Here is a 72,089-nt window from a genome sequence, read left to right on the forward strand (position 1 = left end):
TCATCCAGATTTTTATTGAGACTGTGTTATAAGAGATAATGAGAAAGCTAAAGCCTGTAAACATCAACCAGTAATTTATAACCCAACTTAGTAACTGTAAAAATGATCATTTATCAAAACTATTGCAAAATGACTGTATATCAATAGTATCCCAAAATTCAGCTACGAAACTAAACCAAGGAAAATCATTGACAGGGAGGTATAAGTGCGGACCGGGCGAAGGGGGTATCCCAAAACATTTAAGGAAACTCGTCCGGTAATCCCAGCTTTGTCTCGAGGATGATGAAATTTGCATGTGGCTCCAAACTTGCATGTCCCCGTTTGTAAATAATACTGAAGATAAGACAAAAATGTTCAAATGGTGATATAAAGAAGAAACTTGTCAGAAGCAAATAGAGAACTTAAGTCAAATAAGTTAAAGTTACAAAAGACAGCATTCATAGTTCAATAAAGACTAGGGCTACAAAGAAATCAAAGGAAAATACACAAATGTAGACAAAACCTTACAAGGATAATAATTAAACTCAAAACAAAACTGATCAAAAGAATTTCATAATAAACCCTTATAGAATCATCAAAAGAGTCAGTCTACATGGGACCAATATGGCTAGAGAAAATGTAATGCCAAAAATGAAGATACAAGTTGTATAGACACATACCTGACATTCAGGTTGTCCTATCCTTTCTGGATATTCACCTTTCATCCTTGCTGTGGCAATAGCCTATAAATTAAATTGATAATTTCAGATAAGTGTAAGGGAAAAAATTGAATAGTATAGTAAAAAAAAAAACAGTCAAAAGATGCATACTTGCTCCTAAAAATAGGTAAAGTGAATCAGTTAAGTAGTTGTTCAATGAGTTCATGATTTAGAATTCAGGTTAACATATTGTTTGCAGTAGGTTTTACAATATAGCCAGCAAACAATCCAGAGACAGGAGCTCCAAAATTCAAGAAGTGTGATACTCCCTGGTTCCATGTGAATTTGGAAAGTTCCAAGACAATTGAGTCATATCTTTTTACAGCAAAAAGTAACACTCTCTTTTACTTTATTATCTATTAATATCTCTTACTTAATTGTTAATCTAAAAAAGAAGTGTCTCTAGCTCTATTAACAAGGACAAGGAACAGAGAGAGATTAACATACGAGTTTTCTGTTAGGAGGGTGGTTAAATCGACATGTAGGGCCAAATCGGCATACTCCAGTTCGAATGTAGTAAGAACAATCCGGTTCTCCTTCACGCACTGGATAAGGTCCATATTCCATATGTTGTTCCCTTGATCGCATGTTCATTTGCCACAAAACATCTAAACATATAAGCAGTAAGTAAGAAATTCATCTTGTAATTGTAGAAATTTAATTAATTAAAAAGTGGAGAAGTAGAATTATGTGGGAATTGAAAGAATGGCATTAAGTGATGGGAGTAGTAGAGAAAATAATATAGGGTTTAGGACCTTGGTGGTGCATGGAGGAGGAAGCGGCGGTGACGGAAGCTCGCGACATTGAAATTCACCATGACATGACCTCAGAATACAGTGAAGGGAAGGGAAGGGAAGGGAAGGGTGGTCTCTCTCTCTCCTCCACCACACAAACACACTAAACAAATTCTCAATAAAAATCAACCAACCAAACCCCACTCTCTCTTCCATTCTACTCGCTTTCTCATTCTGCCACATCTTACCAGATCCAACCACGAATCGTTTTCCATCCTAAAACTATTTTCAAAATTCGGGAAATGTATAATATGAATTATACAAAATTATTCATACAAAAAAACATCTATTATTGTTTTATATTGGTCATTACGTTAGTCAAAAAGTTAATGAGAGAATATCTATCTATCTATGTATGTATGTATGTATTAAATTGAAATGTGTTTTTTGCTCCCTAAGAGCACACACAACCGTGTTCTTGCCAACGAGCATGGTTGTGGGCCTGGCGCCACTATTCATGTCTGCTCTTAGGCAAGAGCACAATACCAACGGCTGTGCTCTTCCGCAAGGACGACCACAATTCATTTTAAATAAAAACATTCCCATAACATTAAAATTTATTAAAAAAATTGAAATAATATTAAATAAAATAAAAAGGACATAATTAAAATCCTAAAAAATAAAAATTACATAATTAAAATCCTAAAAATTAAAAATTACATAATTAAAATCCTAAAAATTAAAAATTACATAATTAAATTCGCAAAATTAAAAAAACCCACTACGCGTTGCCGAATTTCGCTCACATGTGTTTGATTAGGTCTTCTTGTAGCTCAACGTGGGTTCGGGTATCGCGCATTATGTGCCTTGTTTGGATCATCTCACCCACCGTCGTATGCACACCTCGGCGTGGGGGAGAGCTCGCGCTTGAGCTTCCTGCTTCATCCTCGTCGTAGATGCTAGCCGCCCTCGGTCCTTCGTCGGCTATAATCATGTTGTGTAAGATAATACACGTGTACATGATGTCGGCGATATTGTTCAAGTACCACAGCCGAGCCGGGGCCTTCACAATGTTGAATCGGGCTTGAAGGACCCCAAAGGCTCTTTCGACGTCTTTCCGCGCGGACTCTTGATGCTGCGCAAAAAGAACCCGTCTCGGGTCTTGCGGGTTGTTGAGCATCTTCACGAAAGTCGACCACCTTGGGTAGATACCATCGGCGAAATAGTAACCCATGTGGTATGCATTTCCTTTGACGGTGAAGTCGATCGCCGGTGCTACACCATTCGACACATCATTGAAGAGGGGTGAAGAATAGAGCACGTTCAAGTCGTTGTTGGATCCGGCAACGCCGAAATATGCATGCCGGTAGTCGGCGACCGCCTCAAGGATAAGTGTTGGGCCGCCGCCTTTGTGACCGCTTAAGTGTTGCCCCCTCCAAGCAGTCGGGCAATTCTTCAACCTCCAATGCATGCAGTCAATGCTGCCAAACATTCCGGGAAAGCCATGGACTGATTTGTGAAGACGAAGCAACCGTTGGCAATCATCAGTGGTAGGTGCCCGAAGGAATTCATCACCGAAAGTTGTACGAACGCCCTCGCAAAAAATTTTAAGACAAAGGATTCCAATGGACTCACCGATATGCAAATACTCGTCGAAGAGGTCGGCCGTTTGCCTAGTAGCGAGTTGTCGGATGGCACACGTACACTTCTGCAACGGCGTGATACTTTGCCGGCCGGCTGCATCTAGACCTGTTTGGAAGAATTCAACACGGGCGGACAATGTGTTGACAATACGCATAAACAGGCGCTTTGACATAGAAAAACGGCGCCTGAAGTAATCCGCCGGAAACCGCGGCTGGTCGGCAAAATATTCGGCAACGAGCCTTTCGTGGGCTCCCTCCCGGTGACGATGGATGTATCGGCGAGTTGATCTAGTTGGTTGAGGAGGAGGGGCGGGGGTATTCGCTGCGACGTATGCATCATAAGCGGCACGATGTTGTTCGTAGTATTCTTGTTCTTCGCGCTCCGCTTCCGCAATAAGATGGGTGAAATCCATTTGAGGTTTTGAGTGAGAGATGATGGTGTAGATAAGTTGTATGAAAAATATGAATGAGAGATGATTTGATGTGGAAAATGGATGATGAATGTGTGTATATATAGATGATTTTGGGGAAAAAATAAAAAAAAATAAATAAAACGGGCAAAAGAACGGCCATTTTTTTGGGATTGGGAAAATATTTTTTTTATTTTTAATCGATTTTTATAATTAAAAACCGAATTTTTTAAAAAATAAAAATAAAAATATTCAAATGCAACGACTATGTCGTTGTCCAATCAGTCGTCGACACGTCACCTGCTCGCTGGCATGGACGTGCTCGATGCATCAAGCAGCGCCGTGCCAGCGGCGCGAGCGTAGGGGCGAACGACGTCTTCCGTGCCGCTGGCACTCACTACGTCGTCTTCCGTCCACCGTTGTGGGTGCTCTTAATCTCACTCACTACAAGTAAATGATAGTATTCCTTTTTTGGTTCACCTGCTACAGTTAATCAATTTGTATTTTAGAATAAAATTTTATTTTTTCCTACTTTATTCTTTTTACCTATTTTATTTTCTTTTTCCTCTACTTCATTCTTTCTTCATACATGTCGTTTTTTAAAATCTTGGGCTTCAAAGAATGCAAACTTCAAACAATTTGTATCACTATAAAACACTTGTAAAATATTTTGTATAGATAATCAAAATTCATCTCACATATTTTTGTTTCAAACTCATTCACCCGATAAATGTTAGTACTCCACCATTTTCTTATACTGCCACAAGTCATGTTGCAATAAATTTATTAGAAAGCAGAAACATTTCAATATTCTATGTTTGTCCATAAAAGCTTATTTATGCGAACATCATTAATCTTAAAACAACAAAAATACGAAATGAAATGAAACTCAGCTTTAAAAAATACTACTCCTAAATCCTAAAGCAATATTGGCCTTTTCACATACTACGATAAAAAAGACTGGAACAAATTCTCATCTGATTTGACCCAAATGAAATGCCTCCTTCCACCCACCAAAAGTGAACATTTCCACCTTCAAGATGAAATGCTATGTCACAATCACACCACAACCATCCCCACATTTCTATATCTACCTACAACTGCGCAATATGTATTCCCACTTGCTTGTATAATGTCAACCGTGAGAGTAAATCACTATACTTGGAATTAATTTATCACGCAATATTACACTACAAATCCCTAATAAGTTCCATCCAACATTAAGGAATGTAAAATACCTAACCCAACCACACAATAAAATTACTAAAGATACAAATACTTCCACATACCACTGCTTCTCTCTGCTGTCTACAAACCTCTGTTACCCGAAACTTACTCACTCTCTTCGTTATCATCTGCAAAGAAATGGAGTGAGTAATGGGTGAGAATCATAATACTGCATATCAATATTTCCCATAAAGTTTGCTCCTCTGTTGCACTGTTACATCAACAGTCCAGAGTGCTCTAAATTATCTCAGTAAAAAAGCTCGCTAGCAAACAGGTGGTGTGTCAAAGTGCAATTTATAAGTGAATACACAAATAATTGATTAAGGCACGTAATTATGAAAAAATTAAGGCAAAGCAACCAATATTACCTTCATCAAATTCTTCACTTTCATCTTCATCATCTTGTTCCTCGTCGTCTTCTTCCTCGTCTTCTGCCTCCTCCTCATCGTCTTTCTCCTTCTCTTCTTCCATTTCCTTCTCCTTCTCTTCCTCGTTGTCATCATTGAGATCTTTGTCATTGTTTTCTTGCTTTTTACTATCTTTATCATCAACCTTGTCTTTCTTACCACGAACTACAGGTTTCTCTGGAGCCGCAAAACTAAACGTTGATCTTCTTCTTGAACTGGATATGATATTGCTCATGTCAATGCCTTCAAGTTCTTTGGCTCTTTCTTTTCTCTTTCGACAATCTTTGATTTCTGAAATAATGAAAATGGCACCATTATTCTATCTACAGAGGGGTGTGTGTGCTGGGGGTGAGGAAAACTGGATCTAGAGAAGTTAGAATAATGTAGGTACAGTAAGCCTTTCAGAGCCACAGTCAAATTAAAAGGCCACTGTGGCCAGTTTGAAATCAATTCATCAGCCAAAATATCTAGTAAACTTAATGATCTTCTCCCTTACACGCAAAGACAACATTAATGTCTCAAAAGTCAAAACATCATCTACCAAAGCTAATCTTGTGTTGTCCATTAATGACACTTTATAAAGAGAAACGCTCAACATTGATATGTTGATATGGAACTGGAAGCAGAGCAGAGTAACATCCAATTTAAAGCAAACTAAACCTAACTAATTGGCAAGAGTTCCAATTGAGAGCTCTCGGTTCTAGAAAATATATTTAAATTTTATACATTTCTGAAACTAAGGTTCTGATTAGATCATGACATGCATCTTAACCTTTTAACATACTTGTCCCCACATTTGGCACCATAATATGAGCATACCAAATAATCTATTACCTTTCTCAGAGGGATTTTTCGATAGCCCTTCTCTTGTGAGAATACCCTCCAACTCCTTCACTAAAATGGTTTCTCGTTTGTTGTCTGGTGCTTGTTTAGCTTTCTTGTAAATAGTAGGAGGAATACTGACAATGAAGACCAAAAAATGTGACCTTGTTAATGAATTGCAAACACAGGTTGTAAAACAGAAGGTCAAACAGATGTACAAACCTCATTCCACAAGCTTTGATTATTGATTTCAGATTCTCTACGCGTTTCCCATAAACAGGAGCTGATTTTTCTTTCCTCTGGTTAAAATGCTTACATTAGGTACAATTAAAGGCACATATAGGGTAGTGAGCACGGTGTTGGCATAATAAAACTAACCAGGGTTGATCTTTCAACAGATGATTGGGATTGATTATCTTCAGATAAATTTCCATCCTCATCTGAGTTATTATCCTCCTCTTTTTGCCTTTTTGAAAGCTTGGTTGGCTTTTTGGGAAAGACATCTGCATTTTCAGAGATTTTACGTTTCTTTGGCTGTTCAGATTTCTTAATGTTTCTTTTGGGAGCAGCTTCCTTCCTTGATTCCACTTTATCACCCATCTCATCACTATCGCTTCCACACTGTGAAGCATCAGAGTCCTCTTCACTGCTGCCCTTCTTTAACTTTCTGTTTTTCACGCCCCGTGAGACTTTTTTCTTAGCATCTTTCACAGACTTATCCCCTTTTAATACCTAAATAGCAATACATTCAGTCAGCAATCTATTTGAGAAATCAATAGATGTACAAAAAACTGTTCTTACCTCATCCACTTGTTGACTTATGAATTTTTTAAAAGCATCAAGGGTGTTTTTATCAAGACCAAGATCGTCCTCTAGAAGTCGGCGAACTCCGGCAAGCGATATGGTTCTGAAAAACAGAGCATAAACTTTATTCTTTTTTTAAACAGACAATCGCAAGAATAAAGTAACAATTTACTATAAGAGACTGTCAATTAAATAGCTGAACATTAGCAGTAAAGCTAAACTGTAAGCACCAATTATAGCTATAACTATATTTCTTCAATATTTTTCTCTGCAGACTCTTACGTTACTATTTTTCATTTTTTTCTCCAGGGAGATGAAATGAACAAATTCATCGGATGAAAGAATATCAATTCAGTTTTTCACAAAATCAAAAATACTGACTCAGAATTAGCTTGAAGATGATCAGCTCTTTCCAAAATGGCCTGCTTAATACTGCTTTCACTCAAAGAAGATTGAGTGCCAACTACAGATTTCGCTGTAAGAACACCCATTATAGGTGAGTCCTCCATTGTTTCGTCTTTTCCAGGGCTAGATTTTTTAGGATCACTCTTAGCATCTTGATGTTTAGGCAAAGCCTTTTCTTCATCCATACTTGTCTGTTCATCTTTGTCCATGTTTGCAGTTATCGGGTTAGCATTGGTTTCATCAGCAGCCTCCATTATCTGGAATTAACAAAATTTTGATATTGTTACAAGAGAACTAACCTCCAACACCCCAAGATGACAAGAAGATTCCAGCAATCAAAACACTTGAACACTATAGTGTTTTGGTACTTTTAAGTGCAACGAGTGAAATATATTAAGGATTCCACAAGTATCACCAGTTTTTAACTGACAGTTAGGCAGCACAAGTCCACTCATGATGTAATGAACCTATGTTTATCATCAAAATTGAGCACTTAAGGGCAGAATCAGTGCAAGTGTGTTAACAGTTCAATCTTTTCAAACAATTCCAATAAAATCACATCAACAGTCAGACACAGGCATTCTGCCACAAGGCAGCACCATTTTTAGGGTTTAAACAGGGCATACGTATTATTGTTAAGACCAACAATAATGTCTTCTCGAAACACCAACCAAAATCCAGAGTTTGAAAAACTGAATAATAGAAATCGAAAATGTAACATTGAATCCCTTACAAATTACTAGCGCTAATTCAGCAACTGAATTAACAAATTGAAGATTGCCAAACATCTAAATTAAGTGAAAACAATTAACCTTTTCCAAGTAGTGGCGAATAAATCGTTTGTGTGCATCGAGGGCAAATTTCTCAAGGCATAAGTCCTTCTCCAAGAGTCTCCTTACGGACTCCAACGTCAGTGAGCTGCAGCAAAATCCAAAACATTATGTATAAAAAGGCAGGCGTTATCATAAACACACAAACAAATGGCTAGAAATCTATACTCGGCTTGGTCCTTGAAATGCTGAAGGCGAGCGGTCACTGCGCCCTCTAGCTGCATCTCAAGCGTTTGCTTCTCCTCATCTTCGTCACCCATAACTTTTTCGGATACAGCTGCGGCGGAGGAGGCGGTGGAAGTTGCCGATCAGAGTGAGGGTTTTGAAATTTTGGGGGGATTTTGTGTTGTGATTTTTGGTTCGCACAAAACAGCAGCACGACGTCGTATGTCTTTTCGCATCACAATGTTCGATTCTCTATAGTTACTACTCGGAATATATCACAAATAAAATACGAGTCTAGTTTTTTTTCCTACAAAATATGACAAAATTAAACTACAATATAATTTAGACTAAAGGCTCATTTTGATCCTTAACATATTACGATTTTTTTTATTTTGGTCCAAAACATTATCTTTTAAATTATTCGGTCTCTCACAAATAAAAATGGGTCACATTTGGTCCATTTTGGATGGTTCCGTCAAAAATTTAGCGATCAACGAATTTTAAACCTATTTTGACCGGATTAAGTTATTAAATATATTTTATTATGCATGTTTTGACTGGATTAATTAAAATGAATTAATTTACCAAAAATTTAAATATATTATTTACCAAAAAATTCTCATTCCCATCACTACTCTCTCCCTCAAATTGAAAATAGGGTATTCCAAAAATTGATCATCCCTCAAGTCAGCACGCAAGTTTGGGGATCCCCCGTCGCTAAGAACGAACCTTTAATCGAAGTTTGGGGGCTGTCGGACCAAGATGCGAGCCGGTTGTTCGAATAGCAGCGGCTATGGCGAGAGAACCAGCGAGGAGTTAGGGACTGACGGTAGGCAGCACCTCACGGCTGAAGCACGAACGACACGACGGCGTTGGCTGAACTGCCACAGTCGAGCTTCATCTCCGATTCACGATGAGGAATGAGACCAACACCACGTGCCGCCGCTCACCGAAGACGGGGGTGGTTTCGACTAGGATGTCCGAGAGGCGCTGCGGTGAGGTTGAGAGAGAGAGGGATAGAGTGAGGGCAACTGGGAAAAGAGGAGGGAGGCGCCTCATAGCCCCGGCGATGGACCAGACGAGAAGAGAGGTGAAGTAGCGGCTGTGGTGAAACAGAGAGAGTTTTGGCTCACACGCCGGCCACGGTTAGTGCCCCGTTGGAGTCGGTATGAGGGCAGCGAACGACGATCGGCAAAATTGACAGAAAGGGGTAGAGGAAGAGCGCTGACTTGAGGGAGGAGGGATGCTTCATTAATTTCAGTTTGAGAGGAAGAAAAACAACGAGAATAATATTTTTTTGTTGAATAATAGTATATTTTATTTTCTGGTAAATTAAATAAATTAATTATAACTTGTTAATTCAGTAAAATAGGTTTAAAATTCGTTGATCGTCAAATTTTTTACGGAACCGTCCAAAATGGACCAAATGTGACCCGTTTTTATTTGTGAGAGACCAAATAATTCAAAAGATAATGTTTTGGACCAAAATCAAAAAATCGCAATATATTAAGGACCAAAATGAGACTTTAGTCTATAATTTATACAAATATTAATTTAAAATATGAGACATTGTAGTTTCTTGTTTTTCTTAAAAATATTACAGTCAAAATCAAACTACACTATACTTTTTTCGTTGCATATTACTTGTGATTTACAAAAACTATGTTTACTGAGTTAAATGGAAAAAAATAAAGAAGAAAAAATTAATAAAGTATAACAGAAAAGATATAATGAAAAAAAGAGAGATTATATATTTTGTTTTTTTCAAAAATTAAAATGATTCAAGTAATGTTAGAAAAGTTACAACAAAATACGTCTCAAGTTATATGTAATAGATGGAGAAATTTACCTAATTTTAATTTAAGAAAACATAAATGATTAATTTTATTTCATTATATTTGGAGCGTTTCAACGTTATTCTACCATTAAGGCAATTATTATTTAGTATTCTTTGATACATTTTTAGAAATAAAATATTATAGGGATGTCAATCGGGTCGGCCCGTCGGGTTTTGGGCCAACCCATCTCAAGTTACGGGCTAATCGGGTTGTGATTTCTTTCGGGTTATTAAAGTTCAACCCTAACCCTAAAAGCTCGGGTTTCGGGCTAGCCCAGCGGGTTAATCGGGTTGCTGCCGATAAGATTAACATGCGATCAATCCAATAAATAATGATGAAAATTAGTTATATTCATAAAATGTAAAATATTTGATTATGATAAATTTGAAATATATGCTTAAACTCAATCATAAACATGATCAAATACTAATATTTGAGATGTTTCGTGAAATTTTAATGCATGTTTTAGAAATTTAAATATTTTTTTAGTGAATGTGAAGAATTTGATTTATTCATCAATTATTATATTAATAAAAATTCAATATATAATTTGTATATTTAGTATAAAATTGAAAGTTATTTTTTAAGTAATCTATATTATAAAATTAATCAATAAAGTGTCGAATTATGAGTAAAAAAAATAGAATAATAAAAATTTTATCCAGTTTTCGGGCCTGCCCATCGGATTTTCGAGTCTGGCCCTAACGGGTTGTGGGTTAATCGGGTGCGGGCTAATCGGGTTTTAATCGGGGTAGAAATTTTCAGCCCTAAACCTATAAATTTGGCGGGTATTCAATCCAGTCCACAGATTACGGGCTACACTGACATCCCTAAAATATTCTAAAAAAAATCGTGTGATAGGAACCTTGACATAGCAGCTCGAGTTACACATTACGTTGTAGCGGACGTAGAAAAAATTTATTGTAGGATTTCCTATATAAAATTTATAAGTGATACTCCTTACATCACATAAGAATATGCATTTTGGATTATACACGGGTTTTAATGTACAATTGGTAAAATAAGAGAGATATAGAAAGAAAACATAATTAAAGTATTATTAATTGAGAATGAGTCATGCCTCCTAGAAAAAATGAGTTTCCAAAATTATAATGTGCATATTCTCATGAGACGTACTAAAAAGAAAAAAATGCATATTCTCGTGGGATGGAGGAAGTACAATATAATGTAATATAATATATATATATATATATATATTATATTTATGTGAAAAATAATATAAATAAAAAAAAACCAAAATCACAAGTATGATAAAAATAAATATATATTTCACACATAAACTAGTCCAAGTGTCCAACACATATCTAATCAAAAGAACAAAATGACCATTTTATAGTAGCGTTTTTACACCTAAAGTGGTGGCAACTAAATATCTTCATCAATTTAAAACGCTACGGGATTTGTTCATTATCAATTGTTGAAAACAGATCATTATCAATATACACAATTAAACTGTCGTTCATCCACTCATCTTCCATTCGTTTTCGCAAGTAAGTATTGATAGTCTTCATTGAACAAATTGCTCTCTCAACAGAAGCAGTAGCAACATGTAAAACCAATGCCAACACAATAATTCGACAGACCAATGGAAAAATCACTTACTTACCACTTTTGACAATTTTCGTAGCAACACTTCCTAAATTACTCAAATGGCAATAAATTGAGGATCACATCGCACATTAGCAATAAAATTACTAAGTTGATTTGGAAGATGTAAGCAATCACTTGCGGAGAAATCTTTATGATATAAAGTAGCAACACGAATGACATGATCATCTCTGAATTGAGCAAACGAATTTCTTGGATCAAGACATGATATGTACCTTAGCAAGTCGGTCTAGTATAGTTAAATCAACTGACATTGCAACCAAAGTAAATAATGAATAAAAATATTAATTAAAAATATAGTAAAAATATTATACTACCTGGTAAAAAAATCTCTACACAGTAATGATGCAAATTCGTGATCAACTCCGCTCCATACTTCTTACGACCACGGCGTGGAATAATTCCATCTATGTTAACTTGTGAGATATGATGTAATTCACAAAATTGATTTTCGTTAGCAAGTACGACTTCCCATCCATTCTCTCCAAAACTTTGCAACTGATGCGGTTGTCAATCAAGCACGGTATGCAACTTCCATCTCACACGTATTTGATCGAAGTATATTTGCCAAACTATGCCTCTAATCTTGAAATGCTTCAAATTGAATTCTAACATTATTGTGACAATTATTCACCCCTCGAGCATGATAATTGAATTTTTCTAATGCATTTTTCCAATTGTTACAACCTACCTTTATAAAAGCATCATTAGAATATCTCCTTCCTTATTCTGAATTCTTGAAAAGATAGCACCATAAATAAAAGGTTGCATCTTTTGTTACACTGTCCTTTAACTATGTAAATTTTTTAAACCTAGCATCTAGAAAACTCCTTTCTTGAACACCATATGTCTTTTTCTGACGGCAACATGCCTGGTCCCGCTAATGGGGTCAAATCGATCAATTGGTTACAAGGCCATTTATTCAAGTATTCTCTCTGTACTCTATCATGAATAGAAACATCGAATTCTTCTATGGGCTTTCGTTGTCCTGGATCACCAACAATCATTCAAGCCCAATTCAACTTATACTCGATATGAATTTTCCACTACTTCAACAATGGGTTCACTTTGCGAAGAAGAAGAACTACCCCAACGTATTTTTTTAAGAAACGTTCCATCTTCCACCAAAGCAAAAAATGACTTCATTAAAATTTCAATTTATATCTATAAACCACCACTTCAGCATTACCACCTCACAAACTTAATTTCACATTTTTACATACCATAAGTTACATAGCCCTATGAAATAGTATGAACCTATAATAGGCCAGCAATGAGTTTTCAAACAATCCAAAGTTCCAAATACTTCCAAGAATTCAACAATATAAATACTCTTTCTGTCCGCGAATAGGAGTCCCGTTTTTTCATTTTAGTCTGTCCGCGAATAGGAGTCCCGCTTCACTTGTACCATAAATGGTAATAGGGTCCCACTTTCCACTAACTTATTCCACTCACATTATTTAAAACTAATATATACAAGTGGGACTCATATTTCACTAACTTTTTTCCGCCCACTTTTCTTAACATTTCTTAAAACCCGTGCCGCCAAGAAATGAGACTCCTAATGGCTGACGGACGGAGTAGTCAACTAAGAAATCAAGAAAGTTAAAAAATATAACAAAATTTTGAAACCTACAATAATAAAGCAAAAGAGTCAATAAAATAAAAAGGTAGAATCTATAATTAACATCTCCAATAAATTTTTACCATACAATCTATCTTGAGAGTGGAGTCTTGAGTAGAGTTGGAGAAGAAACAAAAAATCCAGGATGAACTGAAAAACCCTAACTTCAATTTCTCTCCCGATTCCCGAGTGATGTACTATTTAAAAGTTTTAAAAAAAGAGTTGTATTATTTAATTTAATAAATCGCAACTTCACTTTTTAAAAGTGTTGTTACTTTAAAGACTAAAGTCCCAAAATGGTCCTTAACATATGGCGTTTTTTTTTATTTTGGTCCAAAACATTATCTTTTGAATTATTCGTTCCCTCACATTTGAAATCGGACCACATTTAGTCCAAAATTGATGGAATAGTTAAAATGTGACGGAATGTGAGGGTAAACGTAATTTTAATCAATTTTGACCAGATTAAGATTTATAATTATGTTTTATTAAGGGCTAATATCTAATTAACCTAACCTAAGACTTAAAAATTTAAAATATAAAATAATTTAAAAAATAAAACATGAAAATAGATTAGGGCTCTTTCTCTTTACAATCGACGCAGCGTCCTCCACACTTCGAACATATTAGGGTTCCTTCTCTTCACAAAATTCGAATAGATTAGGGTTCTTTCTTCACATAAATTCCAATCGACAGTTGGAACCCTTGATTTCACCGGCGATTCAAGCCAGGTTCTCGCCGGCGATATGAAGGTGTAGATCAGTCCATGCCATTGAAAGTCCAGTAGCAGTCAACAAAAATATATGCATAGAGTTGCAGATATTCTTGCCCTTCAAACACTAAGAAACGCAATTTTGGAGTGCAATTCATACCATTCTGGAGTACAACAAAAACCAAGAAACGAAATTTGATGATGATTCCAGATTTGATTCACCATTGGAAACGAAATTTCATTACTTGACGATTATCAGCGAAGCCCGATTCTTGCAATGGCAAAATTCGTATCGGAATCGGAGGTCACATCCACCGCCACTCTCACCGGTCTCTCTGCTGTGGTTCGAACGGTCCATGGTTGGGGAGTTGGGGTTACTTGATGTTCTTCCGAGAACTAAGGTTTCTCGCGTTTATCTCCTTGCCTCAGACGAAGAAGATGATTGAAATAGAGAGAGAGAATTAAAATTAGTTTTATAAATGAAAAGCAATTTATTTTATTAAATATAATTTTGAACTATTTTATTTCAAAAAGAATAAAAAATTGAATTTTTATAAATCTTAATCTGGTCAAAATTGATTAAAATTACGTTGACCCTCACATTCCGTCACATTTTAACTATTCCGTCAATTTTGGACTAAATGTGGTCCGATTTCAAATGTGAGGGACCGAATAATTCAAAAGATAATGTTTTGGACCAAAATAAAAAAAACGTCATATGTTAAGGACCATTTTGGGACTTTAGTCTACTTTAAATCTATAAAAAACTCATTAATATTTTAAAAGATGAAAAACGCTACTTCACTTATAAAAGAGTTGTTGACAACTTCTTTTAATATTAAAACAATTCACCCACTTTGGAGAGAAACCCTAGAATGAGAAAAAAGAGAGGCGGCGCCCACTTTGTGTGGGAGAAAGAGGAATTTCGATCTCTCTCAATTCATGAGAGAGATAGAATTGTTCTCGCCTTCTTCTTCACTAGATTTAGTTTCTGGTCTTCTATATCCATCTAGTTCTATGCTATTATCTAAGATTTGCCCACGCAAATGGATAATTGTGACTTTGGGACATAAGTTAGAAGATTCGTGGTAGAGTACCGACACGACACGTGGAGAAGGCACGAGCCACTTCAATCTCTAGAGGATTTTGAGGTATTCTTAATATCACATTCAGTTATGTACTTTATGTGAATTTGTGTGATTTATCATATATCTATGTGTTTTACACGAAAACGGATTGATGTGAATCTAGGTATTCACAATCATAGGACACAAAGACATCGAGGGTCATGGGTTGATTGGGGTCCGAGAAGAGGTAGACACGTGACAAGGAACCAAGTAGAATTGGAGTCCGATCCAGATAGTAGTTTGCCTATTAAGATGACATCCAAATTCAACTTTACAAAGATAATTGTCTTCGTCTTCGAAAGAGCTTCGGGTGGATACCTTGTATGCCTCGATCGAAGCCCGGATGAGGAAGTTATGATAATTTTACCAAAGCCGCACAGTGACTCCAGAAGAATCGCCCGACCCGGGCAAAATGAAATGTCGAAAACGCCCGGTCGGCCGTTATGACTGTTTTGGCGATTTTCCTCCAGACAATTCACCCGGACCGGGTGAAATGAAGCGTGGGAAATGCCTGGTAGGGCGTTTTGTACGAGATATGCAATTTTTGAACAAGACTTATTGTATTTGCTCCTTTTTGACTCATAGTATAAATACTCTTGTTAGGATTCATTTCATGGCAGCTTGAATGATATTTGAAAGAAAGACTCTATTTGTGAGCACCCATCTTCATTTTTGAAGATTTATCAAAATATCTTGTGGTTGCATTCCAATCTATTGTACAAGCATTAGTGATAGACCCAACCATCACTTATCATGTTTGTGTGTGGTGTAGTAGGAGATGTAGGAGGAAATGTAGTAGGTGATCCTTAGGGGTTAAGGTATGTTTTTTTTAAACTCTTATTTGAAGGAGGAAATTACAAATAAACTCCTATAGAAAGGAGGAAATTACAACTGATGTTCCAATCTATTGTACAAGCATGAGTGATAGACCCAACCATCACTTATCATGTTTGTGTGTGGTGTAGTAGGAGATGTAGGAGGAAATGTAGTAGGTGATCCTTAGGGGTTAAGGTATGTTTTTTTTAAACTCTTATTTGAAGGAGGAAATTACAAATAAACTCCTATAGAAAGGAGGAAATTACAACTGATGTCAAGAGGGCTCGAACTCGCCACCTCATACAATAATGTCTAAGCTCCTTGCCGCTAGAACAAAGGCTCTGGACGTGGTTAAAGATGCTTTACTAGTTCTTGTGTTGCTAGTTTTGTGGAGCCATTAGGTTGTTGTTTGTGAAAGTGGCTATTGGGTTTTCTTTCTTGACTTTAATCTAAATCATAACACTTATCGTCTTCTTCTTCTTTTCCATATTTTTATTGTCCTATTTTTTGTTTGGGTTATTGGGTTGTTTTGCAAGAACAAATCCGGACATGTTTCTTGAATCAACAAGATTCATACTACGGATATAATCTCATAATTACCTGAATAGATTTGTAATGGTCTGTTTGCTTTTGCGCTCTTCCGCTGTGCTAATCCCAACACAAACCATTTCAATTCTTTGGATGATCTTGACGATGCTGTCCATAATAATTTATGTATGAGGTTTATATTCCTTTTATGATAATTAAATGTGTTGTTGGCATGCAACGTTTTAATCGCACGAAAAGGAACAATATGATAATCACATAAATAGGTCCAATTTCCTGATTTATTTATTTTGCAAAATTTCCCATTGCAAGCCCAAACATTGCCAGTGCCGCCTTCATCTCGACTGTGGTTGCTGCGCGAAGGGTGGTCATGCAGGTTCCATCCAGTGACCACCTTCACGGTCGCTTTTGTCCATGCACGACGTTGTGATTTGTAAGTTATCATTTTTCAATTTGTTCGTTTGTTCACAAGAATAATCAAATAGAGATCAGAGAAAACAAATGATTCATACATTCAACTTATAAAATCAATTTAAGCACAAAATAATTTTAAATAAGCAGAGCTTAAAAACACGTTTTGATACCAATTGTTGGAGTTTGCAGCAGAAAATTTCTAAACTAAATAAATTTGCAGAAAAGAATTTATTTAGGTGATTATATGTTAATTCATTCGTGCATAAACTCACGAATTGCATTATTGGAACGCATTTAATTAATGTAAAGAAACTAAATCATTAATCGTGAATTCTACGGTTACGAGTATTTAATATTATGATTCTCCAATGAATTGAAGTTGGCTCGCACGTCTCTACGTGATGATTTTGTAGTCTGCCACATATCTTCTGAAATGTTCCTGAACTCAAATTATAATATTTTGAATGGACAAAAATGATAATATGTGTGAGATTTGATAAAGAAAAAAAGACAAAAACACAAATGTGTGTATGTGTATGGAGATTTAAAAAAAAATTAGATGGGAGGATATTGTTTTTAAAAAAATTCAGAGCGATGAAATTTTCTTACTAACTCTACTTTCATGATAGGTAGCCAAAACCTATTGATGACTTTGTAGGTTTTGTGACAATCACGCAACATGTAGTACACGTGTGCTCAAATATTATGCATGTGTATGAATTCAACTAGCCAGGAGGAAACCTAGACCTAGTCTTATCGTTGGGCACTTATCTAAATTTGTATCAAAACCTTAACCCACTTGCTACTACTAGTATAAGGAGTAAAGATTGATCCCACGAAGATGGATAGGACGTATTACACTTGTGAAGACATTCTGGAAGGGTTGGCTGTGCCACGCAAATTTGTAGGTTAAGACTTAACTTCTACAACGTTAAATGAAAACATAGTTTCTAACTAAATTGGCCAAAAGGACAACGATGACAGAAAAATAGACATGACCGATGTTTCCACAAACTTCAGCTAAGAAATGATGTTAAAGGAATTCCGGAACAGATATAAGAGCATCCACAATAGCGCCTAGCGCACCGCTTAGCCGAGCGCCGGCGCTAGGCGGTGCGCTAGGCGATCTATTGCAACCGCCTAGCGGTTTCCGGATTAAAAAACCGCCTAGCGCTCGGCAGTTCCGTGGCGCTAGGCGGTGGGCTGGGCGATCCGCTCGGCGCTATTGCAGCTTCCGGATCGCCTAGCGCACCGCCTAGCGCGATTTTTTTTTCCGAAACACTATATATACGCGTCTTGTACGTCATTTTCATTCGCACCACTTGTTTTAATGAGTACTCTCTCTATCTAAATTTCTGTACAAGATCAACAACGGTAAATGGATCTCAACAACGAGCCTACTTCAGGGAGTAGCGGGTCTCAAGCTCAAACTCCCCCGGTCCCCGTGGGAAGTGGATGGTTCCCACGACCGGTGATTTCAGCGGCAGCAGCGGTGGTCCCGACTGAACTATACCGGTGGTCCCGACCGGGTCTCAACACTTGTTTTAACGACTGAACTATACCGGTGATTTCAGCGGCAGCAGCGGTGGTTCCCACGACCTCCCCGAGACTGCCTAGGAGGTCCCGACCCCTCGTTCGTTCGCTCGTCGAACTCGCCCGGTTGGGCACAGGCGGGCTCAATGGGAGGCGAGGGGGGTCGCCGGGGGTTCCCAGGAGGTCCAGTCGGCATCCCCCCTTGGCCAATCCACAGCGGATCTCAAATTCTTCGCGCGTCAACAAACGCGGGCTCAGATGGTCTAGACGATGGCCGAATGGCGGGCGGCGGTGGACCCCGTGGAGAAGAGTTTGCTTCAAACATTGCTCCTGAGCATGCAGGAGGATTTGGAGGCGGCACGGAGGGAAGCCGCCGGGAGTAGAGGCGGCGGCGGCGACGGAGGCGGAGGTGATAGTGGCGACGGAGGCGGAGGCGATGGTGCCGACAACGACGGAGGAGACGACGACGGAGCAGAGAAGTGAATTATTGTATTTTTTGTTAATTATTGTAATTTTTTTAAATTATTGTACTTTTTTTAAATTATTGTACTTTTAAAAATTTTAATAGTATTATTAATGTTTCCCGTATATGTCTCGTAAATTAAATTCCGTATATTGTGTGATTGTTAATTATTTCATTTTTATATAATTGTTATTAGTGATGTGGCTATTGATGTGGCTGGACTATTTATGATGTGGCTAGGCTATTGCTGGGCTATTTATGATGTGGCAGGTGGATTTTTAGTGTTAATGATGTGGCAGGAGGAGTTTGTGGCTAGGCTATGGCTGAGCTATTGCTGGGCTATTCCTATTGTGGATGCTCTAACAACTGGCGTGTATCTGAGTTTTAGTTGTGGAACGAGACTTTGCTAAATTAGGCTAGAGGAAAAAGTAACAGGGGACCACAATCCTAACTAACCTACAGAGTGCTGAAAAGCTGTAAGATGCTTGCAGCTACAAAAGCATAAGGGCACCCGCAACGCTGTGCCGTTGCGGTTCCTATGCCGTTCCGGCGGAACGGTTCCGCGGCGGCACGCGTTGCAGGCTTCGTTCCGTCGCCATTCCGTGCCCATGCCGTTCCTATGCCGTGCCGCGTTCCGTTCCGGAGGAACGCGGAACGAAACGTTCCGCCACGCGCCGAGGCGACGTGGCGGCCTCCCATTCGACGTGTGAAGCCCACTCGCTGCCCCGCGAGTGGGCTTCGTCCCGGTGACGCAATAATTCAATTTTTTTTTAAAAAAATTCGAATTTAATAAAAAAAAAATAAAATTTTTTTGCAACGGTAATGTGACAGTTTTTTTATATCCGTTTTGTATTTTTTTTTATTTTTTATTTATTTATTTACTCTATAAATACTCATATTTCATACTCATTTCAATCACAAACACACATCTATTCCTCTCTATTTCCACCCCAATTTTCATCTCAAATCAACTCTGCTTTCCTTCTCCCAAATTTAATCAAACTAATGGATCCTTTTGAACAAATGCGTCAAATATTGCAACAATCACTTGAAGAAGATCGACGACGGGAGGCCGAAGAAGCCGCGCCGCCCCAACGACGCTCCCGTACGTACATCCATCGTAACCGGGAGGAAGCCGCTGCAAGGTTAGTACGCGATTACTTCTGCGATAACCCGGTTTGGGGAGATACGTACTTCCGTCGCCTTTTCCGCATGGGGAAACCTTTATTTCTCCACATCGCGAATACTTTGGCAGCCCAGGAAGAGTTCTTCCAGGAAGGGTACGACGCGGTCGGCCGTCCCAGCCACACGACGCTGCAGAAATGTACTGCAGCAATCCGCCAGCTTGCGACTGGACAAACGGCCGACATGTTCGACGAATACCTCCACATCGGAGACAGCACTGGGCGAATGTGCTTGCTCAAATTCTGCAAAGGTGTCCGCGCAGCCTTCACCGATGAATTTCTCCGGAGGCCAAGCACGACCGATTGTCAGTTCCTGCTCGACCTTCACGAAACAGTGCACGGATTCCCCGAGATGCTCGGCAGCGTCGATTGCATGCACTGGCAATGGAAGAATTGCCCGGTGGCATGGAAGGGGTCCTACACGAGCGGCCACAAAGGCACCCACCCAACCGTTATACTTGAGGCCGTTGCCGACTACCGCCTTTGGATCTGGCACGCTTACTTCGGGGTCCCCGGGTCGAACAACGACGTAAACGTGCTCCACCAGTCCGACCTCTTGACCGAAGTTTTGGATGGTAAAGCGCAGGCCATCAACTTCGTCGCCAACAACCAGCTTTATAAAATGGGGTACTATCTCGCCGATGGCATCTACCCGAAGTGGCCTACCTTCGTGAAGACGTGCAGTGGGTCTGCGAACCTAAAGCAGGCTCTTTTTGCGCAGAAGCAGGAGGCTGCTCGCAAGGATGTGGAGAGGGCGTTCGGGGTTCTCCAAGCGCGCTTCAACATCATCAAAGCCCCAGCTCGTACGTGGTTCATGGAAAACATGGTCGACATCATGTATACGTGCATAATCTTGCACAACATGATTGTCCAAGACGAAGGACCCGAGGCGGGAAATTGGTTCGACGACGAATCCCCCGGAAGCTCAACCGCAAGTAGTCCACCTCGAAGTGGAGCGCATCCGTCTATACAAGAACGGTTATCTATTCGTGCAAGGACACGCGACTCTAGTGCCCATACCCAACTCCAACAGGATCTAATTGAGCACATTTGGGCAAATTTTGGCGGATGAAATTATTAAAATTGTGTACTTTTATTTTTTTAGGATTTTAATTGTGTGCTATTTATTTTTCTAAAAGTTTAAATTTTTTTTAATGTTGTGTGTTTTTTAATAAAGTGTGTTTGTTTTTTAATAAAGTGTGTTTATTTAAATTGAATTGGGTTGGAAATAAAAATAAATGAAATTGAATGAATAGTAATTTAAGGAACGGTTAAGGAACGGAGGGTTGCAGGTTCCGTTCCTTAGTTAAGGAATGGAGTAAAAAAGTACAGTGGGGCCCTCAAATAGTGGTTTAAGGAACGGTATAGGAACGGTATAGGAACAGCGTTGTGGATGGCCTAAAACAACACAAATTTGATTCCAAAACGATTTTCTGACATCTTCTTCTCCAGGATTCAACTAATAGAAAGATAAACCTTCATTGATGAACACAAAATCGATAAACTAAGCTGCAAATCTTAAATGCGAACACGAGGTTTTAAGCACGTAAAGTAAAGATCTACGCGAATTAACCAACATGAGTGCATAACATTACAGAACAACAAAACATACATTCCTTGGAAATTTGAACTCATTAACATAAGCAAATCACTTGGAAAACGATAGATCTAACTCAAACAAGCATAAATCAACTGCTGAAAGCAGCCAAACATGAACTAAGAAAAAAGTTCAACGTAAACCAACAAAAACTTCAAGTAGATTAGCATGTGAATCAAGATCCAAAACAAACGATCAAACATAAGCTAGATTAACTAGAGAGATTCTAACACTAAACTGCAAACGATCACAATAACCGGAAGTAAATGCAAAAAAATTGAAATGTAAACTGTGTCTCGCTCCTAAGAGTTGTGGGACTAATAAACTAGCTAAGATGATTGGATGGCAACAGGCATGGTGGTTCTCCCTTTCTGCGGTGATGGAGGACGAAAGCTTCAAGTGTGGAGTGAGTGACCCCAGATGTGGCTGATGATGGTGGTTCCTCCTTTATGATGGATTTTCGGACTCTTGATGACCTCCCACAAAGACACTTTTATTCATGTTTCTTCCTTCTATTTATAGGATGGCTCGGCTTCAATCCCTAGGGATATTTTCTTCGTGTGTTGAGATTTTCGCCCTTCAGAATAGGCAACTCCTAAAAGCTTGTCATTCTTGCTGTCCACTCCATATCGCAACATTCTGATCAGTTTACATCATGTTTCACTTCCACTTGATTCTCCTTCAACACTCCTTTGCATGCATTTCTACCCTTTTTCTACCCACTGAACAACTTGTTTACGCATATTATCTGTTTAAACACATCAAACTGACCACTAACTAATGCATAAAACACGCCTTATCACCTATCTAGATTGTGAAATTCATTTGTACTTTTGCAAGAGAATTGACTGAGTAACCTTGCCACTCAATAATCTACAATTTGTAAGACCTAGACTCATTTGCTTTCAATCTCATAAATCTATGTAATTTAAAAGATAAATGAAAAGTCAAACACTACGTAACAAAAAATATATCATTCTCATATTAAAAAATAAGGTTTATATAAACAAGCAACTCGAAGAATATGCTTTGCAGTATCTCATCCCTAATAGTGGCCCACGGTGAAATCTATCGTGGGCTTAAAAATAGGTTTGAAATAATAAAAAATTTCGACGCTGTATACAATTGTCATACCTTAACAGAAATACAATATTCTTTGACCATTTTAGACTCTTTATATCAAAATTTCAGATTTACTATTAAAATGTTCAAATTTATTTTTCAACAAATCATCATGATGTCTTGACATTTATGTGATTTTTAAAAGTTTATTCATGCTTATAATGAGCCCTATCAAACTGCTCACACTTAAACCATGCTTGTCCTCAAGTATTAAAGAACAACAAGAAACGGGGCAAGTTACATGCATGGGTCCCTGACCGACTCTTAAAAAAAATAAAAACGATTAGACTGACTCTACAGACATCGACACAAACTGACACAAAAGAAACGCTTAAGCAAATATTTACATCTCCATGTTTGAAACTGGCTAAACTTCTAGCAATATTCCCCACAAGCTTAAGGTCATTTCAAATATTTTGCAGTCTCAAATTCCTCCATCACCTTTTGTTCAGTCTGATCAGCCTATTAGTTCGTCAAGATAGCCCCTACTCTAGCAAACTGATGGATTCACTCGATCACTCATTTCTCACCAGAGATGTTAGGACCATTCCCTCATTCATTTTGCCGTACCACTGATGCTTGAGTTCCATAGGTATAGACTAGTTCATTAAGGTCTTTCTCAAGGTTGTAATGGAGCCAGGGGTTATGATGTAAATAGGTAAGGGTCCTATGGGTCCTAAGTTCATAAAAATTTTGAAGAAAACAACGAAGGACATGTGAACTCAAGAACAAAATTGGAGCAGCCTCCCTATTACATCTTTAAACATCCCAAAATTGGACAATATCCCTTGGCCATTTTGGCCTTATTCATCTAACCTTTCTACTACAGGGTCAGTTTGCATAATTTCCTGCCCGGTTTATCTAATATATATATATATAGGATTGTGATCAATTGAGATTTTTTAGCCTAATTGAGAATTGAGATGCATTATCAGCCACTCATTTTTATTAAATGAGTGGTCCAGAATTTGCCACATGAAAAATATTTTTAGATTAATTAATTATGAAAGGGCAGAATGGTAATTTCATGGTACATTTTATTCAATAAATATATTTTTTTTATTTTTTAATTGTTCTTTTAATTTTTTTTGTCAACTACATATACAATTCATGTCAACAACACACATATAATGCCAACTATGTGCACAATCCATGTCAACTACATATACAATTTATGTCAACTACATATACAATTCATGTCAACTATACACATATAATGTCAACTTAAGTTGTTGACATTTGATGTGCAGGCTATTGACGATAATACCTCTGAGTTGACATAATCTACTTGCAGTTGACATTTCGAAAATGTTTCGGATGAGTAGCTGGAAATGCATCTCAATTCTCAATTAAGCTAAAAAAATCTCAACCTAACAGGACCTATATATATATATATATATAAACTATATTATTTTCCTTCCCTTACAAACCATTTCTAGCCCCTACTATTAATCCCCTATATAACCCAGTAGCCACAAGGACTGTGTATGTGGAGGACACGAAGCAGGGAATAACTGACCAAGAAGGCAGAAGCAAAGAAACCAACTGGAGAAAGAGGTAGAGAAAGAAGAAAATGGCCAGGAGAAACATCCGGCCCAAAAAAAAGAAGAAGAAAGAAAAAGAATCAAACAAAGTGGCAAAGCCACTGGGAAGCCTACTGACCAGTTGAAGAAATCCAACTGCGAAAGATCAAGCCAATCAAGAAGGTCACCCAGCCAAGCGTCCCAAACATACACAGTTCCTACGTTCATCAGAATAAAGTAGTTTAGTTTTTGAACCTTAGAGCCTTAGGAACATCCACCCAACAAATTACAAGCCTACGGCCCCGTTATAACCATTAAAGACCCTTAGGAGCTGCTCATGAGATCTGAGTCCGAAGCATCTATGGTCCAGTATTGTTGAGAGAAACAGTCCTAACATCCCTGGTGAGGAATGAATGCCTTAGTGAATCTAGTGTTTGGCCAAGAGTTTGGGTGATCTTGATAAGTGGATGTACTTGCTAAGGAGGAAAAGGGGGGCGACGGAAGTTTGAGGCTGCTTACAGCTGAATTGAACTCAGAATAACGGGGAGGAATAGTTGAAAATATAGCCTATTTAATGTGTTTTACTTTGTGTGTTTTCTTTTGTGTGTTTTTTTTCACTTTCTGTTCTGTTCTGTGTTTCTTTTTTACCAATAGTTTTAGGGTATTAGAGTCTTTTTGTTTTAGTTTTTTTTAGTTTAAGGTCGGTCAGGGAAGTAACCAGGCTAGAATTCGACTTATTATTATTATTTTTGGTTTGTTCCTCCACGCCTGAGGACAAGCATGCGTTAAGTGTGAGCAGTTTGATAAGTCGCTTTCTAGGCCTTGGTTACTGGTCAGTATGATGAGTTTAACGTGCATTATCTGCAAGAAAGTTGCTTAAGTGTGCAGGAAAAGGGGTACAATTCAGTAAGAGAGAAACCGAGAGATTTAAGTGAAAAAGATGCCAGAATGGTGCAATATTGGTCAGGATGCATGCCATAAGGCTCGAGATGGAGAAGGGAGGATTGCTAGAAAGGACCAACTATTCAAAAGGGCAAAAGAGACATTTCCACATCAGAGGGCAACCCTAAAAATGAGGGCAAACCACCCTATAAATAGAAGGTCACATGAAGGGAGAGAGACACACTCATACACACAAAAGCGCTCACTTCACTCTCAGAAATCCCAAGTTCCTACCGTGGAGACTAGCTCCGCCACTTCTCGTTCCTCGCCATCAGTCATGATCACTTGAAGACTCCGGTATTCCACCGGAGGGAGTTCACCACAGTTCCAGTCAGCCGTTGTAGTCGCAGAAACACTGTTTCATCGCCTGAGGGGCCAAACAATCTTTACTCGCTTTCGTAGTTAACTCTAGTTTTTACTTGTTTTACTTGGGATCTTTTGTTATCGTCATTGCTCCTTGGATATTTACGTACTTTGTTTTGGATGTGATCTTTACAAAGTTGGTATTTACTTTTCGTCTATCTTTTGGTTGCAAATGTTTACTTCTTGCCTAGATTAGTTAGATCTAGTAGTTTAGTGTAAATTTCCAACCGTTTGAGCATAGATTCTCTTGGATAGGATAGATCTGGTTTTAATGAGTAATTTTCCAAGTGCTTGATCGTTTATTTCAAAGTAAGACGCATGAAAATTGTAATCGCATAGTTTTCGTCACCTTGCATGTTAGTCAGTCTGCATAATCTAGGATATCCAGTTTTAATCTTCTCGATTTAGCTCCTAATTTTAGATTTAAATTTGTGGAAAGTGTTGATTTAAGATGTTGTTCAGGGAGTTTTCGTTCATATGCAATTGTTGCATATTTGTTGGAGAAGATAAACTTTCAGATCTGATTTGTGGACCACTTTACACTTTTTAGCTACTTTACTTTTTTGCCCTTTGCTTTTCGTCAGTCTTTTCTGTGGATCTGGCAATTCATCAACTAGTTCGTTGGAATATTCGTGGCATTCGTTGTTTGTCCATTTTTAGTAAACTTTCACTTTTCACATGCACTCCAGTCTTACAAAACCCATGTTTCACTTACTCAACTTATTTCCAACATGAACCAGTCTTACCAGTCAGGATAGTATAAGTCCCTTTTAAGTTTTCTGTCTAGGTAGATCTCAACCCCAAGCGTGGTAGCTAACCAACCCCTTCCAGATTATCACCTCAATAACATTTCGCAATCATCCGTCTCTGTGGGATTCGACCCTTACTCCACTATACTAGCCAGTAGAAGTGGGTTGAGGTATATTGTTGATAACAAGTTTTTTAGGTCCTCGTGCCAGCGACAAGACTAGGTTTTGGGAATCTTTCCCTGATTAGTTGATTACACGACCCTGCACTCATTGTGTGAAAACACATGCTTAAAACCTGCTCTTTCACCTACCCGTCACGACTGCCAAGGTCTGATAAACTTGCACTAGAGGGCGCACGGTTTTCCCAGAATGTTGGGCAACATAGATTGTATGCATTGGGAGTGAAAGAACTGCCCCGCTGCTTAGAAAGGAATGTACACGACCGGCTTCAAAGGCAAGAATCTCACGATGATCCTCAAAGCCGTTGATGACTACCGGCTACGGATTTGGCATCCGTATTTTGGAGTTGTGGGGTCGAACAACGACATCAACGTCCTACAGTCATCACCCCTTTTCAATGAGCAGTGCCTTGGCGTGGGTCCGACCATCACTTTCGTCACCAATGTCAACCATCACGATATGTGCTACTATTTGGCTGATGGGATATACCCCATGTGGCCCGTAATTTTGAAGACGATCAAATGCCCAACATATATTGAGAAAATTTACTTTGCGCAACGACAAGAGGCTGCGCGCAAGGATGCGAAGCGGACATTTGGTGTGCTCCAATAGCGATGGGCTGCGGTGAAGGGTCCAATACGCCTGTGGTATGCTGACTACATTTTGCTGATATCATGTACGCATGAATCATCATGCATAACATGATAGTCGAAAATGAAGGTGCAGAACTCATTGATTGGTCAAATGAAGATGGTGCCAGACCAAGCCACGGTGTGGCCACCAACTCTGTACGAATGGGGACCCAAGCATTTGCTGATATACGTCAGAAAGAAGCTCATATTCGACTCCAGTATGATATAATTGAAGAGTTATGGGCACATAGGATTGCACGTTGATATCGTTTGGAAATTGTTTGAATGGTTGTTTAATCGTTTTTTTATCGTAGTAGACCTTTTTTTTAATTATACTGTGTTCATTATTTTTATTTTATGGAATTTATGTTTGCACTTTTTCCGTAATTTGTCTAATTTTAATTTCGTATTTGTTCATTTAATTGCTGGGTTGGGCGTTGGTCAATCTATCGCTAGGCTGTGAAAAGGGCATGATGATGTGACATGAAGACTTTTTCGCTAGGCTCATAGCTAGCCTATACACAATCCTAATCGTGGATGCTCTTATGCCAACATTACAACGTTATCGAACCGATATACAAGTTTTAATTTGTTTTAATTTATTTTTCTTTACCACGAACACGATCTGTATAATTTTTGGTTTGTGCTAATTACGCTCTTCTATCTCTCTCATCTCCTTTCTCTAGATTTCGATCTCTGCATTCAATTGACCTCAACACGCAGTATTCATCCTCCGCAATGCCGGCGGATCAAAGCGACCTCACAACCGAACAGGTACGCCACATTTTGCTGGCACACAAAATTGATTTGAAGCGAGAGTTTCGAGTGATTTTTTGTGTTATCCGAATGATTGGTTTGTTGATTTGGATGGTTTTGTTGGTAGGATTTTGAAATTTGGTTGGTCAGCTAATAAATACTGAGATGTGATTTCTGTTTGTTTTATTACGAAGGTTTTGAGCAGGGATATTCCATGGGAGACTTACATGACTACTAAGCTTATATCAAGCACTGGACTTCAGCTTCTGCGGCGTTACGATAAGAAACCTGAGAATTACAAGGCTCAATTGCTTGATGATGTAAATCTCCCAATCTTATTGCCGCCTCATTATGATTATTGTTATTGTTATTTATCATCGTATGCTTAATTTTATAACTTACGCAGCTTCACTGGATTATGTGATTTCCTTGTTTAGTCTATTCTATTTTGTATCGATTTGTGCATGTTTTTCTTCTGATACCTTAGAACCACTAGCTTGTTTAATGTGTTTCGAAAATTTATAAGTTGCGTTGATGTTTAGTTTCAGTAATTTGTAGCAGTTTGATGTTATATTGCATTCAGATTCAGATATATGTCTTACTACTGTTGCAAAATGTTTTAATGTTGGATTCTGTTGAAGGATTTGATTAACGTGTCACTTGTTTCAGGATGGTCCGGCCTACGTCAGTGTTTTTGTTAGCATTTTGCGTGACATATTCAAGGAAGAAACTGTAGAGTATGTGTTAGCTCTGTTTGATGAAATGCTTTCAGGTGAGTGACAAAATGCATAGGCTAATGTTTACCCTCCCTGCCTAACATAGGTCATTATAAGTAGCTGATTCTTCTTGTTGTGTTGTTATTGTGCATGGCAGCAAACCCGAAAAGAGCAAGGTTATTTCACGATAAATCACTGGCTGAGGAGGGCACTTATGAGCCTTTCCTAAGGTAATGGCCCATAGTTGACATTGCTATTCATGAAGGATTTTCGGAGGAAGTTTATCACTATGCAACCGATAGTCTTGGCCACTCATGATAAACTTACAAATGATAAAATAAGGGAATATTTGTATATATCAGAGTATCATCTGATACTGAAATTTATGTATTGCTGTATATTATATGGTATGGCAGAAGCAGTTCACGGAGTACAGTTAATTTTAAAATTCAACGACGGCATGTTGCACGATGTAGTTCTTCCATCTCTGTAGAACATTGATCCCCCATCTAAACATAGATTTTTTTGATTTTGCAAGATTACTCTGGAAAGGCAGCTGGTTTGCTCAGGAGAAAAGCTGTAAGGTACTATCTTTGATAGTCAGGTGCGAAACACTCCCATCCCTTGGAATATGGCTGGGTTGTTTTTCTCTTGTATAATCTTCTCTTCCTACCTTTTTTATATTCCAGTGGGAGGTCAAATTCTCGGGGAACGTCCATGTCAAAGAAAGATATCACTACTATAGATGATGTTTTAAAGGGACTGGTAGAGTGGTTGTGTGCACAGGTTTGTAGTTCCATGCCTTTTGTCGTTTGGTTTCGTATAGGATAACTTGATAAACTAAGTTCTTGCAAGCTTAGTCTGCTTCCGGGACAAAAGTTGCTCCAAGACGGCATGAATAAGAATTTGAAATTTTTTTGTGCTATGAGATTTCTTGTCAAGGCTGCACAGAGACGAATATAATAGTCCCTCTCTTCAGTTGCATGATGATAAATGATAAAATACTCATTAGTAAACTTTTTATTTATTTAAATTATAATGTATCTAATGGTCTCTAATATTGCCATGTATGATTTCGTTTTTATGATTTAATACTTCCTCCGTCCCAAGGTAGTTGGGGCAATTCTTTTGGGCGCATGATTTAAGAAATTAATTTGTTAAAAGTTAAAGTGGAGAGAGTAAAGTAAGAGAGGGAATAACGTAAGAGAGATGAAGAGAGTAAAGTATGAGAGAGGATAAAGTTTCTGGCAAAAAAAAAATGACTCAACTACAAATTTAGGGCATATGAACGTAATGTCAATATTATATATATTAAAAATACCAACATAGTAACATGGGTATGACACAAAAAATATTAAACTAATTATCAAAATATATGAATATTCATGAAAATATTATCTAATTTTATCATCCTAATATATGCAATTAGGATATCGTGGGAATCTTATAATATTACCTTTAATTCAATATATATTGTGTGGAAAAAATAATTTCAGTCGAGATAGTTATATGAATTCCAAGTTTTGAGATATTTTTATGTTCAAATTGATAGGGCATTACATACACTGCACTTGGGGCATTACATAATTGATATGCGTTTTGATATAAGAATGAGTCTTGATATTAACCCTACCCTATATATTATAGAGTTTAGTTGTCAGGAATATACTGCCATTTTCTTTCTTGCGGTAAAGGAAACATGGAGTCATTGTCAGTATCTATTTAGCAGCAATTATACTTAATACTTTTCTATTTGTGCAGCTTAAGAAACCATCTCATCCTAGCCGTGGCATCCCCACAGCTATTAACTGCCTTGCCACTTTGCTTAAAGAACCTCTAGTGCGATCTTCATTTGTTCAAGCAGATGGAGTGAAGTTTCTCATTCCTCTAGTTATTCCAGCTTCCAGTCAACAATCTATCCAGGTAATCTAAATTCAAAATAACAGTGCATAACCATGTACTCTGTAAATCCAAATTAAATCGGTTCTATATCTCAACATATTGCTGTATGCATTTGAAATTGACTTTCGTCTTGTAATTGTAATATTTAACCATTCATCAATATCTTGATAACTTTGAATTTTGAAACAGCTCTTGTATGAAACCTGCCTTTGTATTTGGCTCCTATCGTTCTATGAGCCTGCAATTGAGTATTTGGCGGCTTCTCGGTCCTTGGCACGGTTAATTGATGTTGTTAAAGGGACCACCAAGGAAAAAGTAAGTTCTTTTTTTCTTGTGTGTGACGTAAACTCGTTTGAATTTATGATGTCATCCCATTTCCACTCTGGTTATATCAATGCTTGCTTAGACCTTTAATCTTGACATTAGTTTTGTCATCTTAAGTTTACATATTGTTGTGCCCCATCTATAGAAGCTTCTAAAGCCTTGATGTCCTTCTGAGAATATGTCTGTCTCAACTTATGTAGGTTGTCAGGGTAGTCATCCTGACCCTTAAGAATTTGATAAACAAAGCAACATTTGCTGCTGAGATGGTGGACCTGGAAGTTCCACAACTGCTCCAGAATCTAAAAGCGCAGGCATGGAGTGATGAGGTTAGAGGATATATTTACAGGATCCCTTGTACTCAGGAAGATCAAGATCTAAATAGTGATACACTTTTATTTGCACAATGTAATTTTGTTCTGAGTCTATAACTCCAAGTATATGACTTATGTGCTATAACAGATCATTTCATAATAAGATCATATTTGCATTGTTGCCTTTCGTTTTGATGATGCATGCTTAATTTGAGACTTATCTACTGCACAGCTGTAAGCATATTTGATCTGATTATGTGCTTTGTGGTAAGGTCTTGTTGGGCTTCTTTCAGTCACTAGCGCATTTAGTCTGATTCTCCTTTCTGATTGAATGAGTTCCCCCAATCTCATTATGGGTTATCATATATTTGCAGGATCTACTAGAGGCTATGAATCAGCTGGAAGAAGGACTGAGAGTTAACATCAAGAGGCTAAGTTCTTATGATAAATATTACCAGGAAGTTATCCTCGGACGTCTTGATTGGGCTCCTATGCATAAAGATCCTATTTTTTGGAAGGAAAATATTACACACTTTGAAGAACATGATTTCAAGGTTAGTCCATTTTTATTGCTGCCACTGGAGCACTCTAACTGAAAAGAGAAAATGACATGTTATCGCTTAGTGTCTGGGTTGGATGTGGGTGTGAAATATAGTTCTTTGTCACAATGAAAACTGCAAAGGTTTTTTGTCCATCTTATGAAAGGTATCATAAACATTTTTCTGCAGGTACTTAGGATCCTTTTGACAATCTTGGACACATCATCTGATCCTAGAACACTCGCTGTTGCTTGTTACGATCTGTCTCAGTTCATTCAGTACCATCCTGCTGGGCGTATCATTGTGACAGACCTGAAAGCGAAGGATCGTGTGATGAAGCTGATGAACCACAAGAGCACAGAGGTTACCAAGAATGCCCTACTCTGCATCCAAAGGCTATTTCTAGGTGCCAAATATGCAAGCTTTTTGCAGGCCTAAATATTGTTAATAGTCTGTTTTTGTGTTATGAACAATAGACGTTTAAACTATGTGTATCATTTATTTATTTGTTCTGCTGCTGCTGAACATGTGGACAATTTCTTGTATTTTCTCACACATCCACCCAAAAAATTAGACAGTGTATTTGTCTAAATACTGTTGGTTTCGTCAACAAAATGGTGACTGAATTTTACATTATTCTTTCGTTTTGTTCCAAGTATAAGGTGAAATGCCTCCGGTAGTTTTGTACCAATAAAATATGGAGGAATCAAGTGTTTAATAATTTAGCGTTATAATAACCACAAGTCCATGAAACAAGTTACTACTACTACTCCCTCTATCCTATAATACATATCATCACACTTTTCTTTTTAGTTTGTCCTATAAAAGATATCACATTTCCTTTTTTGAAAAAAAACTCTCTCACATTAATATGAATACACTATTTTCTCTCTCCACCTAACACACATACAAAATAACATCTCCTAAAATTCCGAATCATTTCCCAAGTATGTCATCTATTATGAAATAGTATATTGTTATAGCAATAAGATCCTGATGTTGTGTGGGGAGAGAAGGACAATGGAAATGGAAACTTTTTTTTACAAAATAATTTCATAGATGGAAATTTTCGAATTTTGAGTTTGGATCATTATACATACATTTCATTTGTATGCCCATTGTCAACTATGACAGTTATTTAAACTGTGGTTAGTTCTCCAAGTCTACTAATATTATGACTTTGATATTTTTCACAATCAAAAAATTTGATGTCTTAAATTGATGATGCGCAGACATGTACTAGTGTCATTACTTCAAGTCAAATTTTCTTGAGTTTTTGAACTCAATTGATGACATTTTTTGCAAATTCTCACAGTACTTTGGGGAAATATGGTTGACGAAAATCTTACATGGAGAAACCGTCTGTCTACTAAAACGACCCATATAGTGAAATTTGTTAAAATAAATATTTTTCTTCTGTATTCTTTTTTTTACAACTCTCCTCCAATCGGCCACCCCCATATTTTTTTCTCCCTCTCTTTACAATTGTCTTTGCCCCTCCTAACTACATTGTGCATCCTCCACCAACAACAATGACGATCAAGTCTATTCATAAAATGGTTTAAATAATCTCTTTCTCAATTGGATAGAGGATAGGTGGAAGGATAAAAGTCATGAATTTCAATTTTAATTATAAATAATTGAGTTGTTTATTCAAGTAATTTCTTATTTCAAGCAACTTCTTGATTGATGCATCAAATAGAGTGTTTGTAAGTTTTGTTCACGCCACATCAGACATAATTTCTCCCAATTTAGTTCTTATGGGAAAATTGCTAAAAAAATGTTAAAGTCATGATATTATATAGATTCCACGATATAACATGTTTGAAGGCTGATGCATTTTTGGCAGGCAGCCATGCTATATATAAGTTTATCTCATGAGTGACGACTATAGGGGTGTTCGGTTGGCAAGATTAAATCTCATGATTAAATATGTATCATGTTTGGTTCATAAGATTGAACCCTACAACTTAATTCTAGGTGGATAGTCTCATGCTAATTAGTCATAGCCTCCCCCTCCAACTAAAATAATCTCACAACTTAATCCTAGATGGATAGTCTCATGATATTAGTCATGGCAACCGAACGCCACCTATATATATAAGTTTATCTCATATGATATTTAATAAAAAGGGCCAATCATCTTCTACAAAGATTTATTCCACCAATACAATACATACTTCCACTATATTGAAAAATATATCTATAAGATATAGCTGTGAGCGACCACACTTAAGGTTTACTTGAGAAAAAAAGCAAAATAGAGTACATATATATACTTGTTTATTTTTTGAGTTAGAATCTAGTTGGTCTTCTTCCTCCGGTACCACTTTCTCTTTGACAGTTATAATAAACGACAGCTACTGGTGAGCCAAGGTTGTAGAGCTCTGCAAAGTCTCTAGTGTTGAAGTTTTGGCGCCACCCGGGCGCATATACTGTCTGGCGACCCAATTGGCGGAACAATACGAACACATAGCGGTGGATACCTATCGATGGTTGGGGACTCTCGTAGCGCACTATCTCTTGTCCTGCATCATATCAGTCAAACTATGAAAAAACGTTTTAGTACTATTCAGCTTTGTATACAATGCAATTCCTAATACATAATTCAACTATTATTTAGACTGATTCGAATTTTGATTCGGACACGATAAGAACGAGAGATAGGGATAAACCATATGCTATTCCTCAATTATTTACCAAGTGCTTTAATTAATTGTCACAAAATCTTTTGACGTTGCAAGACACATCTTAATCATGCTGGTGGAAACAAGTTGACAAATGAAGGAAAGAAATATCGGAAATAGATATTAAAAACACACAATTTCGTACTGTGTGTTTATTATCTTGTGGTAGATTAATTACATTCTTATACATAGACCCAACCAAATTTACAAAACTGTAATTAATGTAAACGTACAATCATGGTCCATTTACGGACATGATAAAGTAGATTAGACTTTAACACACAAACTTTCAGTCCACATGCTATCTAGATAAATGAAAATATGTACTAAGAGAATAAAATAAAAATATGTCTCTTTTTTACTTAATACTGCTATTTACTGGTTGGTTCAAATCCTAAACTTATATTGCATCAGTGATCAGTCAACTAATAAATGATGACATGCATATTTATCTATATAATACCAAAAAATAACTTCTAAATGCATATCCTTATCGCTTTATTTATTTATCTTTTCTACCACACGTGTATTGATGTTGAAATTAGTACGCCTCGGATGGAATGAAAAACAAAATGACGAGAATATAATATTTTGACATTAACTATATTTATTTCAAAACTGAATTAGATAATTCACCAAATGTTGCTCCAGTAGTTCCTGGAATATCAGTCACCAACCTATATTAATTAAAGGAAAAAGATAGAAGTATTAGCTATGGATTAATTCGTATGAGAAATGAAATGAAATAGAAGATGCAATTAGTGAGAAACAATTAATTAATAGAGTTAGTTAGTTAGTATTACCAGTGCAAGTACTCCCTGAGATTGGGATCACTTGGGCTTGGAGCATCAGGGTCCACCATCACCTAAAAACAAATACAAAAAACACTATACATCATGCTAATGGTAAGAAGAGAATGAGAGTGTATGTACATATAATATACGGTAGAGATGTAATTAAATGCAAATTCTATATATGTATATATACCAGAGTGAAAAAAGTGCGAAGATCATCCCCTCCAACTACAACCCTAGCCTGATTCACGATTTGAGATGGCCTAAATTCACACCCATTCGAGACTTCTCTATTCCCATAAAACACTCTCAAACCAATGGATCTTGTGAAAGGATCCAACACATCGCCTATCACTCTACCTACAACCAAAGGGTCTCTATCTCTTGGCATTTTTATTTTTTCAAATCAATTTTAATACATGCAATAGTTAGTAACCCAACTATTTATAGTTATCCATCTTCGTCCACCACCACCACTATTTTTATTCCTCGTATTTGGAATTATAGGTCAGTCAAAGTTGGCATTCATTCCTCTTTACCTTCACTTTTCGAATAACTCTACTAGACTTTCACTATCACGTTCTGTCTACCATATTTCTACCCTTTCATATTCTAGTATTATTTGATAATTTAATTAAATAAATCTTATTTTAATTATGATGTCTGTTAATTAATTGAATAAACGAATTAGTGGTATAGCTTTATATATTATTTCTAAACACGCATACATCGAGATTCATATTTACATAAATTATGGAGGGCTAGTATTTTCTACTACTATAATTATTTAGTAGGCCCCGTTCAATCAAAGAAATAAATAAAGAATAAAAAATGACACTTATTACAACTATCCAAAACTGCTTTATTCCAGTTGGCATAATCTTATCGTGCTTTTAGATATGGAGACAAGGGCTCTCTAACAATAACAACGGATGCTATGCAATATTTTAAAAAGTAAACGAATCGGCGAAGCTAATGATTTAGGCCGATTTGTCCATTAAATTACAACTATTGAAAGATTCTATTTTCGTTTGTAGTATAGTATTTAAGGGTTGATCTCATAGAAGGAGTGATCAGTTGGATATAAAGTGAATAAATGAAGACTAAGGTTTAACAAAAGTACTAGATATACTTAAAGAGAACACATAGCAAATAGTCCCTATTAATTAAACTATTATTCCTACAGAGCGTAATAAATGCTAGACTAATGATCGGGTGCTATCGTAGTTGGACTGGAGTGTCCTAACTTGGTAGAATGGACTTCGTGTTCGCACTCCCCAAGTACATGTTTAAAGAAATTTATAAGTTCCTTTTTAAAAATTCCTTCCAACATACTATTGATTAATACTCCCTCCGTTCCATAGTAGTGGAGACATTTCTTTCCGTCACAGAGATTAAGAAAAATGTGTTTAACGTATTAAATAAAAAGATAATAAAGTATGAGAGAGGAAAAAGTAGATAGAAGAACGTAAGAGAGGGGGAAAAGTAAATGGGAAGAAATGTGTTGACTTTTTACTAAAAAGGGAAATGACTCCGCTACTATGGAACGTACCAAAATGACTCTATTACTATGGAACGGAGGGAGTATAAGGCATGTCGGGATATCGAACCCACAGAGAACGGTGACTCTAGCCTATAAGGATTGATAGCACGAGGTGGTTGGTTGGCTGTGCCGCCACACTTCATCTTTTGGATTTGGTTTCTGACTAACTAATCTAGGCGGAAACTTATTGGAAAAGGTAAAGAACTTGGGCAACTAAATTAACTAGACACGTAAATAAGAAGATGCTAAGAAAGCAATAACACTTCAACATTTAAAGAAAACGATAAACTAATCTAGGATAGTAAGTTAAAGTTGGGCAGGTACATGTTGTTGGATACGAGAATCAATAATGTGTTGCGACACTTTGATATTTGGAGAGAATATGGATATAGATATATTTCACTAAATAGTGAATATGATATTTTATTGAATGATTCCTTTTTTTGAATGAAATGGTGGAGATTACAATGATATTTATAGATACATGCATGACTATTACTTAAGGGACATGACTCTATACTAAGGGACGTGACTATTCACTAAGGGATATGACTCTATACTAAGGTACATGATTCTTCAACAAAGTACATGACTCTTCATCTAGGTATATGACTATTCATCAAGGTATATGACTCTTCAAGAAGGTACATGTCTCTTCATTGAGGTTCATGACTGCAAATTACATTTTCAACACATGTGAGTGGACATGCTAAACAGTGTGCGGCGATGACAAAGAGTAGACATGTAGTCACATATAGTTGCAGACATCGAAAGAAACAAAGGAACACTTTTTAAACTAATCTAATCCTAGACAGAAGGGATGAAAAGCTTGCACTATACCACGAGATGTGAAAGGAGTAAAAGGCGAAAAGAGTGGTACTAAGCTATAGTGAATAGTGGGTGCATGGCTCCACGTTCGGAAAATAGGGGGAGGCAGAAGATTGTGCCATCCTTCATGCAGATTTTAAGGAAATCCTAATTAACACCTAAGAAAACATGAAAACATACTTTAAAAGATCTAAACATCTAATTTAACTAAAAACGAAGAAAATGCAAGATCTCGTCTCTTAAGCTATGAAGCTTGAAGAAACGAAGATCTAAACAAAGTGTTATGCAGCAAATGGTGGCCAACACGACTAAATAGATGCAGTTTGCGCTAATCTAACCTATCTAAAGCATGAAAAACATAAACTAACTATCCATTCATTGCGAGAACTTGAAGTAAATGCTGAACATAGAGTTATCTACCAAACCTTTGAGCATTTAAAACTAAAAACGAAAATCATACGTAAGCATTTAAGATCTCTAACTAGAAATCATCATAAATCAAGTAGCATGGAAAATTATAGAAACACGTAGATTGATCAGAATTGCAATAGTTGAACGGAAAGCATGTAAACTTGAAATCTGGAGAACGAGCGCTTGAAATCATAGAGAAAGCTTGTACAGTAATCTAGAACGCAAGTACTCTCTCTGTCCAAAAAGAATATGCATTTCGGGTTTGACACGGATTTTAATGCCAAATTGGTAAAATAAGAGAGAGGTAGAGAGAAAAAGTAATTAAAATATTGTTAGTGGAGAATGGGTCACACCTCATTAGAGAGAAAAGAGTTACTGAAATTAGAAACTGCATATTCTTGTGGGACGGACTAAAAAGGAAATAGTGCATATTCTTGTGGGGCGGAAGGAGTAAGAAAGCTTTAAACATTCTAAGTTTGAAAGCATGTAAACTAAGCTAACTAAATTTAACTAAGGATAGAATCTAAAGTCTTTTTTTTTCTAAGAACACAAGTCGCTCTTTTATAGTTTTCAGCCAAGAGGTAAGGATCCCAAATCACGTGTGTCACAAATGCCATAGAGAGCTCAATCTTCAAGAAGTCCACCCTTTTAGTTTGCAGTTGGAACCGTTTGCCAGATTGAGTTCTTGTTCCAAGTTGGCCAAACTTTCTTAGCTTGAGCACCTGGAACCACTTGATCATCCTTCTTTATGGTGCAAAACCTTTCAATCTTCTTCTCTACTTCGGATTGTTTTCTCTACGAGGCACATTCACATATCCTTCCATTTTTGCATCAAAACCTTGCATCTAAAAATGCAAATAACATCATTATAGTGGAAAAGTGAACTAGAATTTGTGACACTATTCATTCTATCAACTAACTCCCCAAAGCCGACAAATCTTGCGGTTAGATGAACACTTTACACAACATATTCTTATCAAATTAAACTTCACAGAAGCGGAGTAAGTATTACCTCAACTTCGAAGACTCTTTCACACCTATTTCATTTATACATTTCTTTCTAAACAAGATAAAATTCACAAGTTGCTCATCTATATTATCATCCAATTTCTAAGTTAAAAGATATATACTATCTCAGATATATCATAACATATCATATATAAAGTCTGAATCATAGATGAAAATCAATACAAATGATTAAATACTATACCTCCACAATCAAAACAATCAATTCATATCTCATCCAAATTTTCCTTCCGTAGAGAGATTTGAAGAAACATCTGGAACCATAAACCTAAGCTAATATACAAATGACCCAATGATGTCATGACCAGAGGCTCATTCCATGCCTGCCGCTCTGATGCATGTGAAGTTTTGGAACTTTTTCAAGGATGGGCTTCCAAGAACGTAGAGGAGATAGGATGTGCAGTTGATCAGACTTAGTATAGATCATATACGGATGGTAATTAGAGCTGACAACTCTCCCGGGGTCCCCTATCTGTGAAGAGGAAGAGCATCCGGGCAAGGCTTTCACTTACTTTTCTCATGGAGATCGAGGAACCAATACAGCTTCTCGGCTAGGTCCTCTTCATCAATTATGTATGTTAGCATGTCATGTCGTGACGACTTTTTCTAGACTAGATCTAGAGCTTCTAGAGTGCCATCAACTAGATTTGAAAATCTTACAATAAGAAAGGTCATAAGAAAAGTAAGAACCCTTCCGATCAAGCATTACTATAACTAACGATTTCTTAAAGTAGAAAACCACCCATAGGGTCAAGTTATCCATTATCGAAAATATAACTGCCGCTTATCTTATGCCACGCTTCTTCTCTGAATCGGTTCCTGGTGTTAGTAGGTCAAGAATCGCCCTCAAGATAGGGAAGAGCCTTTACTCTAGGTTAGGTCGGTCTCATAATTCACGCAACAACGAAGAAAAGTAGACACACATGCTAAACTAGAACACCATGGAATTTATAGTGCTCTCCTATTACCGGTGGTAATCCATCTCCGAGATGAGGGACTTTGGATGGTCGACCTTCTTATCCCTTCTTTTTTTCCTTCTTCTTTTATTCTCCCTTCTTGCTCTCTATTTTCGTATCTATCAACCCTTCCAAAACTATCTTAGAAAGTTGATTTAAAACACGGTCGCGCAAACTGGTCAATCTAAGTAAGTCGATTAGTTCGATAGGGTGCCCAACTCAACAACTTATGGACAAACTGGTCAATCTGGTCCCTGAGTTTTGACCGGTTTCCAGCTCAGCGACTTATTAAGATGCTTATTGACATGCGATGATTTTCTCATTCTAGCTTTGTTTTCACCTAGTGCTCGACATCATTTGAGCTCCGCTTACACATGTTTAACATCCTACAATAAAGAGAATGAACTGTTTTTAAAGAGATTTTGTTCGATTTTAAGACCTTTATTTGGTCCGTTTTTAAAGTTAAAATCACAATTCATGTCCATATTTTGCATATTTTATCTATTTTGATATTTTGACGTGTTTTGTGCAAAATGTGCATATTTGAGCCTAAAGAGATAGCAAAAAGTCGAAGTTGGAAATCTGGAGTATTCAAGAAGCCCAACGGTCCACTGCAACCCATACAGCGCCCGCTGGGGCCCAACGACCGCTGAGCCAGTAGCGGCCCGCTCCAGAGAAAGTTGTGCTGCAACGAAGAACACGCCCAACGACCGCTTGGGAGTGCGCAGCGACCGCTCCAATAGTTTCCGAAGCTACAGGATTATTCATAGCGACCGTTGGGATAAAGTGTAGTGACCGCTATCCATGAGGCAGAGGCTACGGATCACCATGCAGCGGCCCGGTGGGAAAACATGGCGCACAGAATTGACCTACGGATCACCATGCAGCCACTTCTTACCTTATTTGCTGATGCTCGATTTTCCCCTATAAATACCCCCTCAAACCTCTTCATTAAAAAAACCCTCTTTTTGCCATTTAATTCGAGAGCATAAATTTGAGAGTTCTTCATTGTGCAAGAGGTTTAAGAAGGAATCAAGAGAAGATCAAGGCTACAAGGATTCAACCATTGGGTTTTATTGCTTTAGTTCTTATGTTCACTTTGTTTTCCCTACAATCTATGTTTTTAGATTATTCTATCATGTGTAACTAAATTCATAGGATTCTAGGGTTGTGTTAGTAACGACTTTGGTTATACAATTCCATTTTCTATTTAATATCCGTTTGGTTTTTACTTCATTTCTTCCCTAAGTTGTTGGATAATGATTCACGTTTGAGTGACACATTCGGTGATGAATTAATATAACTTGCTACATAATCGTGAGAGGAGGTTAGCGAGTTAGGTCCACTTAGTAGACACTACAATTAGCTTCTCTTAAAACGACACTGTTAATTGAGAGTGAGGACTTTTGGGAGTTAGGAGCTTTTGGGAGTTACGGATCTAGGATTGACAACCCTAGTGTTACTAATCTACACTTGTGCCGCATGGACAAAACTTATGTGACTCGTTTATCGAAGTATAAACTGTGCTAGTGTATTGTAGTTGGAATTTGTATAACCATAGCTATGAATGCGCATCCCTAGAATTCTCTTATCTCTCATATTTTATCTCTCTAATTACTTGCAATTAGCTTCTCTTAAAACGACACTGTTAATTGAGAGTGAGGACTTTTGGGAGTTAGGAGCTTTTGGGAGTTACGGATCTAGGATTGACAACCCTAGTGTTACTAATCTACACTTGTGCCGCATGGACAAAACTTATGTGACTCGTTTATCGAAGTATAAACTGTGCTAGTGTATTGTAGTTGGAATTTGTATAACCATAGCTATGAATGCGCATCCCTAGAATTCTCTTATCTCTCATATTTTATCTCTCTAATTACTTGCAATTAGTTGCTTGTCATGCATATGTTTAATCACGGAACATGATTACTTTTCCCGAAGCCCCTCGTGTAGATGCTAATAATTTTGAGCTGCGAATATCCCGTATACAAAGGGTTGAGCAGCATCCTTTTGCAGGTAGGGTTACAGAAGATGCAAATCGCCACCTCTCGAAGTTTGTGGAGATTGCAAACACTCTGAAATCGAATGGTGTCGACGACGACCCCATTAGGGTAAGACTCTTTCCTTTTTCGTTAATTGATTAAGCTAAAGAGTGGTTTGAGTGTCTACCTGCAGAGCAAGTCTCCACGTGGAAAGATATAGTGGCAGCATGCCTCGATAAGTACTATCCATCGGGCACCATTCTGAAGTTGAAGAGTGAGATCTTCCAGTTCATTCAAGGCCATGACGAACCTCTTTACGAGGCCGTTGCTCGTTTCAAAGGCCTCCTACGCAAGTGCCCCAACCACGGTTTCACCGTGGACCATCAGGTAGACATACTTTATAATGGTTTTAATGAATAAATCTGTGCTATGCTGGATTCATGGGCCAACGGAGGATTTATGCGGAAGAGTGGACCGGAAGCCAAGGAAGTAATAGAGGAGTTTGCCACTAACATCAAGGGATGTTGAGGTTACCGAGACAGATATGGATACGGAAGTGTGTGGGGACAGGATTGATAGATGGAACTCTACTGAAAGAGTTGAGAAATCTACCGATGACATTGGAGACTAGATGAGAGGAAAACCCTATTGAGAGGGTAGAGAACGCTGCTGCAAAAACACCAGAGAGTAGAGAAATGGTGGTCATAACAGATGAAGAGGAGAAGATTGAGAGGGTTGCTCCCAGAGATTGCTAGAGCAAGAGCTGCAACAGTCCATATTTACCAGCGGAGGCCAGCCAGAGAAGAGGTCTCAGGAAGGAAGTCTACAGAGGAGCAACCAAGGGAAACCCCTAGGCAGAGAACAGAGGGGGGTGTAGACAGTCCGACAAGGAGTGCTGTGATACCTCCACATCGCAGGAGGAGACTCCTTATTGATGACGAGCGAGAGGAAGAAGAAGATGTCGTCTTCACACTAGTGAATGCACTGCCTAGTTCTGGACAGCCTGTCCCATCAAAGCAAAGGAACAATGCAGCGATGAGTACCACCGATCAGAGACCGGAGATGGCCAGAATACAACTTGAGAAGATGCTGTTCGGTTTGGACAATGATCTGCTCGGACGAATGGTCACATTCGACGACCCTTAGTTGGCAAAGGAATGTAAGGCCAGGATGGAGCGAGGCAAGAAAGCAAGGTCTGGAAGACGACTGAGCCTAAAGGCCTTGGAAGAGCTGGAAGCAGGAGAGGAATTCATGGAGTACATCACGGGGATAGGATTCGAATGGCTTTTGGTTTTGAACACACCAGTGATGCCAATAGAATTGGCCCAGGAGTCCTTCACTTCGTTCCACTTCACATACTCAACTGACGTAGAAGCCGAGTCTATCAGTTCAGGCTATTTACGAGGGAAATGAGGATGAGCATCAAGGAGTGGGTTAAGTTAAACTATGTTTGGCGATTTGTTCGCATGACACTACTTGAGGATGACTGCTGCCACGCTTCTAGGGGGTGGGTTAAGTTAATCTACTAGACTTTGGAAAATAAGAAATTAACTGAACTGATCAACTTGCATGACGAAACTAAGACTACTTCATCAACTTAACTGAACTTTCTATAAATGGACAAACAGAATAAACAGGGACTGTCAGTCCCCTGCAAAAAGCACTGTAAAGTAAAAACTTTCTAACAACTTCATCTTCTTCACAAAATCAACATGGAAAGCAGAGTAAAGAATAGATCTGAAAAGTTATAGAAGATGAAACATCATAACAACACTTAAAATTAAATCTACTCCTAAGATCTAAGCTACGACCACATTAACGAGAAAACTAACCGTACTCATGCAGAAACGAAACATAAAAAATCAGATCTAAACATCCTAAGAACTTCCAAAGATAAAATATCAGATCTGGCTGAATCGAAACATAACAAAACATTTTTGAGCTAAGACAAGCGACATAAAAGGAAAACCAAAATAGATCGAAGTAACATGCATGAAACAGAACACAGAAGCTGAAAACAAAAACATAACTTCAGATTTATTAAATAAAAAACATCAAAACGTCAACAATACCAAAAGTAAACAGAAAACGAACAGGAAAAGCAGTAAATTATTGCATCGCCAATTCTCGGAGCGGAATACAGAACCGAAAGTTGAAAAATGCAAGAAACTACACCCAAATACCAACTAAACCAAACTAAGCGAGGACCAAGTGTGTGTGTGCAAAGGAATCAAGAAGAGGAAGTGAAATAAGATTCGATTTCAGCCATAGAATAGAGCTGAATTCCTAAAGATATTTTAACTAAGTGTGTTTGAGACCCCCCCTTCTACCTACGGCTGGGACTCCCTTTTTCTTGTATCGGGCTTCCTTTATATAGAGAGGCATAGGGCTCTGATCCCTAGGGTACCACCTCTCTGAAATGTCGTTCCTGCCCTCCACAATTGGTGGTGGGGTGGTCTTCAGCTCTATCTTCCAACTCCTGCTGGCTCCACTTGATTTTTGACTTGATCAACTCAATGCCGTAGTTTTTATCTTCTTTTCTTGATCCGTTCGTCCGCCCAATTGATTTGTTCTTTCTTCTGAAAATGGCGGATTTCGCACACACCTGGCTCAGAAATAGACGTTAGTTCATGGATTTGAGTGCAGTTTTGCCATGGAACACATGCATGAAACGAGCCTCATCAGATAGAAAGACCAATGACACCAAGATTGGGGTCGTTGAAGCAAGGTTGAACAACCTCGAGGCTGGAATTAACACCATTGCCACCGCCGTCACCAATATCAAGAATCAAATGGACCAAGTCCAACAAAAGATAGAGGAGGACAAGGCAAAGGTGGCAGCACGAGTAGCCGATATAAATAAAAAGTGGGTTGCAAAGTAGAAAACGGGAGTCGGCACCTCCGGGATGAATTCTGGGGTCTGCCCGACGCCCAGCGGACCGCTGCACACGCCGCAGCTGGCCGCTGCCAAACAAGCAGAAGCACCCGCCAAAGATGGTCTCGTGCGGCACAATGGGATTGTACTCCCTTTCCATCCAAAGAGGAAGTTTAATCTTGAAGAGCAGTTTAAGCATTTCCTAAACATGTTTTGTAAAGTTCATACTAACATCCCTCTCGTTGACTCGTTGCAGGTAATACCTAGTTACGCTAAGCTACTAAGGGAAGCCGTGATGTAGAAGAAGAAGAAGCTTACCAAAGCCTACCTTAAGTTACCTCATCACTGTAGCGAGATCATTCAAAGGGAGAAGGCCGTGAAGCAAAGAGATCCTGACCAGTTCATCTTTAGGTGCTCAATTGGGCAAGGAAAGGTGGACAAGGCTCTTTGCGATCTAGGAGCAAGCATAAACATCATGCCACTGAAGTACTATGAAAAGCTCAACATCGGGCCACTCAAAACATCAGATGTGATCATAAGATAACACCGCTAGCAAGACATTGGCATGATCGAGGATGTGTTGGTAAAGTTAGACGATTTCATTTTCCTTGCCAACTTCATAATTCTTTATATGAAAGTAGATAAGAATGTACCTCTAATTTTAGGCAGAGATTTTCTGGCCACATGCAAAGCTCTTATTGATGTAGGTAGGGGCGAGATCATGATTAGTGACAAAGTTAGCAAGTCCACCTACAAGATTGAGAGAGCGATGCTCAAGTATGACCAGGCACAACGGGCTAAGATGGAGCATGAATGCAGGGTGGTCATGATGACCGACATGTCAAAGCCTTATAGACCACTAGAAGGGGAAGATCTTTCTAACCCTTCTAATTTTATTGTTAACACTTTACCTCAAGCTCTTAAAAAGGGCATGCCTAGGCTTCATAAGGTTCCTTCGCAGGAAAAACCAAAGAAGAAGAAAAAGAAGACTCAACCGCAAGTCGACCCTGAAATCTATGTAACCAATACCTCGAAAAGAAATACAAGTGGTGGAAGAAGTTGGGCACTAAATTGGTCCAATTAGCGGTTTTGAGCACTAGGGTCGTCGACCCGCCCACCTAGTTGGGTCACTTCATGTCGAGCCAACTTGTTTTTCTTTATTTTCGTTATTTAAATTTTCCTTAGTTATCGTGCATTTTGCGCATTAAAAAAAGAAAATTAATCTGGAGCGGCCGGTGCACAATCCACAGTGGTAGCCGCCCATTTTACACGTGTGCAGGTATAGGCCGGGTATTACGGCGGACTACAGCGGTCTCTGTGAGGGCCGTAATGGCTCGATGAGACGCGCCTTTTTCAGAAGACGCGCAGCTGTCGCTGCGTGAGGGTCATTGACGCGAACTGCCTATTTAAAATGAATGTTTTCTCATTCTATTCTTCATCTTTTCTCTCTATTCTTCCTTGCACACGACTCCAACTCAAATTCATCATCAAATTCACACACCCACACACTCATTCTTCCATTGCAACTCCATTCTCAAGCTTTCATCGTTCAATTCACTCCAACACAAGGTATGAATCCAAACTTTAATTTCTGAGTTTAGTTTCAATTCTTTCATGGATTTTGCTCTCTATTGTTGAATTGTTCGGTTGAAAAGTATGTTTTAGCATGGGGGGTGATTGTGGTGATGTTTTTACCTGAGTTTCATGGTTAGATTTTTGTTTAGGGTGGTGATTTGTTGGTTTCTGTTGGTGAATTCCCTTTTGTTCTTCGTTGTATATACATTGCAATCATGTTCATAGGATTGTGAGGCTATTATTACTTCCATGAATTGCAATACATATTTAGATTTTAGAGACTGTTGTTTTGTGATATCTATGTTGATACGTCTCTGCATAGGGGATTAATTCACGTTGGGTAATGGATTGTAGTTGTTCTTTTGTATTGGTTTTGGTTTGCATGTTCACATGCTACACTTTAGAACACATATTTGATACAAGCTTGCACTTCATTATTGATTGTTGATATATGTGTCATTGAGTGCAAGTTTGGGGGAAACCCTTGTTTGTCTATTGTTTGGTGCTCTTTTAAGAGTAAGTATTTATTTTGTAGGAAAATGACAACAAGAGGGAAACCCGAGAACGTGAAGAGCTATGGAATTAGCCTTCCGACTGACGACCACAAAGCGATGTGGAAGAGAGTCTCGGCTAGAGACACGGTGTCCTCACGGTACCCACATGAGCTTCCCCTCACTACCTTGGGGATCCTCGAAGACTTATGGGCGTTGTGTAACATCGGGGATGGAAACGACTTGATTTACATGTTCCAAGGGCGATGGCACTCGTATAGGAGACTCACTCTCGAGTTTCTTAGCACGCTTAAGGTGCACCAAAACCGCAGTTCCCACATTCTCGAGATGATAGACTTCTGCCTCGATAACCGCAACCACACCTCTATGAGGATCTCTGCGAGGTGTTCCATTGTTACAACCTCAACCCCAGTGAAGAATTGGAGTATGACTACTCCGACATTTGGAATGCGATGACCGTGGAAGGGGAAGACTTCATTCCGTCCTACGCCAAGTCCTCTTCCATCCGCAACCCCGTCCTGAGGTACCTCAACAGGGCTATGACTCTATTGATGTTTGCTCGGATCTACGGTGGATGAGTGTCCCAAACCGAGCTAGATGTGATGTGGAGTCTTCTCAACAAGAAGGGGATCAACTTTGGGATCCTTTTCACTACTCATGTCGACCGCATCTCGAAGAAGGCATGTAGCCCCATTTGTTGTGGGGGATTGATCATGGCGATTGCCGAACACATTGGCATCCTGACCATGGACTTCGCCGCTGACATGGGTGAGATGTACTGTCACGCCCGCATTTCCTAAGGATAGGAAGTACGGTGGACCGCGACTAGGGGAGGAATAAAGAAGCGGGGAAGAAAGGGGAGAACAGGAATATTTGACCCAAAAGCATTTATTAAAAAGAAGTTCACTTCAAACATTGTACTAAGAAGACATTTCTAAAGTTAATGTAAACAGAGTTAAATAAAAACAATGTATCGGATTACAAAGCAGCGGAAAAGACCAAAAGACAGATGATGCCGGGTATGACGACACGACACCATCCAAAGACCAAGTAAAACACTCATTTGGCTTTCACTGCTCAACATCCGTCATCCCCATCGCCGCTCAACCTGCACATTAAGAAAACAACATGCAGGGCTGAGTACTTATTGCACTCAGTGGACACACGCCAAAATCATAGTTTGTCATGCCACATCAGTGTAACCTTGGGGTTTTAAGTGTAAGAAAGTAACCCAAGTACACAAAATATATTTCATAAATTCGACTGCGCAGTCATTTTCAGATATTGCCACCCTTATTCCCACTATCATACACTATCTGATCCAACCATGACAAGGGGCGTGGCCACACCCCAGGTCAACTAGACCGGCCAACTTGCTCTCAGATGGCTCCCGGTCTCGTGTACACTAGCCTGAGGGTTCGCAGCCCAACAGACCCGAATTCGATTAAACATATGTGGTAAACCACTTCAGATAGGTTTCAAAACAAAACAATTGGCAAGACAAACAGTTCACCTCCATAAACATTTCCGGAACAAAGTCCGTATTTAAAGATAACCCACATAAAAGTAGGGTAGAAAAGCCCACCTCGATTGCTTAGCTTTTAAAACAGTTCCCTTCAACCACACTTTCCTCGAAAAAGATCACCCTTTTGAAAGATAAATAAATCATGATTAGAGTCAGGGTAGACGATGTTTAAACGACAATGCATGATTCCTACGTGGACGACTTCAACATCTAGCACGTTACACGAACACACACTTAACAACATCTCATAAGCCAAACACACAAAGACACGCCCGAAAACACACCCCGCACGCACCCGACACGCATACGACGTACCCAAAACGCGCACACGACACACACACAACACTCAAACTCCTGGCATACCCTTACTGTGCAACGGCTCACTTGGCTCGGAAAAGGTTCGGAAAAAGCTCGGAAAAAGGATCGGCGTCTCGGCCTGGCTCGGTGTCTCGGCCGCCTGGCTCGGCACCTCGGCCGACCGTCTCGGCCGCCTGGCTCGGCACCTCGGCCGACCATCTCGGCCGCCTGGCTCGGCACCTCGGCCGCCTGGCTCGGCACCTCGGCCGACCGTCTCGGCCGCCTGGCTCGGCACCTCGGCCGCCTGTCTCGGCACAGCTCGGCACCTGACTCGGCACAGCTCGGCACCTGTCTCGGCACAGCTCGGCACTTGTCTCGGCACAGCTCGGCACCTGTCTCGGCACAGCTCGGCACCTGTCTCGGCACAGCTCGGCACTTGTCTCGGCACAGCTCGGCACCTGTCTCGGCACAGCTCGGCACCTGTCTCGGCACAGCTCGGCACTTGTCTCGGCACAGCTCGGCACCTGTCTCGGCACAGCTGCTCGGCACCTTGGCCGACCATCTCGGCCGTCCGGCTCGGCACCTCGACCGACCGTCTCGGCCGTCTGCTCGGCACCTCGGCCGACCATCTCGGCCGCATGCTCGACACCTAGTTTACACCCCTTTTCCTCTGACCCCCGATTCTCAAACCCTATACGACAAACACACCACGCAATCTACATCCCAAAACACACCCAAACACCTGGGATCATCCCTTCCAGACTCTCCACAAAACTGCCCTAGGCTGAACCCAACACTCTCGGCCAACACACACGAAAACTCTCGAACCAAACACTGATTCCTCCGAGCCATCTCTTGGCCAAACACACCCACATACCTCACAAAAGCACAACACTCAGAAACACACCCAAAGCACACACAAACAACACCCAGAACACACCACACGCAGAACTGCGCAGTTTACTTGCAAAAATCATAGTAAAATCATACGACATCCAATGAAGCTGAAAATTACACACCACACCGAAGACACATCCAAGTTTATACGGTTAAAAAATTCGTACCAAAAGGAGATCGTTTGCTCAGTCAAAACGGGGTCGGAACCCACTGTCAGTTACTAACAAAACATGCTCGACAACAACACATAATCACAAAACCTATTCAGCATCTAAACCTTCCCAAAACGTCCTACATGCATGTTTTTCGAATTAAACGAGAGTTGAGGCCTTGTATTACCTTTCCCGGATAGTTCAACGTAGTGAAAAAGCTTTACTTCCTCTTACGACTCCGATTCACGACGAAGGGGGTATCACCTTGAGGAATCCAAGACGATGATGAGAGGGAGTGAATGAAAAAGATGAGAACCGAGAGGGAGAAGGAGAGAGGGAGCTTACCGGTGTTGAGAGCAATTGCAAGAGAGAAAAGAGAAAAACCGATGTGGGGAGAGATTGGAAAGGGGATGATGTATCGGTTAAGAGGGAGTGGGGAGGTTGAGAAAGTAGTGGGGAGGGGGAGAGAAACCGAGAGAGAGAGAGAGAGAGAGAGAGAGATATTTAATTTATTAATTAGGATATTAATTTGCTTTTCAAAAACCATAAACTAAATATTCACACCCATAAACAATGTAAAACAAATAAAACATACCACACCATATCTTAAACAAGATATTCACAAAAAGCAAACACCCTTTTAATTAAAAAAAACGGACATTACATTCCTCCCACCTTAAAAAAAATTTCGTCCCGAAATTTCGTCCAAGATCATTCAAACAGCTCCGGAAACTTCTCTCTCATCTTATCTTCTAATTCCCATGTTGCTTCTTCGACTCCATGATTCCTCCACCGTACTTTCACCGAAGCAATTGACTTATTCCTCAATTCTTGCACTCTCCGGTCCAAAATGGCCTCGGGCTTCTCCTCATAGCTTAGATCGGGATTTAGGACCATCATCTCTTCTTGGTGAACGATGTGTGTGGGGTCAAACACGTACTTCCTCAATTGTGACACATGGAAGACGTTGTGCACATTTCCAAAGCTTGGTGGTAGAGCCAACCTGTATGCTACCACGCCGACTCTATCCAAAATCTCGTATGGACCAATAAATCGGGGTCTCAGCTTTCCCTTCACTCCAAAACGAGTTATTCCCTTAGAAGGGGAAACTTTCAGAAAGACCTTTTCTCCGACCTCGAATTGCAACTCGGTCCTTCGAACATCCGCATAAGATTTCTGTCGATCTTGTGCCTCCTTGATCCTCCCACGGATTTGTCGGACAATCTCTATCATCTCCTCTACAGAGTCTGGTCCGAGAATTCTTCTCTCACCCACTTCATCCCAATAAAGTGGCGATCTACACTTCTTTCCATACAAGGCCTCATATGGGGCCATCTTGATAGTCGCCTGGTAACTATTATTGTAAGCGAACTCTACCAAGGGCAACACTTCTTCCCAACCTACGCCTCGATCTAGCACCACGGCTCGTAGCATGTCCTCCAATGCTTGTATCGTTCTCTCCGACTGCCCGTCGGTTTGCGGGTGGAAAGCTGTACTGAAATTCAACTTAGTCCCCAACTCGCGTTGCAGGCTTGTCCAAAATCTAGAAGTGAAATTAGCATCACGATCAGATGTGATTGTCGCTGGAACTCCATGCAAGCGTATAATTTCCCGTACATATACCTTAGCCAACTGATCGGATCCATAAGTGGCACGAACCGGCACAAAATGGGCAGATTTGGTGAGGCGATCTATAATCACCCAAATCACCGTGTTCCCTCGCTGGGATTTTGGTAGTCCTACCACAAAGTCCATTGCAATATGTTCCCACTTCCATTCCGGAATCTCGAGGGGTTGCAATTTCCCATAGGGCCGTTGGTGTAGCGCCTTTACTTGTTGACATGCTAGGCATCTCTCCACAAATGCCGCAACATGCTTTTTCATACCATTCCACCAAAACTGTCTTTTCAAGTCTTGATACATTTTGGTGCTCCCTGGATGAGCAGCGTATGGGGTTTCATGTGCTTCTCTCATGATCTCCATCCTCAGGCCTTCATCCTTAGGCACACACAACCTTCCCTTGTATGTGAGACCATTATCCGCTGCCTCACGAAAATTTCCGAGTTCACCCGTCCTCACTTCTGAGCGAAACCTTTCTAGTAGCGTATCTCGCCGTTGAGCTTCCACAATTCTGGCTCTTAAGTCGGGTTCCATCACCAACGTGGCTACTATCCCTTCCACAGTCTCGGGCATTCTCACCACTTCCAAGCGCATCTTACTGAACTCTCGGATTATACTCTCCTCGATAGTAAGAAAGGTGGCCAGCTGAGATTGAGACTTCCTACTAAGAGCATCGGCCACTACGTTTGCTTTTCCCGGATGGTAATTTATACCACAATCGTAGTCCTTCACCAACTCGAGCCACCTACGTTGGCGCATATTCAGCTCCTTTTGCTCGAAGAAGTACTTTAGACTCTTATGGTCCGTGTATATCTCACAACGGACTCCATAGAGATGGTGTCTCCAGATCTTCAAAGCATGCACCACAGCTGCCAGTTCCAAGTCATGCGTCGGATAATTCAGCTCATGGGGCTTCAATTGTCTCGATGCATATGCAATCACTCTCCCCTTCTGCATAAGCACACATCCAAGTCCCACCTTCGACGCATCCGTATACACCGCATAGTCAGTCTCTGGCTCTGGCACGGCTAGGATTGGTGCGGTGGTCAATTTCTCCTTCAACAACTGAAAGCTCGCCTCACATTCTGGTGTCCATATCATCTTGACTCCCTTTTTCAGTTGTTGCGTCATTGGCCTTGCTATCTTCGAGAATCCCTCGATGAATCTTCGATAATAGCCCGCCAGTCCTAAAAAGCTTCGGATTTCATTTTGTGTAGAAGGTGGCTTCCATTCCTGCACTGCTTCCACCTTGGCCGGATCTACACGAATTCCATCTGAAGTTACTACATGTCCAAGAAAATTTACTTCCTTGAGCCAAAACTCGCATTTACTGAACTTGGCATATAGTTTCTCGTCCCTTAGAGTTGCTAGGACGGTTCTCAAGTGCTCTTTGTGCTCCTCCTCGTTCTTTGAGTAAACAAGCACGTCATCGATGAAAACCAGGACAAACCGATCCAAAAATGGATGGAACACGCGGTTCATAAGGTCCATGAACACTGCCGGGGCGTTCGTCAGTCCAAAAGGCATTACAACGAACTCATAATGACCATATCTTGTTCGAAAAGCTGTCTTGGGTACATCTTCTCGCCGAACCCTCAACTGATGGTACCCAGACCTCAAATCCATCTTAGAGAAGACTCCTGCCCCTCGAAGTTGGTCAAACAAGTCGTCTATCCTTGGTAGTGGATACTTGTTCTTCAGCGTTAGTTTGTTTAGCTCCCGATAGTCGATGCACATCCTCATCGTTCCATCCTTCTTCTTTACGAACAACACTGGTGCTCCCCATGGTGACACGCTAGGTCTAATGAATCCCAATTCCAGTAGCTCTTGCAGTTGCACCTTAAGCTCCTCCAACTCTTTTGGCGCCATTCTATAAGGTGCTTTGGATATTGGTGCCGATCCGGGCTCCAGATCGATCGTGAATTCTACTTGCCTGTCGGGTGGGGGTCCCGGCAATGCATCGGGGAAGACATCGGGATATTCACTCACTATCGCCACATCTTCTATCTTCCTGTCTTTCTTCTCCTCCCCATTCAAATAAACAAGGTACGCTGGACATCCCTTCCTCATCATTGTAGTGGCTTGCAGCGCAGAGATAATGGACTTGCGTCGGCTCATTGGGACTCCGTGAAACTTCATCGGCTCTTTTCCGGGGGTTTCAAACGAAATTTCCCTTTCTCTACAATGAAGGGTAACGTGGTTCTCCGCTAACCAATCCATACCCAAGATTATGTCTACGCTACCCATCGTCATTACTTGCAAATTATAAGCCACTAAACTGAGTTCACCTATTCCAAAGTTCACACATGCACAAGATCGGGATATATCTATAGCCCCGCCTACCGGTGAGGTCACACTCATAGTGGGTTCGGTCTTAACAGTAGGTAATTCCAAAGTATCCACACAAGACGTTGATATAAAGGAATGCGCCGCACCCGTATCAAACAAGACAACTATAGGCATATTGAGAAGTGTGCCCATACCTGCCAAGTTTCCTTGCTCAAAGGTTTCTTTCCCGTTTGCCGGCTGTTTCCCCTTCAAGGCGTAGGCCCTTGCTTGCGATGGTAATCCTTGGCGGCGTTGTTGCGGTGGAGGTGCAGGTAGTGCCTGGGATTGTGGACGGAAACCTAGCTGGTTCTGTCTCGTTCCCGTTCCCATGTGCTTGTTTGGGCAATTTCGGATGTAGTGGCCACTCCCACCACAGTTGAAGCACCTAGGGTCTCGACACTCCCCGGCGTGGTACTTGAAGCACCTTCCACATTGAGGGTTCCTCGGCGGAAAGTTTGCCCTCGGTTGGAAAGTATTCTGTCTCCCGCCATTGTAGGGTGGGTTCCTCATGTGTTGTGGCCTCTTACCACCATACTGAGCCTGGTCACCATCCCACCTCCTCTTCTCTTGGTGGCCCGGCTGAGCTTGTAGAGGTGTCGCGTTTGTTGTTGCCACAACTCTTGGCTTAGGGAGTGCATCTTCCACGTCCAGTGCACAAGTCAAGATCTCCGAGTAGGAGAGTTCTCCTCGACAGGCCAACGCGGCCTTTATCTCATCTCTGAGCCCGGCCCGGAACTTCACCGCCCATTTCTCATCGGTGTCCATCAACTCGGGCGCATATCGTGCCATCTGCGCGAGGGCTCGGTCATACTCAGTCACAGTCATTCGGCCTTGGCTTAGCGTGTGGAATTCTACCACCTTGGCCTGTCTGTACGTCTTTGGGACATACTTGTTGTCAATCTCCACCTTAAACTCCTCCCATGTTAGCGCCTCCAGGCGGGCAGGATTCATAGTTCTTTGCTGAGTCTCCCACCAGTAATCGGCAGCACCTGACAGTTGAAAGGTAGCGCCAGCAATGCGCTCCCTATCTGTGCACTCCATGACCCTGAAGATACGCTCGAGGCCGCGTATCCACTCTTCCGCTTTGGATGGGTCTCCTTGTCCGTCAAATTTTGGGGGATTCTGCCTTGAGAACGTAACTATGAATCTTTCTTGTTGAGGCGGGGGTGGAGGTGGTGGTGGCGGTGGTGGTGGAGGTGGTGCCTCCACGTTGGGTCCTTGTCGTGGTTGGCGTGCACGTCTTGGCGGCATTCTGATTCAATATCCAAAAAGTGTTACTACAATTCTCATCCAAAATTACCACTTTCTCAAAATTTTCTTATAAAACCTTCATGTAGTATAAGATGCAACACATAGGATATAAATCAAAATCAAATTCTCATTAAAAGAAAGAAGGCCAACATTGTTCCCAAGAGTAGATCGTACTGAAAGCAAAAACTGAAAAGACAACGAACTATTCTAATTCTAGACTACGACTCTATCATCCTCATCCATAGGCCCTTCCTCCGGGTCTTCGTCGTCGTCCTCCTCGGAGTTCCCTGGCAGAGCCTCCTCATAACCAGCTTCATACCCTTGTTCACCCTCGTACATGCTCACATACTTGTCCTGATACACGACCCTCTCTTCCACCTCCTGTGGGGGCTGTTCCTCTCGAGAGTCCACCAGTGCACAATACACGGCTTTCCGAAAGCCAGCCATGTCACCCACCATGTCATCGGTAGCGGGCTCATGCCACGTGTACCTCCTCGCCGTTCTTTCGGCCCACTCCTTCCAGCTATCGGGAAGCAAATCTATTAGCTTCTCAATGCCGTCATGCTCTGTCACTCCGAACTCCTGAGCTGCCCTCCAGAGGGTGTCGAAGTGTGCCACGAACTCGATCAACGGTACGTGATCCTTCTTCCGGTACACTCTATAATCCCTGAGCACCCTCTGTGCCCTAAGTCTATCGCGATCACTCCGTCGCGGGGTTCGGAACATACGCGCCATCTATAGAAAAACAGAAACAACCGTCTCGCGTATAAAAACAGAGTACATAACCGAAGAGGAGAGAGAGAGAGAGAGTGTATGCATGTATCGCTGTTCTAACCCAAACCCGCTGGTGTTCAAAGGCCAAAAGCTCTTATCTATCATAGGTCCAAGAAGCACTAGTGAAATTCTATCACGTCTAAGTTCAAACATTCAAAAGGCCAACACATACTCACATAAAAGCTCACATCAACATTCACGTCATCATATCATCACACATCAGCCACATGCTTTCATATAAGTTCATCATACATCAACAGTTCATAACACCATAACAGTTCATAACTCAAATAATTTCCAACTTTTCCACATCACGTTGTACCCTTCCACATGTCTCAACATTTACTTAAACTTTACATAAAAATCATTTTCAACACCAAAATCACAATTTCCTCCACTTCCATATACTCTCCAAAATTTCGAAATTTTCATTACCTCATTTCAGGTTGAGTGCGATGAGTCGGATGTTGAGCCAATGACACTTTTGAAAACTTACTCCAGTCAGAAAAAGAATTTTTTGGGTCCAGAGCAGAAAGAGAAAACCTAGGCTCTGATACCACTCTGTCACGCCCGCATTTCCTAAGGATAGGAAGTACGGTGGACCGCGACTAGGGGAGGAATAAAGAAGCGGGGAAGAAAGGGGAGAACAGGAATATTTGACCCAAAAGCATTTATTAAAAAGAAGTTCACTTCAAACATTGTACTAAGAAGACATTTCTAAAGTTAATGTAAACAGAGTTAAATAAAAACAATGTATCGGATTACAAAGCAGCGGAAAAGACCAAAAGACAGATGATGCCGGGTATGACGACACGACACCATCCAAAGACCAAGTAAAACACTCATTTGGCTTTCACTGCTCAACATCCGTCATCCCCATCGCCGCTCAACCTGCACATTAAGAAAACAACATGCAGGGCTGAGTACTTATTGCACTCAGTGGACACACGCCAAAATCATAGTTTGTCATGCCACATCAGTGTAACCTTGGGGTTTTAAGTGTAAGAAAGTAACCCAAGTACACAAAATATATTTCATAAATTCGACTGCGCAGTCATTTTCAGATATTGCCACCCTTATTCCCACTATCATACACTATCTGATCCAACCATGACAAGGGGCGTGGCCACACCCCAGGTCAACTAGACCGGCCAACTTGCTCTCAGATGGCTCCCGGTCTCGTGTACACTAGCCTGAGGGTTCGCAGCCCAACAGACCCGAATTCGATTAAACATATGTGGTAAACCACTTCAGATAGGTTTCAAAACAAAACAATTGGCAAGACAAACAGTTCACCTCCATAAACATTTCCGGAACAAAGTCCGTATTTAAAGATAACCCACATAAAAGTAGGGTAGAAAAGCCCACCTCGATTGCTTAGCTTTTAAAACAGTTCCCTTCAACCACACTTTCCTCGAAAAAGATCACCCTTTTGAAAGATAAATAAATCATGATTAGAGTCAGGGTAGACGATGTTTAAACGACAATGCATGATTCCTACGTGGACGACTTCAACATCTAGCACGTTACACGAACACACACTTAACAACATCTCATAAGCCAAACACACAAAGACACGCCCGAAAACACACCCCGCACGCACCCGACACGCATACGACGTACCCAAAACGCGCACACGACACACACACAACACTCAAACTCCTGGCATACCCTTACTGTGCAACGGCTCACTTGGCTCGGAAAAGGTTCGGAAAAAGCTCGGAAAAAGGATCGGCGTCTCGGCCTGGCTCGGTGTCTCGGCCGCCTGGCTCGGCACCTCGGCCGACCGTCTCGGCCGCCTGGCTCGGCACCTCGGCCGACCATCTCGGCCGCCTGGCTCGGCACCTCAGCCGCCTGGCTCGGCACCTCGGCCGACCGTCTCGGCCGCCTGGCTCGGCACCTCGGCCGCCTGTCTCGGCACAGCTCGGCACCTGACTCGGCACAGCTCGGCACCTGTCTCGGCACAGCTCGGCACTTGTCTCGGCACAGCTCGGCACCTGTCTCGGCACAGCTCGGCACCTGTCTCGGCACAGCTCGGCACCTGTCTCGGCACAGCTCGGCACTTGTCTCGGCACAGCTCGGCACCTGTCTCGGCACAGCTCGGCACTTGTCTCGGCACAGCTCGGCACCTGTCTCGGCACAGCTGCTCGGCACCTTGGCCGACCATCTCGGCCGTCCGGCTCGGCACCTCGACCGACCGTCTCGGCCGTCTGCTCGGCACCTCGGCCGACCATCTCGGCCGCATGCTCGACACCTAGTTTACACCCCTTTTCCTCTGACCCCCGATTCTCAAACCCTATACGACAAACACACCACGCAATCTACATCCCAAAACACACCCAAACACCTGGGATCATCCCTTCCAGACTCTCCACAAAACTGCCCTAGGCTGAACCCAACACTCTCGGCCAACACACACGAAAACTCTCGAACCAAACACTGATTCCTCCGAGCCATCTCTTGGCCAAACACACCCACATACCTCACAAAAGCACAACACTCAGAAACACACCCAAAGCACACACAAACAACACCCAGAACACACCACACGCAGAACTGCGCAGTTTACTTGCAAAAATCATAGTAAAATCATACGACATCCAATGAAGCTGAAAATTACACACCACACCGAAGACACATCCAAGTTTATACGGTTAAAAAATTCGTACCAAAAGGAGATCGTTTGCTCAGTCAAAACGGGGTCGGAACCCACTGTCAGTTACTAACAAAACATGCTCGACAACAACACATAATCACAAAACCTATTCAGCATCTAAACCTTCCCAAAACGTCCTACATGCATGTTTTTCGAATTAAACGAGAGTTGAGGCCTTGTATTACCTTTCCCGGATAGTTCAACGTAGTGAAAAAGCTTTACTTCCTCTTACGACTCCGATTCACGACGAAGGGGGTATCACCTTGAGGAATCCAAGACGATGATGAGAGGGAGTGAATGAAAAAGATGAGAACCGAGAGGGAGAAGGAGAGAGGGAGCTTACCGGTGTTGAGAGCAATTGCAAGAGAGAAAAGAGAAAAACCGATGTGGGGAGAGATTGGAAAGGGGATGATGTATCGGTTAAGAGGGAGTGGGGGGGTTGAGAAGATCGTGGGGTGAGGGAGAGAACCGAGAGAGAGAGAGAGAGAGAGAGATATTTAATTTATTAATTAGGATATTAATTTGCTTTTCAAAAACCATAAACTAAATATTCACACCCATAAACAATGTAAAACAAATAAAACATACCACACCATATCTTAAACAAGATATTCACAAAAAGCAAACACCCTTTTAATTAAAAAAACGGACATTACATGTACATCACTTATGAAGTGCTCTTTTCGGTGGGGCTTTTGAAGACTGATTCGAGTGGGCAAGCTTTCTTCCTCCAAGGAGAGCGGGATCACTTTCCCGTGCCCATCCCATTTTTGACCAAGGTCGACACGTGAGACAACAAGACCATGTGGAAGCTCGACAATGCCGCCCATCGAAGATCCATTGAGGCAAACCCCATTCAAGGGGAGTTTAGGAAGAGGAACATGCCGATGCGCACCCCCGTCAACGACCCCGAGGAGGACTTCACCTTCGACGCAATTGATCAATATCATGAGGGCGGAGAGCATTCACATGCTCAAGGAAGTGGGGCACCGCCACAAGAAGAAGAGGAAGAAGAGGATGAAGTTGAAGGCCGCCGCCGCCGCAATAGGCGAAACCACCGACGAGGGTGGCTGGATCCCGCTGAGGAATTCCAAGCCGACACCTTCGCCCGACTAGGAGAGATGTTCTCTTCTATGGGACAATCGATGGGCGGAGCAACAAGTCAACGCCTTCAACCAACAAGGTTGGGAAGCGCAAGGTGATTGGCGGGCGGCGGAGCAAGATTTTTAGGAAGCTCAAAGGCTCGCGGATGTGCAACAACGTCAACAAATCGCCGAGCTCCAAAAGATGGCCGTCGAGGCTCGAGAGGAGCGCCACACCATGAGTGACAACATCGTCTATCTTATTGGCGCATTCGACGACCTCAACGCTCGTTTCCCTCCTCCTCCTCAAGAATGAAGAAGTCAAGCTCATGACTTTAAATGAGCACATGTATCATTATTTGTTTTGTTTTGAGACAATTTCTTTTTAGTTTTGTGTTGATTAAAAATTTTCGCTGGTTCTGGACTTTCACCAACGACCGCTGCAGAGTGCCAGCAGCCCGCTGGGCACTCACTGGAAAAGTTCTGACTCGTAGCCAGCGACTGCTGCAGAGCTCCCAGCGACCGCTGCCCAATTGCAGTTTTCCAGGGCGATTTTTCGAATTTTTTGAATTTTTTGAATTTTTTCCCGTCCAGCCACTAAGCAAAAAATTTCAAGGTATGTTTTCTTTTTAGTAGTTTACTCATGTCCTTACCGACTCTACAAACTTATTTTACACTTTGTTGTAAATATGTTTGGGGGGATGAAGTGGTGGACCGTGAGCTTAGTTTTTTATGTTTTAGGTTTTTAGTTTAAGTTTTTGTTTTAAAAACCCGAAGGTGAATCCATGTCATGAACATAGCATGAAGTACTTAGGCACACGCATGCTTAGGGACACATTAGACCGAGTTGCCAATGATATGAAGTTCCTTTCATCTTTGATTAAGTATGGTTTGACGTCTTGATATGATGGTTTGGTTAAAAGGTGCATAATTAGTGATTTGTTTGTTCGCCTTGAATTATGCTTATACCTTGTGAGATTTGAGCCTAAATTCTTTCTTGTGTGATTTATCTGCATGCATGTATATGTTTCTAGAACTTTCTCCTAGTCAGCCTAAGTCTACATAGTGTTTAAGTTGATTTAGGAGGATGTTAGGCCATCTTTTCTTAGCTAATTTTATACCTAAAATTTTCGACCCTCTCAAATTTTCAAAATTTTTCCCTTTGGAGCCAATTTTGAGCCTTTATGCCTATTCTTTGGAAGTCAAATAAATGGGGACAATTCCTTGGGTTAGTATAGTTTTTATTATCTTTTGTAAAGGAATTGGAGAGATAAGGAAGAAAGTTATAGAAAATAGTGTGCTTAAATGTAAAGAAGTGCAAGTAGCGAAATAGAAATATTCAAAATGTGTGCTTCATCTAGAATGGATGCTTATGAAAAAGAAAGAAAAGAAAAGAAAAAGAAAAAAAGAAAGGTTGTGAAGAAAATAGAGAAAAAAATCAAAAGTTGGGAAAGTGAGTTGAAGGAGAAAATAAGTGTTAGAAGTGTCTTGTTTTTTTTTAGAAAAGTGGAGTCATTTTTTACTCTACTTGGGATATTTTTATGTTTAAGTCACTTTTTAGCCAAATATTTCTCACATACCAAAGAACCTACATTACAACCAAAAATAAAGATCTTTCGAACTTTTGATGTTTCACATCTAGTAGAGGATGGATTAGACTTTGAGCAAGCCTATAGTAAACTTTGCATGATGCATGATTTGAGTGCTTATATACATTACCTTTATACACTTTGAGAGTGAGAGATAAATCACTTCCCATCTTTGGAAGTTTGCCACATGAAAGCGCATGAATTCAATGTGTTATACGAGTTAGTAATGAAAGTACACTAATAAGCCTTGCTTGATTTGATTGCGTTAATTCATGCTTGATCTATCTATTCCATACTTTGAGGCAATTATGACATCTAGTCCTTATGCATTCCGTGCGTCTACTTTTGTGTCTTTATTGTTTTGTTTGAGGACAAACAAAAATGTAAGTTTGGGAGAGTTGATACGCTCGCATTTTGCACTGTTTTAAGACCTTTATTTGGTCCGTTTTTAAAGTCAAAATCACAATTCATGTCCATATTTTGCATATTTTATCTATTTTGATATTTTGACGTGTTTTGTGCGAAACGTGCATATTTGAGCCTAAAATGACAGCAAAAAGTCGAAGTTGGAAATCTGGAGCATTCGAGACGCCCAGCGGTCCGCTGCAACCCATACAACGGCCGCTGGGGCCCAACGACTGTTGAGCCAGTAGCGGTCCACTCCAGAGAAAGTTGTGCTGAAACGAAGAACACGCCCAACGACTGCTGGGGAGTGCTCAACGACCGTTCCAAGAGTTTCCAAAGCTACGGGATTATTCACAGCGACCGCTGGGTTGAAGTGTAGCAACCGCTATCCATGAGGTAGCGGCTACGGATCACCATGCAGCGACCGCTGGCCAAGGTGCAGCGGCCCGCTGGGAAAACGCGGTGCACAGAATTGACCTACTTTCTCCCCAAGATTTACCAAACTTAGCCCCTTTTTACCTTATTTGCTGATGCTAGATTTTTCCCCTATAAACCTCATACCTCTTCATTAAAAAATCCTCTTTATGCCATTTAATTCGAGAGCATAAATTTGAGAGCTCTTCATTGTGCAAGAGGTTGAAGAAGGAATCAAGAGAAGATTAAGGATTCAACCTTTGGGTTTTATTGCTTTAGTTCTTATGTTCACTTTGTTTTCCCTACAATCTATGTTTTTAGATTACTCTATTATGTGTAACTAAATTAATACGATTCTAGGGATGTGTTAGTAACGACTTTGGTAATACAATTCTGTTTTCTATTTAATATTCGTTTTGTTTTTAAATCGTTTCTTCCCTAAGTTGTTGGATAATGCTTCACGTTTGAGTGACACATTCGGTGATGAATTAATATAACTTGCTACATAATCGTGAGAGGAAGTTGGCGAGTTAGGTCCACTTAGTAGACACTACAATTAGCTTCTCTTAAACGGCACTGTTAATTGAGAAAGAGAACTTTATAAGGGTCTTAGGAGCTTTTGGGAGTTACGGATCTAGGATTGACAACCCTAGTGTTAGTAATCTACACTTGTGCTGCATGGGCAAAACTTATCTGACTTGTTCTATCGAAGTATAAATTGTGCTAGGGTGTTGTAGTTAGAATTTGTATAACCATAGCTGTGAACTCGCATCCCTGGAATTCTCTTATCTCTCATATTTTATCTCTCTAATTACTTGCAATTAGTTGTTTACCTGATTTCAAACTGTTTTTAGTTCTCAAAAATTCCAAAACTTTCGATTTTCCAAATAGTGAACGAAGCTTAGTAGAAGGTAGCCAGTTTGTGATTGTTTTCCTGTGTTCGATATCCGGTACTGACCTTTAGTTATATTATATATACTCTGTATACTTGCAGGTTTATTTAGTGTTAATAAAAAGTGTATCAGTAAATCCAAAAACATATACAACCATTCAAGACTATGGGGTCAAAAATCATATATTAAATTCGCAATACACAATGATGAAATAATTTTCCGTGACCATGAAAACAGCAGCAGTTCCAGGAATTTCATACTGGGGTTGTGATAAATATTTACATCAACTTGGAAATTTAAAATTCATCAATCTATTTCTTCTGTAATTTCAATTTTTTTTCAAAAAAAGTCACATCGTTATATATAAATATAGATTATTTTTAGCGTTTAGAAAAGTTAGTAACTGAAATGGAGATTCTTAGTTATGTAGATAATAGAGGATATATTTTCGCTTAGAGGAAGTTTTATAACTATTAAAAATAAAAACAAAATGCATCATAATTTCTATATAATTTTAAATACAAGCATAATTAGGAACCACAAAGATTATATGCAATCATACATAATTTATTGTGTATACAAATGAGAAAATATATAATAAATAATAAATTATTGTATTTAATCATACAATACTTAAAAAATACTCTCTATGTTTCACAAAAATATATGCACTTTCTATTTTCGTCCATCCCACAAAAATATGTGCATTCCATTTTTAGAAAATTATATCAATTTAATAATATAGGTGTCATTATCCACTAACACTACTTTAACTACCATTCTCCTCTTCTCTCTTACTTTACCATTCCATTTCCTCTCTTTCTTTCTTACTTTACCAATTTTATCTTAATTCCCGTGTCATACCCATTGCACCTATTTTTATAGGACGGAGGAAGTATAATAATAAATATTATTCAATTATACATAATAAAAAAACAGTTAATAAATTAAAATAGAGATCCATGACAGGAAAAAAAAAACAAAAAGAAACATGGCTGGGAGGATTCAAACCTAGGTCACGAGCTGTGACATGAGTGATATGAGAGTATTCTTTTTTTTTGATCAAAAGACCCTCAGTGTTAGCAGGGGGTTTAGGCAGATCCCCAACCCTCAAATAAGATCAAAATGTATCGTTCCAAAACATGATCCAAACACAAAGTGACTTGAATCCAAAGACAGAACAAGACAAAGTAAATTGGAAGCCCCACAAGTCGGGTACCTTATCAGAACTGACCTCAAACTAGGATGAACAAGTGGAAAGACTAAATACCAAGTATCAAATACTAACACAATAACAAGATCATTCCACCTCTCTAAGTCGGAAGCGAAAGTTAGGATATCTAAGCCGGTCCATCCTAACAAGCGACTTTAGGAACCGAGGCGCAAAGACCGAATCATAGAAGGACAAGGCAGGAGTCTGGGCCCCCCTCCCTATAAGAAAGTCGGCAGCACGATTTCCCTCTCTGTAGATATTGGAGACTCTGACCTGCCACTGAAAAATCAAATTGTGAATCTGAGCTATATAATGTTTGAGATCAGCAGAACCAAACTGTCCAGATGACAGTGAAAAAACAAGAGCCGCTGATTCCATATCTATCCAAAGACATGAGAGTATTCTACAACTGGGCTACTTAGTATTTTGGGGGTTCAATTGTACCCACTTATACTTAACTGGATCGGCCACTGCATGAAAGCATATATGGTCATAAAAGAATGACAACATCTTTGAGTGCAATGGAAGAACGAAATGAGTGAAATGGTGTTAATATATAGTAATTCCTGTGTCCCAAGGTAGTTTATAGTATTTTACTCTCTCCATGAAAGAGAGAGTTAAGTATAAGCAAAAAAGAGAGAGTAAAGTATGAGTGAGAATAATGTGTTTGCTCCATGAATTATTCATGGAGTAAACAATAATATGATATGTAGGGATGTCAGCGCAATCCACGATCATGGGCTGGCCCGAATAGCCCGCTAAATTTAGAGAGTTAGGGCTGTAAATTTTCAATCTGATAAAACTACAACTTGATTAGCCCGCAGCCCAATATGGACAGACCCGAAACTCGATGGGCTGGCTCGGTGGGTTGGACCTATGTACATCTATTGTCTATTATTTCTTCATTTTTAACAAATAATTTGACATTTCGTTTTATTATTTTAATAGCATAAATAACTATATGAAAATATTTAATTTAATATACATATATGTTAAATTTTTATTAATATTATCATAGATAAATAAATTAAAAGTTTCATATTAACCATACAAAATATTTTATTTTTAAAATATGCTTAAAATTTCTCAAATTTTTAAATTTTTATTTTATTCCTACAAATTTTAAATTAGTATTTAATTATGTTTGACTTTAAATATTTATCTTAAAATTATCACAATACATCCCATAAAAATGAATATTTTCATCATTATGTATTGGATTGATCAAATTTTAATTTTATCGGTAGCAACCAAATTATCCCACTAGGCTAGCTCGAAACCTGAATATTTAGGGTTAGGGTTGAATATTTATAACCCGATAACATCACAAATCGATTAACCGGCACCCGATTAACCCAAAGCCTGAATAGGGTTGGTCTGAAACCCGCTGGACTGACGCGATTGACATCCCTAAACTGATATGCATGTGAGTTTTATAAATTAATAACATCATGAAATACTTATAATAATAGAACACCTTAAAACTACAAAATTATACTCCATATGTCCCATAATAGGAGTCACATTTGGTATGAATATAAATTTACGAAATATAAAAAATAATGGGTTGAAAAAGTTAATAGAATATGAAACCCATTTTTTATATTGATTTTATAATAAAATGTGAGAAAAGTTAGTTAGTGAAATGTGAGACCTACTTACTACTATGGTAAAAGTGAAATAAGACTTTTATTGTGAGACGGACTAAAATGACACATTGTGACTCTTATTGTGGGATGGAGGGATATATTGCTATCTTCACTATAATTATAAGTGTACAATAACAATTAACATCACTAACAAAAGAAGAAATAGCAAATATGACAAGTAGGAGAGAGAAAGAAATGCACTTTACGGCAAAAGAATGTATACTCTCTTAATTGCTTCATTGAACAAGGCAAGATTTCCTCTATAGTGGACTAGATTTGAAACTTGACAAAGCCATACATATCAAGCAACATACCAAGATTGACTTAATAATTCGCACAATCAAACTATTCACTAACTTCAAATCTAGAGATTCATCAACCTGGTCAAAAAATAAAAGAATTTCTACAATTGAGTATTCTAATTCCTGCATGAATGATGCATCAAGAGTTGTTCTCCTCCTTGATCTCTGCATTCTCCAGTTTTCTCTTTGTAGCTTTCCTCTTCTGTTGGATTATCCGGATGTACTCCATCACGATCATGTGGACCTTGGGAGCGAGCTTACTCGTCGAGGTGATGTTGAGGCCTGACTTCTTGAGAGTGTGCACCAAATGCCTTTCAGCCTTTTGGATATGGGGAGGGCAAAAAGAAGGGACCGTTGATCTAAGTATTGGTTTTCCACAGAGTATCGGTCCTGTAGTCGAACTGATACTGCTAACCATGAAAGATAAACGAAAAAGTATCAGCAAACATGACACATCAGACATCAGGCCTCAAAGTAAAATTAACCATGTGAAATTTATTTGAAAGTGGAAAGAGATTTCCAGATGCTCAAGAATGATTGCCAACAGAATCTTATGATGTTTCCCAGATGTTACTATTATTGAATATGATAGGTCTGAAAAGGAAATTCTTCCAACCAGAGATAGACAACGCAGCTGATAAAAGATATCTTACACCACATGTAAATTTTGAGAGTAAAATTTAAAAAATACAACAGTGGTCCACATTTAGATGATCACTGAAAAATCATAGCCTATGGAACCAATAATCGCCAGCTACAGCTCCCCAGAAAGGAAAGAAGAGAATCAGCTCTTACACCAGAAATCTAGCCTGCTTTTCTTAAAAAATAGTGTCAAATGCTAAATTTATCTTGAAGTCACCTTTTCCAGGCCTTCCAATGAATCAGTGCTAGAAAGCAAAATACCAGCAGACACTGAGTGCAAGAAAAATAAACTAGAATCTTCAGATAGCATTGGCAGCTTTCAACCATCATCAGATGGCAACTTGAGAAAAAGGTAAAAATTCATAGCAAACTAGTAACAGTCGAAACTACAAAATAAAAGTAAAGTAGAAGCACGATCCAAATGCAGTTGCAGAATTACAATCAGGAATGCTTATCATTGTGCCTGAATTATGTGCACTTTTTGCCTGGCGCACCAAAAGCTATTCATCTATTATTGCAGGTTTTAAAGGTGTATACATGAAGACATCATTTGCACAATTGCACCAGAATATATTTTATAAAACGGTACTATTCCTTTCGTGTTTCTATTCACGGTAAAATCTTCATAAAAGTGTACTACTTGTGCAGTTGGAGATGCTATTAGTTTCTCCTGCTTAGCCAGACATTAAAAAGGTTCTGGTTAAAACTATTGGTACCTATTAGATGAGTGTTCTTTTCAGGACAGAAACTTCCACATACCTGACATAAAAATTAAAAAGATATTCCTTTATATGTGACATTAGAATAATATATAGATATTCCTTTATGATCTTAAAACAGAAGGAAGAGATATATGCGTGAAACATAGAATCCATCGTAGACGACTTTATCAGTAAACGCAAGTGAGTCGTGTGACTAACACCCATCCTTTTTAGCAGGAAGAAAAAAATTCCAAAGAGGCACTTCTGGTTAAACTCTTGGTACCTATTGGATGAGCATCCTTTTCAAGATGGAAACTTCGTCATACATGGAGCAAGTCAGTAAACAAATATAAAGATATTCCTTTATATGTGACGTTAAAGAAGTATATAGATATTCCTTTATGATCTAAAACAGAAGGAAAAGATATATGCATGAAACATAAAATCCATCAACGAAAACTTCATCTGTAAAGACAAGTGAATCACGTGACTAACACCCTCCTTTCAGAAGGAAGAAAAAGTTACAAAAGATACGTTTCACAGGATGAAAATATAGTGGTGTATGAATCAAAGCATATCGTTTTCTGCATGAATATGCAATTTTGCACATAATTCAAATGGAGAATTCAAAGTTGAAGTGCATTATCCAGGTGCAAAGTCAACTACGTTGCTACAAAATTTACCATGTAATTCAAAATTGGATGAGTTTGAATTGTGACTGACCATGATAAGATTTCTAAACAAACAATCTCAACTGATTCTTCATAATATAAAAAGAAAAGAAAAACACCTCAAGTGCAACTGGCTGGGCATATTTTAGACATTTATTACTACTTCTACCCAATATTATAGGTCGAGTTCAGAGGACATGGAAAATTGAAAGTTCCTTATCATATTTTATTTTCTTGATAAGCAGTAGTTGAATATTAGTGGTGAACTGGTAATACATCATTAATAATTTAAATGTGAAATGGCAGTTTTAACTTTTAAGTGAATTAATAATATTTATTATGAAAAAGGGTTTTTAAAATTGGTCCATATATCAAACTTATCAAAGTTGATCATAGGTCAAACTTAGAGTAATTTGTTTTATGCTCTGCATGCTTGTAAGAATTAATGAGTTTGTGATCTATAGTTAAGCATTGCAAACTGCACATGCTTGGTCAAGTTGCATCCAGGCCACCAATTTTATACCAAAGTCATGAGAATACAGTAAGAATATAGCATTTCCAAGATTATTTTAAGTCTCATTAAAGTCTCTCTTCAGTCGTATTTTGTTTCTTCATCACGCATCAAGGCAAGGATCAACGACAAATTTAGGTTTAAATTGTATTGTATGTCAATCAGTGTTGTTAGAACTTAGGGGCGCAGTGGGGCGATTATGTCAAAAATCCACGGCACGGGGCGATGGGGCATGCGCCCCATGAATTGGGGCGAACTAACAGATTAGAGTTCTTCTACTCTCGATATATTCAAAAAGAATTTTAGTAGACGAAGAAGGAAGAAGAATTAATTGAGATAAGGAGAATAATAGCTGCAACGTTATTATTTTCGGAGAATTGAAGAAGTTATATTTTTAGGATATGTTTGGAGATTTAAAGGAATTAAGATCACGATTAACGGAAAAGATTTGAACATTCCCTGTAATTTAGTTAGCTTAGGAAAAGAAAATTTGAAGGTTTTAGGGTTTACTAATTTAAAAAATTAGGCGCCCCAACCGCTCCAAGGCTCGCCCCAGCCAATTCAGTTGCCGCCCTGAGCACGCCTGGGGAGCATTTTTAACGACACTAATGTCTCGGGGCGCGCTTTTAACAACACTGATGTCAACAACTCCTACCCATTAAGCTAAGTGATTTATTGTACTACCATCTGCATACTTGGCAGCATCTTCCTAGTTTCATCCATAGATTCTCCACGGGTTTCACAAACTGATTTAATACATAAGACAATTATATCTGTCCAAAATAGTCATTCCATTTGTACAAGAGAAAAAAAGAGTGTCATGCATAAGATTTGATTGAGTCTTAGTTGTGTCATAGAAAGATAGCCATTCTGCAAACCATGAGAAAGGTAAAATCTATACTAGACTATTTAAAATAGCTCTACTGCATAAAACACGAATAGAGAGTAATCAAATTAATTGCAAGTAACATAAGACATCAAGGAGATCAACAATGAGCCCTAGCAAGTTTTGTCAAGCAGTGGCATAAAAGCAGCCTTCCAAGGTCAAAACATGTACATTACATACAACATAGCAAGATCACAGAAATATAAGAATCCAAACCTATTAAGAGCAACCAGCATGACCAATTAGATTGAGCACCATATATTATACACTAGTTATAATTTTAGTAATTAGCATATGCAAAGCTGATATTAGCAATTAGCATATGCATAGCTAATTTCTGATTGGCTACATAAAGAGGTTGAGGGTTAATCAAGTAAAAAAAAGGAAGCAAACCTCTTAATGTTGAAATTGCAAGGTTTGTATAGGGTCTGTTTGGTATCAGAGAGTATATGCATATGACAAAAGTCCGTTAGCACCATCGCCTTTGCCTTACAACCGTTGACGCCACACCTACCAGTGGCATTAAACCCCAAATCGTTATCCGAATTGATCCTCTGATTCTCCTCATTCTCCTCGACGAAGGGACTTTTCCCATACTCCCAATAGTACTCCCTGTACTTCAATTTCATCTCCTCCATCAATAGCCAATACTGGTCACGGTAAATCCGCGCCAGCTGTTTCACTCTCCGGCCGCGCCGCTCGATGACTTCTGCTTGGGTCAGGAACTCCGATTTCGATAAGGCGGCGTCTTGTTCGGAACCGTCGATGCGAATTGCGACGGCGGAGGACGACGGCGAAGGATCCGGCATTTGGGCGATTGAGGGATGGTTGTGTATGGTTGTGGTGGTGGCCGCAGCGGTGTTAAGCATTACGCTTGCTGAGTTGTACGGAAGCAAGGATTTTGTGAGGCATTATATATCTCTTTGCTGTGTGGACGTACAACAACTCCGGCCTTAGGGCATCATTAATCCCGTCCCCATTTCCGGCCCCAAGTCTCCTCCACGTCATCATTCCTCTACAGTTGCGGCCCAGGCCCCAACTGCTGTAACCCTGCAGGTTGCGGCCCGGGCCGCAACTAATAAATGACACTATTCACAACTCCAACCTATTTAACTCATAAAATAAAAAACGCTGGAAATTTATAACACGGAAAATTTAATTTCATCGAATACTGCAAAATTACAACATAGAAATTTTAAAACTGAAAATAAAATACATAAAAACATAACGTCAATTCTGGAAAATATTGGTGCGAGTCCAAATTTCTTCGATTAATCCGTGAAAAGCCGCAAGGCAGCTTGTTCACGGTCTCGGTGAATATACATCCGGGTACGTGGTACCCGGGTTTGTTGTTCGTTCCAAGCTTGGATAACAGCTTGGTAGCGTTCAACTTCGTTGTTGATTTCTTCTTGGATTGCCGGTAGCGCCTCTGCTAACGACCGGGACATTTGATCTTCGAATATTCTTTAACTTGGAGGCATTTTTTCGAATTCTAGGAAGAGATTTGAAGTTGAATATGAAGTTGAATGTGTATGAAAATGGAGTGGTATTTATAGAAAAAATTTTCGAATTAAAAAAAAAAAAAAATTGGTTGCGGCCCGGCCCGAGGAGCGTGTAACGCTGGGCCGGGACTCTACAGTTGAGGCCCGTCACCGCGCAACGCCGTCCCAGGCCGGGACGCGGGACGCGCGACAGGCCGGGAACGCGGCCCCGGGACTGGCCTGGGCCGTGACTCTCCTCGGTGCAACGCTCGGGACAGGCCGGGACTCGTGAGATGCTGCCCGGCCCCTTGCGTTACAGATGCTCTTATGTCATACAAACTATTTTCTTATAGTCCGTTTTATTTTAAACTTATACCATTAAAATACACACTATTAATAATATAAAACTCACTCTCCACTTACACTATCATTTATCTTTTTCTCTCTTACTTTACCAATTATACATTAAAACTCAGATCAAACCAAATATTTATTCTTTTCAGGAACAGAGGGATTATATAAATCAGGAAACGAATGAAATTTCAAGGATGTTAATTTCACTTGCTCTTTAGTTATTCTAATTAGTTCTACTACGTTCATCTGACTCAAGTTTTACTACGATTTGTCCCCCTATCGTGTATCAATACTCGTGACACAAATGTGGTATGAATACATAAGGCCATCCGCAACGCTGTCTCTTATCCGTCTCTTAACCGTCTCATCTCTTAACTATTCATGGGCTCCACTGTACTTTTCACTTCATCTCTTAACTAAGAGACAGAACCTGCAACCCTCCATCTCTTATCCGTCTCTTAATCATCTCATCCCTTAACTATTCAATTAATAAAAACACACTTCATTAAATAAAATAAAATTACAACTTAAAATTCTTAAAAAATTAAAAAAACATAATTAAAAATCCTAAAAAAATGAAAAATACATCATTTAATTTCTTCCGCTCACTCTCTCTAAATTCAAAATCTCAAAGCTCAAATAAGCAAAAGATCATGTGTGTCTACCGGTTGCCAAATTTTGCCCAAATGTGCTCCATTAGATCATCTTGGAGTTGGGCGTGGGCGGTAGAATCACGTGTCCTTGCCCGAATAGACAACTGATCTTGTATAGACGGATGCACTCCACTGCGAGGTGGGCTAATTGTGGTAGAGCTTCCCAGGGTTTCTTGGTCGAACCAATTTCCCGCCTCAGGTCCTTCGTCGGCGACAATCATGTTGTGCAAGATTATGCACGTATACATGATGTCGACCATACTCTCC

At 39.6% G+C, this 72,089-nt stretch overlaps 5 protein-coding genes across 22 annotated transcripts in view; 1 reads left to right on the forward strand and 4 right to left on the reverse strand.

Annotated features, from left to right (window-relative positions):
• Window positions 1–1,685, reverse strand: part of LOC121741675 (zinc finger CCCH domain-containing protein ZFN-like) — a 7,614-nt gene extending 5,929 nt beyond the window's left edge. For all 18 annotated transcript variants that reach the window (XM_042134530.1, XM_042134541.1, XM_042134534.1 and 15 more), the window contains exons 1-4: window positions 1,454–1,685; window positions 1,146–1,306; window positions 660–722; window positions 214–333 (exon numbers count right to left, since the gene is read on the reverse strand). In XM_042134530.1, coding sequence (XP_041990464.1) covers window positions 214–333; window positions 660–722; window positions 1,146–1,306; window positions 1,454–1,502 — 393 coding nt within the window. In that variant the 5' untranslated portion in view covers window positions 1,503–1,685. The remainder of the gene's footprint in view (window positions 1–213; window positions 334–659; window positions 723–1,145; window positions 1,307–1,453) is intronic.
• A 2,942-nt stretch (window positions 1,686–4,627) lies between these two features.
• On the reverse strand, window positions 4,628–8,384 carry LOC121742110 (DNA ligase 1-like). Its single transcript, XM_042135150.1, has 9 exons — window positions 8,149–8,384; window positions 7,963–8,068; window positions 7,127–7,407; window positions 6,743–6,848; window positions 6,320–6,673; window positions 6,164–6,240; window positions 5,954–6,078; window positions 5,081–5,410; window positions 4,628–4,840 (listed from the first exon to the last, which is right to left on the reverse strand). The coding sequence occupies exons 1-9, from the start codon at window positions 8,238–8,240 to the stop codon at window positions 4,818–4,820; spliced, it is 1,494 nt and encodes a 497-aa protein (XP_041991084.1). The 5' UTR covers window positions 8,241–8,384; the 3' UTR covers window positions 4,628–4,817.
• Window positions 8,385–27,700: 19,316 nt separating this feature from the next.
• Window positions 27,701–32,323, forward strand: LOC121742593 (V-type proton ATPase subunit H-like). Its single transcript, XM_042135784.1, has 11 exons — window positions 27,701–27,913; window positions 28,090–28,215; window positions 28,565–28,667; window positions 28,769–28,841; window positions 29,150–29,215; window positions 29,301–29,397; window positions 30,373–30,534; window positions 30,703–30,828; window positions 31,038–31,163; window positions 31,523–31,702; window positions 31,877–32,323. The coding sequence occupies exons 1-11, from the start codon at window positions 27,878–27,880 to the stop codon at window positions 32,123–32,125; spliced, it is 1,344 nt and encodes a 447-aa protein (XP_041991718.1). The 5' UTR covers window positions 27,701–27,877; the 3' UTR covers window positions 32,126–32,323.
• A 1,461-nt stretch (window positions 32,324–33,784) lies between these two features.
• Window positions 33,785–35,565, reverse strand: LOC121811429 (protein HEADING DATE 3A-like). Its single transcript, XM_042212283.1, has 4 exons — window positions 35,362–35,565; window positions 35,178–35,239; window positions 35,011–35,051; window positions 33,785–34,215 (listed from the first exon to the last, which is right to left on the reverse strand). The coding sequence occupies exons 1-4, from the start codon at window positions 35,557–35,559 to the stop codon at window positions 33,983–33,985; spliced, it is 534 nt and encodes a 177-aa protein (XP_042068217.1). The 5' UTR covers window positions 35,560–35,565; the 3' UTR covers window positions 33,785–33,982.
• A 30,257-nt stretch (window positions 35,566–65,822) lies between these two features.
• LOC121811027 (INO80 complex subunit D-like) lies at window positions 65,823–70,256 on the reverse strand. The gene is made up of 2 exons (XM_042211780.1): window positions 69,728–70,256; window positions 65,823–66,330 (listed from the first exon to the last, which is right to left on the reverse strand). Exons 1-2 carry the CDS (start codon window positions 70,201–70,203, stop codon window positions 66,063–66,065), a joined length of 744 nt encoding a protein of 247 aa, XP_042067714.1. The 5' UTR covers window positions 70,204–70,256; the 3' UTR covers window positions 65,823–66,062.
• Between the last annotated feature and the right edge of the window lie 1,833 nt (window positions 70,257–72,089).

Source organism: Salvia splendens, chromosome 7 (assembly GCF_004379255.2).
Source record: "Salvia splendens isolate huo1 chromosome 7, SspV2, whole genome shotgun sequence".
NCBI classification, from domain to species: domain Eukaryota; kingdom Viridiplantae; phylum Streptophyta; class Magnoliopsida; order Lamiales; family Lamiaceae; genus Salvia; species Salvia splendens.

Excerpts from the sequence above, each read along its gene's own strand:
- LOC121742110 (XM_042135150.1), bottom strand. The coding sequence starts at position 8,240 with ATGGGTGACGAAGATGAGGAGAAGCAAACGCTTGAGATGCAGCTAGAG. Across the intron at positions 5,411-5,953 it reads GAAAAATCCCTCTGAGAAAG|AAATCAAAGATTGTCGAAAG; the intron begins GTAATAGATTAT and ends TCATTATTTCAG. Across the intron at positions 4,841-5,080 it reads AAGTGAAGAATTTGATGAAG|ATGATAACGAAGAGAGTGAG; the intron begins GTAATATTGGTT and ends ATTTCTTTGCAG.
- LOC121742593 (XM_042135784.1), top strand. The coding sequence starts at position 27,878 with ATGCCGGCGGATCAAAGCGACCTCACAACCGAACAG. Across the intron at positions 30,535-30,702 it reads CCAGTCAACAATCTATCCAG|CTCTTGTATGAAACCTGCCT; the intron begins GTAATCTAAATT and ends ATTTTGAAACAG. Across the intron at positions 31,703-31,876 it reads TTGAAGAACATGATTTCAAG|GTACTTAGGATCCTTTTGAC; the intron begins GTTAGTCCATTT and ends ATTTTTCTGCAG.
- LOC121811429 (XM_042212283.1), bottom strand. The coding sequence starts at position 35,559 with ATGCCAAGAGATAGAGACCCTTTGGTTGTAGGTAGAGTGATAGGCGAT. Across the intron at positions 35,240-35,361 it reads TTCGCACTTTTTTCACTCTG|GTGATGGTGGACCCTGATGC; the intron begins GTATATATACAT and ends ATTTGTTTTTAG. Across the intron at positions 35,052-35,177 it reads CTCAGGGAGTACTTGCACTG|GTTGGTGACTGATATTCCAG; the intron begins GTAATACTAACT and ends TAATTAATATAG.
- LOC121811027 (XM_042211780.1), bottom strand. The coding sequence starts at position 70,203 with ATGCTTAACACCGCTGCGGCCACCACCACAACCATACACAACCATCCC. Across the intron at positions 66,331-69,727 it reads TGCAATTTCAACATTAAGAG|TATCAGTTCGACTACAGGAC; the intron begins GTTTGCTTCCTT and ends CATGGTTAGCAG.